The following is a 72,089-nucleotide window of genomic DNA, read 5'->3' as shown; positions in this document are numbered from 1 at the left end:
CCATGTGATTGCATTCTGGCCAATGGAATGTTGGCAGGAGTGATGCATGCTATATTCACGCCCAGACCTTAAGAACCTTCCCATGGGGTCCCTGCCATGTGAACTTGCTCCTTCTATCCTCATCTGCCAGTGAGATGCAGAAGGTCCAGTGACGAACTTCAGGGTCCTAGGGAGGGTGAGTTTACTCAGGAAGGAGCCTGAGTCCCTCCCCCTCCTTCTGCCCATACTGTGCCATGAGTAAAAATCAGCCTTTACAAGGCCGGGCACGGTGGTTCACGCCTGTAATCCCAGCACTTTGGGAGGCCGAGGCGGGCGGATCACGAGGTCAGGAGATTGAGACCATCCTGGCTAACACAGTGAAACCCCATCTCTACTAAAAATACAAAAAATAAGCTGGGCGTGGTGGCGGGCGCCTGTAGTCCCAGCTACTGGGAAGGCTGAAGCAGGAGAATGGCGTGAACCCGGGAGGCGGAGCTTGCAGTCAGCCGAGATCGCGCCACTGCACTCCAGTCTGGGCGAATGAGCGAGACTCCGTCTCAAAAAAAAAAAAAAAAAAAAAAAAATCAGCCTTGACAATATCAAACCACTGAGATTTGGGGATGTTTGTTATGGTTGTTAGCCTCACCTGATTAATTCAGCAATTCTGAGAATCAAATGAGAACATTTATTTATAATCACAATGTCAGGCACAGAGTAAAGATTTAGTTAAGTAACAGCTATTTATTATTATATGGTGTCTGCCCTGCTTTAGGTATGTGGACTTTTCCCTTCCCGTCTTTTCCAATGCTATTTCTTCCCTTTGATCCAGTGACCAAGACAATTCTGGATGGCCGGTGCTGCTTTGTCTTTAAGCCTAATCACAATATTAATGCATTGCTTCTCTCTGGACCTTGCTTTTCTAATAACGTTTCCTCGCAAAAATATGGAGTGTAGAGGGAATGTTTCTATCGAAATGATAATGGTTCTGAAATGAGTCAGAAGCATGAGGCATTTCAACTGGCATCATTCATCACAGCTCCATTTTTGCTTCCCCTGCCTTTCTGTATGAAGTCTACAGAGCTGAGAGTTAAATTAGTATGAGAACTGCCTCGGACGAGCAGCACAATCTGCTCCACTGCAGCGAACATTTCATCAAAACTGTTCCTGCCGAATTTTCATGAAACTTCCACATTTTAATTAGAAACTGGAGAACCAGATGGGTGGCAAAAGGAATTTAAGGTAACAAGGGAGTAAGTGCTCTTACACTAAGGTAAAAATCAATAACCGTGTGACTAGGTGGCCACTTAATCAGCATGATTTGGAAAGTTCTAGGGGTTCTCCCTATGGCCCTCAAACATCTCCATTACATGACAACAATGGCTAAAATTGTTAATAAAAACCCTTCACAATCACGTGTTACTTTACAGTTGAGCCTTGAATGATGCAGGGGTTGGGGTGCTAACCCCTTGCAGAGTCAAAAATCTGCGCATAACTTTTGACTTCCCAAAAACTCAATTACTAATAGCCTACTGTTGACCAGAAGACTTACCAATGACACAGTTGATTAACACATATTTTGTATGATGTATTTACTATGTACTGTATTCTTATAATAAAGTAAGCTAGAGAAAAACGTGCCATTAAGGAAATCATCAGGAAGAGAAAGTATATTTACTACTCATTAAACGGAAGTAGATCATCATAAAGATCTTCATCCTCATCATCTTCATGTTGAATAGGCTTAGGAGGAAGAGGAAGAAGAGGGGTTGTTCTTGCTGTCTCATGGGTGGCAGAGGCAGAAAAGATGGAGAAGGTGGAAGAGAAGGTGGAATAGCCAGGCACAGTCAGTGTAACTTTACAGCAATACATTATAATTTCTGTTTGATTTTTGCTTTTTCATTTCTCTAAAAATTTTTCTATATGGTACCAATCCTTTTTTCACCATTTGGTTTAGTTTCAGTGCCTATATCTTAGTAGGGTCCATGATAGAAAAAAAGTCAAAAACAGTCATGAATGATCAGAATCACTCTGCTAGATTGTCTAATGTCAATTTGTTTTCTGGAACTGCTTTCTGTACATCTTCTTTGTCCAGCACTGGTTTGAAATCACTCATCTCCATCAAATTGTCTTCTGCTGTCTTTGGTGTGGTGTTTGTTAGCTCTTACATTTCTCCAATATCATGTTGAAAACTTTCAATTTCCCTCTTTCTGTGTCACCCAGGCTGGAGTGCCATGGCATGATCTTGGTTCACTGCAAACTCCGCCTCCTGGGTTCAAGTGATTCTTCTGCCTCAGCTTCCCCAGTAGCTGGGATTACAGGTACACAACACCATTCCTGGCTAATTTTTGTGTGTGTGTGTGTATTTTTAGTACAGGTGGGGTTTCACCATGTTGGGCAGGCTGGTCTCGAATTCCTGGCCTCAAGTGATCTGCCTGTCTTGGCCTCCCAAAGTGCTGGAATTACAGGTGTGAGCCACTGCACTTAGCCCTCAGTGCTTTTCCTAATGGTGTCCAAGAATTTATCTGCTGCCTCTTGGTTGGTAGGAGCTGCTTATTCTCTTATATTGACCTTTTTAAAGCCAAAGCTCTTTCTAAAATTGTCAAATCATCCTTTGTTGACATTAAATGCTCCAGTTTTAGATCCTTCACCTTCCTTATGCTTTGTTATATAAGAACTTTGTTTTTTCACTAATCATATTAGAGTCTATGGGTATGCCTTTCTTATAGCAGTCCTGCATCCACATAAAAGCTGTATTTTCAATACAAGATTAAAGGGTATTTCAACTTTTGGTTCCAAAATGGTAATGTAGAAACAAGCTTGCTTCACTCTTCCCAACAGAAAACCAAAAACAAATATACAGCTCTGAGATCATAACCAGAAATATCCCAGAGCTCAAATATCAACATGAGAGAGTTTCTTGGGCCACAGCAAAGTTAAAAAAATAAAAATAAATAAACTCTAAGCAGATGGTAATATACTCAGACTTCCACATCTGCAATGCCCCTCCTCCCATTCTTCCCAGCACCAAACAGAAAGATTTCTCCCCTCCCCCGCCAAAAAAAGTGAAATTGAGGTGGACAACGAGTTTCTCCAACATTTTGGTTTCCCTGGCAGGAAACCTCTCCCTGCCTTAACCCATGGGAAGCATCATGAGCACCTGAAGGGAGAAATATTCCCTACAACAGGCAGAGACAAAGAGGGGAGGTAAGACTGCCATTTACAGCCCTGGAAACTATGCTCTTTCACTCAGCCAAAGGAGACAACAAAGCAGAGCAGCTTTTCTGCACTGCCACATTATAGGAGATTCATCCTACAGGTCCCCTGGGCACAAACCTGTAGGCAGCCTTCCCACATTACCAGTACATCCCCTTTGGGACTTCCCCTATTTGGAAAGGAGAGCGCTATAATCCTTTACTGGAGCCAAAGTGAACCTGGGCTTAAGGCACAACCTATAGCCAAAAAGGAGGCTGTGACCTAGCAGTAAAGAAGCTTCAAGCAAACATATCCAATAAAAACCAAAACAAGTCAGACAAAGGAGAAATATATATCTGATCTTCCAATGCAAAGACATAGATGTACATCCACAAGAAACAACAGCAAACAGAAACATGAACTCTCCAAACAGACAAAGCAAAGAAACCAGTAACTGACCCTAATGAGATGGTGATATGTGAGCTATCTGATGAAGAATTCAAAATAGCAGTTTTAAGGAAACTCAGTGATCTCCAAGATAACACAGAAAGACAATTCAGAAATTTATCAGAGGATTTTAACAAAGATATTGAAATAATTTTTTAAAAACAGAAATCTTGGAACTGAGAAATACATTTGCTGTACTGAAAAATTAATTAGAGGCTTTCAACAGCAGAATAGATCAAGTGGTGGAAAGAATTGGTGAACTAGAAGACAGGCTATTTAAAAATACACAAAGGAGAAAAAAGAATGAAAAACAATGATTACCTACAAGATATAGAAAACTACCTCAAAAGGCCAAATTTAAGAATTATTGGTGATCAAGAGGGAGTTGAACAATAGCAAGAGTTAGAAAGCTTATTCAAAGAAATAATAACAGAAACTTTCCAAACTTGAGAATGAGATTAATATTAAGATACAGGAAGCTCAGGGTATACCAAACAGGTTTGACCCAAATAAAACTACCCAAGGCACATAATAATCAAACTCTCAAAAGTCAAGGACAAGAGAAAATTCTAAAAGCAGCAAAAGAAAAGCAAATAACATATAAAGGAACTCCAATTTGTCTGGCAACAGACTTCTCAGTGAAAACCATACAGGCCAAGAGGGAGTGAAATGACATTTTCAAAGTGCTAAAAGAAAAAACCCCAGCTATCCAAGAGTACTGTATCCAGCAAAGTTATTCTTCAAATATGAACAAGAGAGGAAGAAAAAGAGTTTTTGTTTGGGATGATGAAAAAGTTCTAAAAATAAATAATAATGGTTTTGCAATATTGTTCATGCATTTGATGCCACTGAAGTGAATAGTTAATAATTGTTAAAATTAGAATTTTATATTATGAATGTTATACCACAATAAAAAACTAACAAAATGAAAAATATATGAAGGAGAGATAAAGACATTTCTGAACAAATGAAAGCTGGGAAAATTCATTACCACCAGACCTGTCTTTTAAAAAATGCTAAAAGGAGTTTTTCAATCTGAAAAAAAAGTTAACATGCAAAAACAACAACATTTGAAAGTATAAAACCCACTGGTAAAATTAAATACATGGACTAACCCAGAATACTCTAATATTGTAATTGTGGTGTGCAATCTACTTATAACTATAGTATGAAGCCCCAAAAACAAATCTATATAAAAAAACTACTGCAACCTGTTAAGAGATAGGTAATATAAAAATGTGTAAATGAGATAACTAAAAGTCAAATGTGGAGGGGATGGAGTTAACGCATAGTTTTTCTCATTTTTTTGTTTCTATTCTTTATGATCCAAGATAAGTTATGCTCTCTTTAAAATAACTTTTTATATCTATATTTCTTGTAAGCCTCATGGTAACCACAATGCAAAAATCTATAATAGATTCACTAAAAATAAAAAGCAACAAATTAAAACATACTACCAGAGAAAATCTCTTAACCACAAAGGAAGACAGTAAGAAAAGAAGCAAAGAGTTACAAAACAATCAGAAAATAAGCAACAAAATGACAATAGTAAGTCCTTTCTTATCAATAATAACACTGAATGTAAATGGACTCAATTCTCCAATTAAAAGGCATAGAACAGCAGAGTAGATTTTTTTAAAAAAAGACCTAAATATGTGCTGCCTACAAGAAACCCACTTCACCTATAAAGACAAATATAGACTGAATGGGAAGGGGTAAAAAAAGATGCTCCATGCAACCGGAAACCGAAAGAAGACCAGGAGTAGGTATACTTAGATAAAATAGACTACAAATCAAAGACTGTAAAAAGAGACAAAGAAGGTCACTATATAATTATAAAGGGGTCAATCCAGCAAGAGGATATAACAATTATAAATATATTTGCAACCCAACGCTGGAGCTCCCAAGTATATAAAGCAAACATGAATAGATCTCAAGGGAGAGACAGACTGCAATACAATACAATACAATAGTAGCAAGGGACTTTAATACTTCACTCTCAGTAATGGATGGATCATCCAGACAGAAAACCAACAAAGAAATAGCAGAGTTAAACTACACACAAGACCTAATAGGTCTAACTGACATTCATAGAATTTGTTACCTACCTGCTGTGGACACACATTCTTTACGTTAGCACACAGAACATTCTTAAGAATAGACCATATCTTAGGCCATAAAACAAGTCTGAACAAATGCAAAAAGGTAGAAATCATATCAAGTATCTTTATCACAATAGAATAAAACCAGAAATCAACAACAAGAGGAAACTCATTCAGGAGCATGTTGTTTAATTTCCATGTGTTTGTATAGTTTCTGAATTAAATTATGACCAATGGATCAATGAAGAAATTAAGAAGTAAATTTAAACACTTCTTGAAACAAATGAAGATGGAAATACAACATGCCAAAATCTATGGGATATGGAAAAAGCAGTACTAAAGGGAAAGCTTATAAAAACAAACATTTATATTTTAAAAAGTAGACTTTCAATAAATAAATTAATGATGCAGCTCAAGGAACTAGAAAAGCAAGAATAAACCAAACCCAAGATTAGTAGTAGGAAAGAAATAATAAATATCAGAGCAGAAATAAACGGCATTGAGACTGCAAACAGTACAGAAGATCAATGAAACAAAAAGTTTGGTTTTTTTTTGAAAAGACAAACAAAATCAATAAACCTTTGGCTAGACTGAAAAAAAAAAGGAGAGAGAGAGAGGGAAGACTGATTAAATAACATTAGAAACAAAAAAAAAGAGACATAACCACTAGGACCACAAAAATACAATGAATCATTATGTAATATTATGAACAACTATACACCAAGAAATTGGAAAACCTAGAAGAAATGGCTAAAATCCTGAACACATAAAACCTACCAAGACTGAACCATGAAAATAATAGAAAACTGAGTAAACCAATAATGTGTAAAGAGACTGAAGCTGTAATGTCTCCCATAAAAGAAAAGCCCAGGACCTGAGGGTTTTACTGCTGAATTCTACCAAACATTTAGAAAAGAACTAATACCAGTTTTACTCAAACTCTTCCAAAAAAATTGAAGATGAGGGAATACTTCTAAACTTATCCTATAAAGCCACCATTACCCTGATACTAAAACCAGACAAGGATAAAACAACAACAACAAAAAAAGAAAATTACAGGCCAGTATCACTGATGCACATAGGTGCAAAAATTCTCAACAAAATAGTAGCAAACTGAATTTAACAACACATTAAAAAGATCATTCATTATGTTCAAGTGGGATTCATCCCAGGGATGCAAGGATGGTTCAACATATGCAAATCCATAAACCGGATACATCACATTAACAGAAGCAAAAACTAAAACCATATGATTATTTAAATAGGTGCCAAAAAAGGCATTCACTAAAATTTACCATCCCTTGATGGTAAAAAATCCTCATCAATTAGCTATAGAAAAAACATACCTCAAGATAATAAAGACCATATATGACAAACCCACAGCTAACATCATACTGAACAAGGAAAAATTGAAGGCCTTTACTCTAAGATCTGGAACAAGATGATGTAATACTGGAAGTCCTGGTCAGAGCAGTTAGGTAAGTGAAAGAAATAAAGAGCATCCAAATTGGAAAGAAAGAAGCCAAATTACCCTTGTTTACAGATGGTATAATCTTATTCTTAGAAAAATCTAAGAATTCACAAAGAGACTGTTGGAACTGATAAATGAATTAGGTAAAGTTGTGTGATAGAAAATCAACATATAAAAATTAGTAGCATTTATATAGACCAACAGCAAACAATCTGAAAAAAAAAAAAAACAAACAAACAAGAAAGCAATGCCATTTACAATAGCTACTAAGAATATAAAATACCTAGGATTCAATTTAACCAAAGAAGTGAAAGACCTATACAAGAAAAACTATAAAATACTGTTGAAGAAATAGAAGAGAATACAAAAAGAATGGAAAGATATTTTATGCTCATGAATTGGAAGAATTAATATTGTCCAAATGATAATGCTGCCCAAAGCAATTTACAGATTCAATGCAATCCCTATTAAGATACCAATGACATTCTTCACAGAAATATTTTAAAAATCCTAAAATTTATATGGAACTCCAAACCACCTCAAATAGTCAAAGTAATCGTGAGCATAAAGAACAAAACTGGGGGCATCACACTATTTGACTTCAAAATTTACTACAAAAATGGGGGCATCACACTATCTGACTTCAGAATTTACTACAACCAAATCAGCATGGTACTGGCATAAAAGCAAACACACAGACCAATGGAACACAATAAAAAATCAAGATACAAATCCATGTGTTTACAGCCAACACATTTTCAACGAAGATGCCAAGAACATGTAATGGAGAAAGGACATTCTCTTCAACAACTGGTGCAGGGAAAACTAGGTATCCATATGTGGAAGAAAGAAAGTAGACCCCTATTCTCCCCATACACAAAAATCATATCAAAATGAATTAAAGATTTACATCTAAGAAATTATGAAACTACTAGAAGTAAACATTGGAGAACTACTCCAGGACGTTGGTCTGGGCAAAGATTTTTTTGTGTAAGACCTCAAATGCACAGGCAAGCAAAGGAAAAATAGACAAATGGGATTATATCAAGCTAAAAGGTTTCTGCACAGCAAAGGAAACCATAAACAAAATGAAGACACAACCCGCAGAATGAGGGAAAGTATTTGCAAACTACCCATCTGACAAGGAATTAACAACCAGAAGACATAAGGAGCTCAAACCAACTCAATACCAAACAAACAAACAAACAAAAACAAAAGGCAAACCCACAAGTAATCAGATATTAAAATGGCAAAAGATCTGAGTAAATATTTTTCAAAAGAAGACATACAAATTGCAAACAAGTATATGCAAAATGCTCAACATCATTAATCATCAGAGAAATGCAAATCAAAACCAGAATGAGATATCATCTCACCTCAGTTAAAATGGCTTTTATCAAAAAGACAGGCAATAACAGATGCTGGCAAGGATGTGGAGAAAAGGGAACTCTTATACACTGTTTGGTGGGAATGTGAATTAGTATAGCTACTATGGCAAACAGTATGGAAGTTCTTCAGAACACTAAAAATAGAACTTCCACATGATCCAGCAATTCCACTGCTGGGTAGATATCCAAAAGAAAGGAAATTAATATGTATAAGAAATACCTGCACTCTCATGTTTATTGTAGCACTGTTTACAATAGCCAGAATGTGGAATCAACCTAAGTGCCCATCAATGAATGAACAGATAAAGAAAATGTGGTACATATACTGCACTGGAATATTATTCAGCCATAAAAAAGAACGAAATCCTGTCATTTGCAGCAACATGGATAGAACTGGAGGACATTATGTTAAGTGAAATAAGTCAATCATAGGAAGACAAATATCACATGTTCTCACTCAGATGTGGGAACTAAAAAAAGCGGATCTCATGAAGATAGGAAGTAGATTGGTGGATACTAGAGGCTGGGAAGGGAAAGAGTCAGGGGGATGAAGAAAAGCGGAAAATTGGGTACAAATATATGGTTTGATAGAAGAAATAGGGTTAGATATATCAGTAGGGAGCCATAGTTTAGAATGACATCTTGAACATTCAAAAATAGTCAGATGAATTCAAACAATTCTAGTATAACAAAAAAAGACAAATATTTAATGTGTTGGATATCCCAAGTACACTGATGTGATCTTTACAAAATACATGAATGTATTAAATTATCACATACACCCTAGAACTATGTGCATCTATTATGCATCAATATAAAAAATTTTTGCAAAAATTGCAAGGTTGTCGTGCCTGCTGGTGTTGCTGCAGCGATAGCTTCATGAATTTCCTTTTCTTCTTTTACAATGGTCTTTACACTGAATTCATTTATCTTGAAATGGTGGGCAAGCACAGCGGCAGATCTCAATCTGTTACACAATGAGCAGTTCACCTTTTTTAAAAAAAATAACATCATGACTTTTTCTCTGCTTCCTGGGAGTACTTCCAGCATCACTAGTGGAACTTTGTATGGGTTCTGTGGTGTTATTCAAGGTTGATAGCATTGTACTAAACATGATGAAAAAATGCACACGAATCTCAGGAAATCATTTTTACTGTGATATGCAATTTACTAGAGAGGTGAACGGCTCACATGGAGATGATAGTGTTACACGGTGTTTTAAGTGAATACTCCCAACATTTGAGCTCACTGCAATAGCAACAGGAGGTGGCTACAAGACTATTACAGTAGCATAGTATTACTACAGTTAATTTTATGCAATTATGACTTAATACCACATCTTTATGTTTTTGGGTGTTGTTTGTTTGTTTTGAAACAGGGTCTCGTTCTGTCGCCCAGGGTGGAGTGCAGTGGTGCAATCATGACTCACTGTAGCCTTGAACTCCTGGGTTCAAGCAATCCTCCTGTCTCAGCCTCCCAAGCAGCTAGGACTACAAGCATGTGCCACCATGCTTGGCTGCATTTCTGTTGACTGCAAATGGCGCCATGTATGGTCCATAAGTGTTTGTGTAAGATTTGATAAATTTTAACTTTATATAATAGATGTGTGTGTGTTTTGAACTAGTACATGATAAAACAGATTCGTATCTACATATGTTTTATGCATTCATAAGCTCATCACACTGTAATACCTGCCCCTCGTGGACTCATGGCTTTGTGGCTCTGCCAATAATTATTTAAACCCTTTTCAAGCTTTGGCCCTATGCCACCTTCATAATTCTCTTCATTCCGGTGATTGTGCTCTAGGAACAATAGCTCCCACTCAAATCACTGTCTTGAGTATAACTTCCAATTCAGAATTCCATTCCAGAAGAAACAGGGCCTTACTGGGGCTGGAGTTGTGGAAACTATCGCAACTGTCACTCTTTGGGGAGGTTTTACTTACCATGAAATCACACTACAATAACTTACCACCTCCTTTTAAATAGCCTTATAAAAAACTGGCACAAGTCTATCAGCACTGGAAAAGTCTTTAGACTCACTAGCAGAGACGGTTTTTGATAATAGACGGGTTCTTGATTACCTCCACCTGAACAAGGAGGAGTGTGTGCTGTCATCAGCAAAATCTGTTGTCTGGAGAAGTGGAAACTAATGTCCAGTAAATTTTCAAACAAGCCAAATGGTTACAGACACTTTCCCAAAGTAACCAGGACTGGGCTTCTCCCATTCCTTGAACCTTTATTCATTGTCATTTTTCTTTTAATATTTCCTCCCTGCCTTTTTAAAGCTCTCAATAAGTTTGTATCTTCCAGAATACAACGATTCCACCTACAGATGACTATGCAATCTCAACACTGGCCTGCAACAGCAACTTCCATTTATATAGGGCCTTTTGATAGAAGCCAGTCCCCATCCCCGGTGAATGCGTTTTTCATGACCCTTCATTCCTTCTATGACACAGCAAAAAAGGGAAAGATGCAACTTACCCCTTAAAGCCCCCTTTCAGCAGGAAGTAGCCAGACAGATTCATCACCCCTCTTCACTGGGCCATTTTCCCTTTCTTGAGACCCCAATAAGCAGCAGGTAGACGTGAACATGGGGGAATATAAAGGGTCCAAGATTTTACCAAGATATTTGTCAGGGAGCAAATGAGGAGAGGAAAATCACCTGTGACCATCGAGCAGTCTCCAGGACAAAAACTCCTTATCTGAGGAATTTAGAAGTAATTAAACTTCCCTAGTATCTAAAGTCAGTATCTAGATCTCTTTCAAAAATGTCATAAGTAACTAGAATTTCTATACATCTCCAGGATTCATGCATGTCAAAACTCATTGTGCAACCCTTGCTGACATTAAGGCACCAAAATATTCACAGATGTAATCATGTATTTGATTTGGCCTACCTGGCTAATATGGCCAAACTTACCCTTAAGCTCCCACCATAAGGTCCATAAATGCTCCTAAGGAAAATCACCGTGGCATGCTCAGCCCTCTCTCACGGAGGCACCCTGCTGCACCCTTTTGCGCGTTCTTTCTTTCTAAAACTTTCCTTTTTCAAATCTATACTGTTTTTGGTAAATTCTTCTTACCAACCCACACATTGACCACTTTCTGATACAGGAGCTCTGACACTTCACCTGGCAAATGTGTTCAAACAACAAGGAAAGCAAAAGAAGTAGACGGAACATGTGTATTAGTCTGCTCAGGTTGCCATAACGAAATACCACAGATTGGATGGCATAAACAACAGAAATCTATTTTCTCATTGTTCTGGATACTGGAAGTCCAGGATCAACGTGTTGGCAGGGTTGGTTTTTCCTGAGGTCTCTTGCAGACAGTCACTCTCTCTCTGTGTCCCCATATGACCTTTCCCCTCTGTGCATGTGCACCTCTGGTGTCTCTTCCATTTTTCTTTTCTTTTCTTTCTTCCTTTTTTTTTTTTCAGACAAGGTCTGGCTCTATTGCCTCGGCTGCAGTGCAGAGGCACATCTCGGCTCACTGCAATCTCCGCCCCCAAGGCTCAAACCATCCACCCACCTCAGCCTCCCAAGTAGCTGGACTACTCATGCGCATCACCATGCCAGGTTAATTTTTGTATTTTTTATAGAGATGGGGTTTCACCATGTTGCCCAGCTGGCCTCAAACGCATGATCTCAAGCCATCTGCTTGCCTTGGCATCCCAAAGTGCTAGGATTACAGGTGTGAGCCACCTCGCCCGGCCCCCTTTTTCCTAAGGACAGAAATCCTATTGCATTAGGGCTCCATGCTTTTTGACCTCATTTGACCTTAATTACCTTCTAAAGGCGCTATCGCCAAATATAGTCACATTGGAGGTTAGGGCTTCAATATGAATTTTGGGGGGACAAAATTCAGTCCTTGACAACATTTATTTAGCATTTTCCTTGTACTAAGAGCTTTCAAGTACAGAACGATCTTGAATGCTCACTCCAACCTGAGCAGATGGGGTCCATTTTACAGATACGGTTAGGGAGATTAAATAACCTGCTAAAGATCACCACCACCCAGGTGGCAAGTGGCAAGACTGTCATCTGACTCTGGGGAGACCATATGATAGACAGTCAGAGCTAAAAGTAGGTCATTCATGGAGTGTTTGGGATGGTTATATAACCTCTACAACTTCCTTATATTTACTGTTTGTCATACAGTGGTTCCCTCTTATCAGCAGTTTCACTTTTTGAAGTTTCAGTTACCCTTGGTGAACTGAGGTCCAAAAACATTAAATGGAAAGTTCCAAAAATAAATAATTTATAAGTTTTAAATTGAGCACCATTCTGAGTATCGTGATGAAATCTTGCGCCCTCCCACTCCACCCTCAGATGTTAATCATCCTTTTATCCAGTGTATCCACGATGTCTATGCTACCAATCCATTAGTCACTTAGTAGCCATCTCAGGTATCAGATCAAAAAGATAGTATGCTGCTGTGGTCCCAGCTTCTCAGGAGGCTGAGGCAGGAGGATCCCTTGAGCCTAGGAGATTGAGGCTGCAGTCAGCTACCATCATGGCTGTGAATAGCTACCGCACTCCAGCCTGGGCAACATAGCAAGACCCTGTCTCAAAAACAAACAAACAAAAAATCAAAATTTAGTATAATATATATAAGGTTCAGTACTATCCATGGTTTCAGGCATCCACCAGGGGTCTTAAACTACTATAGCCCTCTGACCCTTAAAATAAAATGGTCCTGTGGGATTGCCTTCCAGGGCAGTAACATCTGGAGAAGCCATGGAGACCAAGTCCCAGGTACAGCCAGTGTTGTAAGGAGGATTTCAGGGACTGAGGAGAGTGGTGGAAACCAACTACCAAGCTACCCTGAATGCCTGGCAGCTGCAAGATGGAAGAAAAGAGGATGCAGGCAGCTGGCCTGTGACTGGGATTCATGAGAGAAAAGCCGTACATGTCCTGGTAGGCTGGGAGGGGCCTCACTCATTCCCTCACTCCCTTCCTCATGCCCTCCCTCACTGCCTTATTCAATAGTTACTGAGCTCCTTCTGTGGCCAGCATTACCACGTACCGGAGGATTTAGCACTCCTATCAATGATTCCTTTCTTTATTCTCCCTAAAGACCCCTTTCTGGGAATAGCAATGTCTCCCTCTACTGCCCCTGCAAAAAATAAATAAAATAAAATAAAATAAAATTGCCCTTAAGAAATGATCAATTTACTTTCACATTTTCTTGGGTTCAAATCATAGCTCTGCCTTTGGTTAGGTTTATGACCTATTTCTTTCTCCTCTTTACCTTCAGTTTCCTTATCTGGAAAAATGGTCATATCAACAGTACCAACCGCAGAGAAATGAATGACACAGTGTGATATACATAGAAAGATTCTTAGCACAATGTTCACCACCTAAGCAAGTCCCAGTAAGGCATGATACTTTTTACTTCTTGTACTTTTTTCTTGTTTAGTATTATTCTCCTTGTTCCCTGGTTTTTTTTCCTAAAAACTATGCCTCAAAACCCTTGGTCATGTTTGTGAGGATTCAGAGGCAAAGGAGGGAGGAGGTTTCCCAGATCTCACTGGGAGAAGAGGCTGAGGTGGGATGCTGCCCACTGCCGTGGTCACCTGACATGCACAGGGAAGTTGGGGCCCTAGGAGGTTTTCTGGAGGGATCAAGGCCAAAACGTCCCCACACCGTAGTCAGGATTCTGTGCGACTATTGCTTCTCTGCCAGCCTGCACATCGCCCTCACCGCACTTGTTTTCTCTTGTTTAATTGCTCGTCTCCTCCAGTAGAAGGCAGGAACTCTGTGGGTGTAGCTTTCTTTTTTGTTTTTGTGTCTTGTTTTGAGACAGTCCCACTCTTGTTGCCCAGGCTGGAGTGCAATGGCACGATCTCAGCTCACTACAACCTGCGGCTCCAAGGTTCAAGTGATTCTCCTGCCTCAGCCGGCAGGAGAGGCAGGAGAATCAAGCATGTGACACCATGCCCAGCTAATTTTTGTATTTTTAGTAGAGACAGGGTTTCACCATATTGGCCAGGCTGGTCTCGAACTCCTGACTTCAGGTGATCCACCTGCCTCAGCTTCCCAAAGTGCTGGGATTACAGGCATAAGCCACCACACCCGGCCTCTAGCTTTCTACTGAATGCCCGGTGCCACATGCGCCACACATAGAGAACACGCTTAAACATTTGTTGAACAAACAAACTTGGACAACTATGCTGAGTAAGAAATAAGATTCACTTGCTCGTAGTAAAAAAACAAAACAAATCCAGTGTTTACCTAGTTCTAATCTGAGCAACATAATTATAGTCAAAGGTTGCACAGTAGACTCACCACTTAAGCAAGGCCTGTGTCCACCATTACTCACTTACATGTTGGCCCATGAGAGTAGCAAAAGAAGAGGCTGGATGCTGTTTTCTTGCAAAGCTTTAACCATCAGCTCCTAGTGCTGACATTGTCATTTGAGAGAGCCCTCTGAAATCTGGCTCCACTCTAGCAAATAGCCAGAAGGATGCCAGCTCTGGACTGTGTTTCTTCAGGGTTTTGGGATCTACCCTTACACTAAAGTGGAAGTGCCTATTACACAGGCCTGGGGTTGAGCAGGTGTAGTTTCGGTCAGGAATCCATTCCAGTCTGTTCTCCCCACTCTTCAGGCCTGGTGTTCCCTCTCAGTCCCTGTCTCGCCCAGTTATTCTGACAGCCTCAGGAGGGCGCTCTTATATAAGGGGCACCGTGGGTAGTAGGAGACATACTGGAATAGTAACAGCTTTCTATGTGCTAACTACTTTCTTACATTATCTCGTGTCCTTTTAAAATTTTATTTTATTTTAAGTTTTGGGGTACATGTGCAGGAGGTGCAGGTTTGTTGCATAGGTAAATGTGTGCCATGGTGGTTTGCTGCACCTATCAATCTATGACCTAGGTATTAAGCCCAGCATGCATTAGCTATTTATCCTGATGCTCTCCCTCTCCCCATCTGCCCCCCACAGGCCCCAGTATGCGTTGTTCCCCTCCCTGTGTCCATGTTCTCATCGTTCAGCTCCCACTTATGAGTGAGAACATGCGGTGTTTGGTTTTCTGTTCCTGTGTTAGTTTGCTGAAGATAATGACTTCCAGCTCCATCCATGTCCCTGCGAAGGGCATCTCATGTTCTTTTCACAGTGATCCTGTAAGAGAAGCACTAGTATTATTTCCATGCCATATATGAGGAAACTGAGGCTGAGAGAGTAGGAAAACTTGCCCAAGGTTACTCAGCTGCTAAATAGCAAAGCCAAGACTTGAGTTGTAATCTTCACATTAGGCTGCATCCTAGTGGATTGGTATGACCCGAAGAGTCCTCCAGGTATCCCCAGAGAGCCTCCAGAGCCAGAGTGTGGTCAGCCTCAGTCATTTCCTTGTTCTAAACATCATATAAGCAAACAATACCATGCAGACTTTTAAAAATTTTTTTTGACAGAATCTCTCTCTGTTTCCCAGGCTGCAGTGCAGTAGTGCACTCTCAACTCAGTGCAGCCTCCGCCTCCTGGGTTCAAATGATTCTCCTGCCTCAGCCTCCTGAGTAGCTGGGATTATAGACGCCTGCCACCACACTTGGCTAATTTTTATATTTTCCGTAGAGACAGGGTTTTGTCATGTTGGCCAGACGGGTCTCGAACTCCTGACCTCAGGTAATCCACTCGCCTCAGCCTCTCAAAGTGCTGGATTACAAGCGTGAGCCACCATGCCTGGCCCCATGCAAATATGTCACACAATATGTGCTTCACATAGACAAAAATTCAAGAACTGTCCATAAGTTCATATACATCAAAAATAAGAAGTCACATGAAAAATATTTTTGGAAAGAGAAGTCAGTTTGAAGCCAAAATATATGATCTTGGACAAGTCTAACTTCTGTAAGCTTCAGTGGGGATAATGCCTTGCTCACAGGGCAGGTGAAATGATCAATAGAGACAATGTATGGGAAGCACCTGGCCTGCAGGGGGCCCAGCAAGCCTGGGTTCCTTTGCCTTCTTTGCTGCACTGCTGGGAGCAATAGGGGCAGTGTTGAATGTGAGCCAGCAGTAGGCTGGTGCAGAAGCCTGGTGCTTCCCTGCTATTAACACCCATTTCTGCCCTGGACCCTCAGGGCACTAATCCTGTGGTCATAACCAGATTCGTCATTGCTTTGCTATTTTCTGCGGTCAAATTCTTCGCTTCTTGGGTCATCATTCCTACAGAAACCAATGGGTGTAACACAGGCCGTAAGTCACGAGCAGCAATGGAAAGCTCTGAGTTCTTCCAGAACGAGAATATAAAGCCAAACAAAACAAAACAGATCCCTTCTAAAGGGATAGGACAAAAGCAAAAAGGCTGAAATCCAAAATCATGAAGTTCAAGTTTCCAAAGCATGAACAGATTAGTTGCATGATTTTCCTCTTAACTTCAGAATCTTAAACCAATAAACTAAAACAAAACAAAAGTAGTTAATAGCTTCCTCGAAAGAATGAAGAAGGATCTTTTTAAAAAAAAAAATAACTGCAGACCAGCCTGGCCAACATAGCGAAACCCCGTCTCTACTAAAAATACTATATATATATATGTATATTAGCCAGGCATGATGGCGGGGGCCTGTAGTCCCAGCTACTCAGGAGGCTGAGGCAGGAGAATCGCTTGAATCCAGGAGGTGGAGGTTCAGTGAGTTGAGATCACACCACCGCACTCCAGCCTGGGGGACACAGTGAGACTCTGTCTCAAAAATAAAAATGTTGAAAAACAAAACAAAAGAAAACCTGCTAAGAACTATCTTGGGAGTGATTCAGGCATAAAGAAGCAGAGGAAGATAGAAAAGTAATAATATTTTCAACTTTATATTACAATAACCATGCCCCACTCTAGGGCAATACCTCTTAGAGCCACTGCTTTTCCTTAGTACCACCCCCAAATATATTTTCTGGCTGGATTATTTTCACCTTGCCCATGACTTAGAATTATCCTTTTTTTAATCCCCTAACAAACTTCTTTTCTTGAGTAGATTTCTATTCAAGTCTAGTCAGTGAAAAGGGTGGCCTTCCATGACCTTGCCTAAATTTTTGGTGCTTAGGTCTGATAAAATTCAAATATATTTCCAGAAAAAAACACTAAATCGTTAAAATCATACCTTATTAAAAATATTCTGGGATAATTTGATTCTGCATTCTTTTTTCTTTTTCTTTTTCTTTTTTTTTTTTTGGATACGGAGTCTCGCTCTGTTGCCCAGGCTGGAGTGCAGTGGCACAATCTCGGCTCACTGCAAGCTCTGCCTCCCGGGTTCACGCCATTCTCCTGCCTCAGCCTCCAAGTAGCTGGGACTACAGGCGCCAGCGACCACGCCCGGCTAATTTTTTGTCTTTTTAGTAGAGACAGGGTTTCACTGTGTTAGCCAGGATGGTCTCAATCTTCTGACCTTGATCGACCTGCCTCGGCCTCCCAAAGTGCTGGGATTACAGGCGTGAGCCACCGCACCCGGCCTGATTCTGCATTCTTTTGGCTTAAACTTTACCATGTGCATTTTGGTTAACTGCAGTACATGTACCTAGCATGCCCCAAATGGGAATAACAAACTCTTTCTAAGCCTCTGTGTTTACAAGTTATTTCTCCTTTCTGGGGAGAGAAATTAGGAAGCTATAGAATATTAGTGCTATAAAGATAAATAAACTGAGGCCCAAGGAAATGAAATGCCTTGTTCAAGCTCGCAGAACCTTCCTACAGTTCTTCCTAGAGAATATCTGTAATTTATTTTGGATTCCTGTATGAAGAGCATTCAGCTTCCCCGAGTTAATGGATTATTGATTGATGTTCAGAAAAATGCACAAAGAGGTTCGCAGTGTTTCCACTGTGAGAAACTCTTTTACTCCTTCTCAGTGGGGGTGCTAAGAGCATTTGGGGCAGGACAATTCTTCATGCAGAGGTCCTAAGAGTTTCAGGATATTAGCATTTCCAGTCCAACAATGGGAAGTCTAGCATTTCCAGTCCACCTAATGGGAATTCTAGGATCAAAACAAAGAGAATCCTCACTCTCCTCCCTACCCTGTCTTCCCCTGGGTCTTCTATATACTCTCCTCACGAAATAATCATTCTTTTCTTTTTTTCAAAGTTTCTTGAGCATCCAGAAATAGCCATGAGTGATGTTTATTCATTCACTAACTTCAGGCATATGGTGCAAGATGAAGCAGGAGGCAACTAGGCCCAATGTTTTCAGAACTCCTCAGGACACCCAAACAGCTATTTGCTACTTACTTTGGGAGGTGCAAGAACCTGCTTAACACTTTCCTTGTCTTTATGGTAATCACTCCCCAGTAGGAGTGCTGGCAGGGGCTGCTTACAGGACAGGATCTCCAGAGATTACCCAGCCCAAGAACTTCCTTTGAAAATCAGAGCCTAAATGTGAAGAGTTGGGCCCAAGGTCAAACAGCTCATCTACTGCAGAACCAGATCTTGGCATATTCTTTCTTCTAGCCCCAGAGGCAGCCTTCCCTTGTGCGACAGCTTTTCCAAGGGTTATGCTGGTTATGTAACTAGACTAGCTCAGGGTTCCAATACCAATCGCCTCTTAGGAGTTCTATACTCAGGCAGTTATTGCCTGCTCCTGTGTGAGTAAGATCAGATTACCTTTGCTCCAGGAAATCACTGTGATCCAAGGAGATGGTGCTGTGGAGCGATTAAGAGCATGGACGCTAATATCTGAATGCCTCACTTTTAAGCCAGCGCAGCCTCTTATTCTTGGCCATGCTGCCTAGCTTCTCCGTGCCTCAGTTTGCTCATATGAAAAATGGGGGCAAATTAACCAAACTGTGTTACAATGATTAAATGAGGTAATGATTCTAATGCACCTACAACAGAGTCTGGCACATTATAAGGATGTGTTAAAGGTTGGTTATTGTTGTTGTCGTCATTATCATTGACATCATCATGAATTACATTGTTTTTCCTTTGCTGGGAATTAAACCCGGGAGAGAAAGCAGGGCTGGTTCAATTTCTCCCACCAGCATGAGCCAGAGGAGGCACTTCCCTTGGGGACATAAGCAATAAACTCCAATCAATGGGTAATTCAGGTTCTGCTCGAGTTTGAAGATAGGCATAGAAATGTATAAATTCAGCATACTTAACTTTGGTAACAAAAATTAAGAAAAACTCTATTTTTTAAGAGTGAAGTACCAGCCCACATCTCTAAACTGACTTTTCTCTTTTACAAGACCATTTTAACCATTTCTCCCAGGTAATGATCATTTAGTCAAGGGCACAGAAAGATAAATAATTTGTGGGTACTGCTTCAAGGAGGCTTTCTTAAAAATTTATTTTTTAATTGACAAATAATAAGTGTACATATGCACGGGGTACACAGTGATATTTTGATACATCAGGATAATCAGCATATCCATCATCTCAGATATTTATCATTTCTTTGTGTTGGGAACATTCAATATCCTCTTTCTAGCTACAGCTACTTGAAACTCTATATTATTGTTAACTATGGTCATTCTACACTGGTAGAGAACACTAGAACTTATTCCTCCTTTCTAGTTGTAATTTTACATCCTTTAACAAAACTCTCTGTATGCCCCCCACCTCCCCCTACCCTTCCCAGACTCTAGTATCCCCTGTTCTACTTTTTACTTCTATGAGATCAACTTTTTAAAGCTACCATGTATGAATGAGAACATGTGGTGTTTAACTTTCTGTTTTTGGCTTATTTCAGTTAACATAATGTCCTCCAGTTCCAACATCCATGTTGCTATGAATGACAGGACTTCACTTTTTTTTTTTTTTTTTTAAGGCTAAATAGTATTCCATAGTGTATATATGCTACATTTTCTCTATCCATTCATCTGTTGTTGGACATCTAATTTGATTCCATATCTTGATTATTGCGAATAGTGCTGCAATAAACATGGGAGTGCAGATGTCTCTACAAGGAGGCTTTTTAAAGCAGAACTTGCCGCCTTTCTTCCCATTCGCCTGGGTGTCATTCCGTGACAGGTTTGGAATCTTGGTCAACTAAATAGGGCCGGGGCTGAAATCCTCCCGGTTTCACTGGCCCCCCTGCTTCCTTCGCTGCGAACACCACTCCTAATGGGATGGTTCCCCAGGCTTCAAGCTGTTCCCAGTTCTCTTTAAGCCCGGTCAGCTGCTTTCTGCTGAAGAGTGGAAGGGTACATTAAGCATGTTTTTAAATTTTCTGTATCCTGATGCTTTGACAACTGGAGCTGTGCTGACCTTGGAGGGACTGCCCCTCCCAGGGTTAGCCAATTCCGAGAGACAGTAAATGACTCACGTGGGAGAGCACACCTTTCCAATGCAAACCAACTGAGCCAGCGTCCATACCCCCAACCATTTCCTTTATTGGGCTGTCTCTCAGGGCCACTATCCACCTGCTCCAATCACCCCAGGGCCAGGTAACAGACAACCAGGGACAGTCCATATGTCCCAAAGCTCACTGAACTTATTCAAAGCAGCCAATTCTGAGCCTGTTTACTCTGTCTTGCATTACCATTCCCGCAGAAATCACAATAAAGGCTCTTGTCTGCATTTTCCCTTTGCTCCCTCGGGCCCCTGACCAGCCCTGATGCTTTCCCATATGCCCCCACTGCATGACAAGCTGTGCCTCCTGTTTTATACCCATGGGGAACTCTGTAGAATTTCACAGGGAGCTTTTAACAGTCACATCCCAGAACAATTAAATCAGAACCTCTAGGAATGTGACCCAAACTTTAAGGATTTTTTTTAATTTCCCAGGTGATTCTAAAGTGTAGCCAAGTTTGAGAATGGGTGCTTTAAAACATCCCCATCGATGTTTTCATAGCACACATTTCTAAGTTAAAAAAATCTTTCCCATAGTAATCTCCAATGTCTTCCTTCAAATACTAAAAAATGCAGAGGGTATTTTAACTTAGAATCTTACCCTCTCCACTATCTACTGCCACTTATATCTACATTTATGCCTCAATTGCATAGTTATCCATGAGGGAGATCAGATTTTGCCAGTAAAAAAGATTTTACCCAAGACAGTGAGAAACTTTTGGTGAAGAAGGGGTTAAGATGATAGCCAGCCCAGTTGCATGCTGGGAATTGTAGTACAATAGTAGCGCCCAGCCAGTGAAGCACTACCAGCTTTGAAGCAGCTCACAGTATCCCCCATTCTACACAGCCCATCAGAGAGGCAGTGACCAGCAGTGACTGATGCTGTGGACATCAGAGCCAGGACACCTGGTTTCCATCCCAGCACCACCTTTCACTAGCTACAGGACCCTGGGCACACGACTTAACCTACTGACCCTCTGTTTTCCTTTTCTGCTAATATAGGGGAAATAACAGTAATATCTATCTAGCCCATGGGATTATTATGAGGATTAAGTGGGTTAATATGCATAAAATGCTTTAGAATGGCAGCTGGCACATAATACGCATTTTATAGGAGTCAGCTTTCATTATTACTTCTCAACCCCTTTCTTGGCCCAAGTTTTATTCTCATGGACTCTAAGAGGTGAAAATCCGGATTCCACAGTTAGAACACGCAAGTTTAGCTGTCCTTGGAGAAAGTATTCATATCTGTTTGTCTAAATTGTCTTCTGGTCATTTCTCTTTAAAACCATGAGGTTGAGTTAGGGGCAAGGGCCAATGATAATAGGTATCAGAGCCCAGCACTCCTACTCAAATGAGCATCCCTGGGTTTCACCTGCTCAGCCTGTTCTCTCTGCTCTGACAGCAGTACTCAACTTGCTTTTGTGGAACCACCTCTCTCCCACCATGTGCACTCTTGGTGAGATTGCCAGTCAAGGTGCCCCACTTTCCCAGGGCAATGGGCAGGGCGCCTGACACAAGCTCAGTCCATCATACTCTACCCTTTGGGGAGGAACATGAGGATAAGAACAGGTTGGACTGAATTTGCCAGAGGGCATCATAGCTCCTGCCACATAGATTCCCAAGCTTTCACAAGTTCCTTCATTCTAAATCCTGCTTGGTCAACCCTTCCTTGGATTCTGTGAGTCACTCTACCACCGTGGCAACAAAATTATGCTTATGTTGGTGGAGTCAGTGTCTGTCACTTGCTACCAAAGAATCCTAATGACACACTACTGCTAAGTAATCTTAAAGATCTGGCCCTCTGCCCCCTTCCCACTTATTTCCAGGGGAACTATCAGTAGTCCAATGCCTTTTTTGCAACATTCTCTCCATGTACATCATCACTAATCCTAATATCAACAATACAGACATAGTAGTGTTATTTTTACTTCATTGTTGCAAATGAGGCACAGAGAAGCTAAGCAACTTTCCTAAGTTCACACAGCCAGTGAAGAACAAAAACAATATTCCAACAGGTCTTATTGCTAACTTCAACCAGTAAGTGAAATTTATTGGAGTCAAGATCATTTCCCTACCATTTTGGACTCCTGGGTTGGGAAAGGATCTTTAGCATCCTCTCATGCAGTTTTTTTTTTTCCCCTTTCTTTTTGTTTTCTCTTCTTCTTCTTCTTTTTATTGGTTGTAAACTGAAAGAAGCACAATTTATATCACAACTGTGCCTACATACATACACAAAGAATGGAAACAAAGCCTTCACAAGGCAATAGTTATCCTTACTGGTGCAACATGCTCTGATTTTGTATTCGAAATGATTTTATTTTTCAAATTCGACTTGTACTCACTAGATTGATATTGATGTCCTGATTCACTATCGTATCTGACACACAGCTTTGCAAACCCTGTATGGAGAAAGCTGCTTAAAATGACACCAGTTTGCATGTCTGAGTGTTTGTAAAAGGAGGCAAGGCCAAGCTTGATCTTTTAAGCTCCTAATAGTGATTTGTTTACTTGCACAATGTGTGTTTCCTAGGCCACACCAGCCTGAGGGGAAAACTGGGATCATAACCAGGCACATGCTGTTCCTGTCTCACTCTGCTTTCAACAGCTCTTCCAGAACCACCAGAAGCCCCCAGACAAGAACCCCCTTCCAGTCTTTCTGACGGTGCCCAGGGAACACTGTACATTTGCTCCCAAATATTATTTCTTGTCCCTCATTTTCCTTCTCTTCTGCTCTGCCTCCCTGTTGGGATCCTTTCCCAGTGCCTTTGATGTCTGCAGGGCTGTCACTGCTCCTTGGCCGCCAAGGCTGAGCTGCTGCTGGGCCACTAAGGCTTAGCTGCTGCTGGTGAAAAATTCCATGACTTTAGTCTGATCCCCAGGCCTGGATGGCAGCATTATTTGTCTTATCTCTTCAGCAGCTCCTGGTGTCACGATTGTGCGTAGTTCCTCATAGCACCTGCATGCCACGCAATGGTGCCCACCACACTAGAGAGAAGTCCCATTTTGTTACAGGGATCCCAAAAGAGATTCCTCTTACTCCCTTCTAACTTACATATGCTCATGGGCAGTAGGCTGATAAAAGTCTTCATCCTGTGTTCACAACCACCTTAAATCTTCTCCACTTCTGGACCTTGTCCTTGGGCCAAGTGGGGGTGCTCCTACTCTCACCCAGACTGGTGAGATTTTTTTTTTCCCAGGAGGTAACTTTGTTCCTTCCCATGGCAGAAGCCTTGACAAGGCCACGGTGTGTCATTCTGCTCAGAAGTGTCTGCTTCCCAGAGTGAATCTACGCTTCAGCTAACCTCGTTTTTATTTGAAAGCTTTGCTTCCCAGGTCCCAGGAGTCACATGTTCAGAATGCAAGTCCTATTGCAACCATGATGAGAATGATGGTGATGATAATAATAAATCTTTCACACATATCAGACTGCACAAGAAGCACTTTTAGATACATTATCATATTTCATTTTCTCAACAACTCTATGTGATACATACTATTATTATCCTCGTTTTACACAGGAGAAAATTGTGACTTAGGAAGGGTAAATCGGTCCATGGTCATATGGCTGGCAAAGTGCAGAGCTCAGCTACTCCTCTACAACTCAGACTGGGCATTGAGCCTGCCTCACCTCGGCCTCCTGGCTTCCCTGGGCCTCCTTCCAACTCTGCTTTAATCCTTTCCAAGCCCCTCTCCCCAGGGTCCCTATTGTGATCCACAGGTGGGTGGTCACACCTTATCTGAAGGCCTCCAAGATGGTGGAAACCCCTAAGCTTCCACCTCCTGCTTCCCACATCATCTCTGCGCTCCCTGGGGCTTCCTGGAGCAGTAGGATGGGAAGCTTTATCAGCAATGGAGCCCCCTCTTCAGTCCTCTCAAGACTTCAATGCAGCAACCTGCCCTCATCTCCCTGAGTCTCTCCTCAGATCCAGTTCTGGAGCCAGGAGGTGGTTTCTGCTCCCAAAAAGGCCACCAGCATCCTGCATTACATGGTTAAATTTTGCCTGATCTTAGTGGGTGTTTTTAATTGAATAAAGAATTCAAGTCTGGGTCTTAAATGCCATAGAAAAATAAGAAGTTACTGTCTTTTCAGAATGCCCATTGTAATTTGTCCTTAGAGTTTCTCCTCCCCTCCCCTCCTCAATGGTCCTTTTCCCCCTTGAACGGACAAACTGAACTGCCAGATAAATACAGCTGCAAAGTGAATAATATGGATATGATTTCTTTCCCTCATTCATTTGCCTTCCTAGCTTTACCAAGTCAAAAGAAAAAGACTGCTCACCCTTTCTTTGGCTGTGTCTTCATACCACAAAGCCAACAGCTAGTCAAGCAATCTTCATGATTTGAAACATTTGAAAGTGAAATGTAGGGAGTGACTTAGCCTGATCGATTACATTAGTCATTGTAACCAAGTTTCTGCCATGAGGCTCATCTCATGCAGGGTGGTGGCCTCTGTGCGTCCTCTCCGTGCCTCAGTTTCTCTGTCTGTCATATGCAGGTATTGAATCCAGGATCTTTGAGGTCCCTGAAGCTTCTCGGGGTCTTCATTTTGTAGTTACAGAACACATCATTTACAAGTCAGTTGATTTAGGGGGTAACTTGGAATAAAAACGATCCTCCATAAAACTTTTACCACATAATTATTTTATGGAGCAAGTTTCCACTGGGCACTTGAAGCAGGGTTTAGTGGACAAAAACCTGACTTGCAGCCAACTTTTAAGCGACACTTTCACTGTTTAAAGTGAGGCTTGCCCAGAGGTCACAGCTTCTAAATACACTGTCCTCCATTCCCTCCTCCACAGAGTCCTTGACAGTGAAGCGTTCGTAGAATATACTTTAAAATCATGACTTCTCTTGAATGAAGAGTTTTTCTCTTTCCCTTCTGTAAAAAACAGCACACAGTATTTACAACCCCACAAAAACTGACTTAGTGATAATAACCTACTGGTCCTTTTGAAACACAAACCAGATAATATCACTCCTCTGCCTGATTCTGCAGAGGTGTGTTCCATTGCTCTGCAGATCATGAGCCAGACTTTATGTATGCTGTTCCCTCTACCTGGGGTGTTCTCACCAACCCTCACTGCTACTCCTCCTTACCTCTGAACTCAGCTCAGTCACTGCTTCTTCAGAGAATTGGCCCCTGACTTCCTTGACTAGGTTAGATCTCTTTATTAGAACTGCAAGGTGTAACTGTAAGTTATTTGGCTGGGCATGACCATGAATGGACCGTACACTCTGCTGTTGCTGGCATAGCCACCCAGGTTGCCTGCTACATGCACAATGCTACATAAGCCTTGGGTTCCTAGCAGGGTCTCTAACTTCGTGGACTTTGCAGTCTTCTGGGGTAAACAGACAGTTATCAAATGTGAGAATGCACATGAACGCCACTGTCCCCTGCAAAGAGCTTACAGAGAACTGAACAAGGGATTGAAGTTAGCATGGGGCCAGCTGCATGAGCGAAAGGGTAGAATGGCAATACTTTGAGCTCTGATGCAGAATGAGGTTATGTCAAAATAGCATTTGCTCAAGCAGTCCTTTTAATACTGTCAGTCTAACAAGCTAGAGGAGAAAGGAATGTGGAGTGATATCCCAGGCTGGTCGTGCCAGCTTGAAGGATGGCCGCCTTCACCATAGTGAAATAACCCAGGGGACTGTTTTCCTCCTCTTCCTCCATCCCAAGAGTCTTCCTATTCTCTTGCACTAAACTACCCCACCCCAAGGCCAGGGCCTCTTGATTGCTTCTTTAAATGAATTTTCTTTTCCAACAGCCCATCCTCACCTATCGAGTACATGAGTAACATAGCCGATCATTTTCATTTAATTCCAGAATGTCTCTACTATCATCCCCATTTTACAGACAGGAGAATAGATACAGTGAGTTCACAGCAGACCTGGGTTCTCAAAGCCAGGTGTCTGGTTCCTAGTCCAGCATTTCCTCCACCATGTCACAGCCTCGGGACTGAGCCAGGCCTTTTTCAAAGCCCCAGGAAGCTAGAGCTGGCCGCCTCCTGCTGGCAGGGAGTTCCTTCCAGGCTTCTGGTGCTACTGCCAAAGAAGGGAGGGTAGGAGAAGAGAGGGAGGTGGATTATACACAGAGAGGGTCCGCACTTCTGTTTCCCTTCCTTGTCACGGAAGGAGAGAATGAATTACATGGGGGACCCAGGGGGGATAGGAAAATCAATCATTCATGACAGTTAATAAATGTCAGAAAAGTATTTACTCACATTTATCCCCTGAAAGTCACATTCTTCATCTGTTCTGATTTGTCTTTCACTGATGGCATCAGCCAGGTAGGCTCAGCAAGAAACAGCAAAAGGTTTTAGCCCAATGTTGCGGAGAGAGTTTCATTTAACTTCATTTTTTTCCAGCCAGGGCTGGCTCCAAAGCTAGTTTTTCTTACTAGGTTGTTTGCTACATGAAAAGCAGACTCCCAGAGGTTTCTGAGATTGCCGACATCCTATGCAAGATGACTGCTCCCACCCACCCGCCCACCCACTCACTAATAAGACATAATGCCGTCCTATTTTTGGTAACAATTAAAGGGCCTCCCGGTGAAAGCAGAAAGCTGTTTATTTTCTGTGACATCACTTCACTTTGCCTTCGAAGGCTGGTCTGTGCTCAGTGTTTTCGTGGTGATGCAAGTCGGCTCTCTCCTCCAGCAGTTGGATCCCTCCCATCTCACAGTACCTCACAGGTCTCTTCCCCCGAGCAGTGCATTACTGGAGCGAGGAGAAGCTCACGAATCAGCTGCAGGTCTCTGTTTTGAAAAAGCAGAGATACAGAGGCAGAGGAAAAGGGTGGACTCCTATGTGACCTGTTCTTAGAGCAAGACAATCACCATCTGAATTCCAGAAGCCCTGTTCATGGTTGGGGATATTTTCTCGACTGCATGGAATCAGAAAGAAGCAAAAGGATGGGAAATGCCTGCATTCCCCTGAAAAGAATTGCTTATTTCCTATGTCTCTTATCTGCGCTTTTGCTGACTGAGGGGAAGAAACCAGCGAAGCCAAAATGCCCTGCCGTGTGTACTTGTACCAAAGATAATGCTTTATGTGAGAATGCCAGATCCATTCCACGCACCGTTCCTCCTGATGTTATCTCATTGTAAGGCCCGTAAGCATTTTGATATCTAATTTACGATTTAAAAATTCCAGCCGGTGGATTTGGGGCTTTGCATGTATTTGTAGAAGGGCATGGAGAGAGAGATTCCTCTTGCATGCATGGCCATTTGACAGTGCTAACATTTGCTGCATTTAGAATTTTTGATTTTTTTAGCTGCTACTGCACATGCTTAGATACCCCCAGCCCTGAACATTATCATGAGAAACCTGTAGCCGATTCATTTCTCTTACTTCATCTGGGAAGGAATAGTATCGTACTTCATAAAATAGTGTCAAAATAGTCACTGTTATGCTAAACCGGATTAACATAAGGTTTGTTCTTTGTGTGTGTGTCTCTTTGTGTGTGTCTGTTTGTTTGTTTTCTGTTTTTTGTTTTCTTTCAGATCCTTTGTGAGATCTGGTTTTACTGAAATCTCAGAAGGGAGTTTTTTATTCACACCATCGCTGCAGCTCTTGTGAGAAATATTTATATCATGACTATTTTTAATATGGCATATATTTGGATAAGCCTTCTAGTAAAATGATCTCAATATTAATTTTGTCAAATGTGATTCTCTTTCTGAGAAAACAGAATATCAGTAAAGTGAGAGGTAGATGGGTTTGTTTGCGACTTCACACCAACAGTGCAGATTGAGTCTTACAATGGTAAATTTGTTAACCTGTCGTGCTGTCTACTTTAATGGCTATTTATGAAGTTGTTGGAATGTTGCAACAATGATCCCAATTCCATTCCACTATTTTACTTTCATTTTTAACTTGGGAACTTTGGTTCTTTTGCCCTGGAGTTTTTGAATTAGTCAATACAGAACCCAGCATAACATATGTGTTCAAGATGTTGTCTCCCGGGGATCTGGGGCAGGCTGCTACTCTGTATGATTTACCATGTGGGGGAAAAAAACACCTCAGCTCTTTCTAGGTAATTCCTTAAAATATCAATTCTCAAGAGACTGTTTTTAAATCTCATCTAATTTATAACTAGTTCCCTTACAAGGAGGGAAAGAAAATATTAATATAGAATAGTGCAAAGGATTACTCTCTGCTATGTTTTGAGTTGGCCACAAGGGAACCACATATTCAGTCTATGCCTGAAAATATTCAAAAAAATAATATTTGACTAAGAAATCAGATCTGTTCACAGGCATAATGGAACACGTAAAATTTGTTCTGATGTGTAATGTTTGGCAATTAGAGTCCTACTTCTTATAGCGGTATCACATGGGGGTCAAGAGGTCTCCCAGGACTTAGGTATCAGGTCACAGACTTGGCTTGTAGCTGGAGGGATATGGGCAGAACTAGCCAATTGTGGATCAGCTGAGTCTTGGCTATCTTAACTGCATGATTCAGGACCCAAGCCTTTCACTTGTTTGTTTTTTATTTTTTTTTATTTTCTTGCCTTACCTGGCCGTTTTGGCTGTTTGAAGTTACGTACACAGAGGCAAACAGCATGGAGTGAACGTTGGAGACAAGTGTTTAAACCTCACCCTGCCACTCATAGAACCTAAACATGTAGTCTTGTGCAGATTACTAAATCTAACTAAGCCTCAGTCTTCTTATCTCTAAAATGGAAGTGAGAATACATATTTTCAAGCTAAAAAGCTAAAAGTCACTTAATCTATTGTTTTGTCTATATGAAATTCCTAAACTGGTTTGACTGTTTAATTGAATTCACAAACTTGATCAGTTGTTTTGACATTATGTAATATTGTTGGCTAATGTCCTTCTACTGGCTGATGTCTTCAAATGATTAACAATTGACTAGATATTCCTAAGGAGTTTATCTATTTGATTGATGGCTAGTGGTGTGACTGGCGGAAGTGTTAGTTAGCACATCAAACAATTCCAAAAAAGATAGATTCTTTCCCACAGAAAGGGACAGAGTCTGTAATGCTGAGATCCTTCCATAGGATAAGAATTTGCTGTGTCTGAGAGAGTGATAAGTTGTATTTATGGTGGTCACTTGTTAAATGAATAAATGGCTCATTTAAAAAGCATCCTTTTGATACGCTAAGGCACCTCCCTTCCCCTAGGATAGTTACATAGATCAGTCCTTAAAATTCTAGGAGTAGTGTCAGTAGACACTAGATGGACATTAGCTGTGGCACAGAAAGCCTGGAGTGATTAACCTAATCAGTTACCACATCTCCGCTTTGTTTCTGTTGGGTGGACCCAGTCACGGCAAGCACAGATGCTGGACAATGTTATAGAAATAGTTACCGGCTGCTGCAGGGTAATGTGATTACACGTATTTAGAATCACAGAGGGAAGCCAAGGGACTGGTTTTTAAATAGCCCAACCGAGTGTGTGCCATGCCCATGTCCCATGCTCCGAGTTCCTATGGAACATTCCAGCCTTTATTTCTAAAAGCAGTTCAGGTTTCAGAAATAACAAAAAGCGAGTAATTCTCACCCTGTGTGTTCTCGGTTAACTCAGATTGGCTAACCTCAACATGGTAGACTTGTGCCAGTGCTGATCTTATGCAAAATTGTCAGGGGCCAAAGTTTGTCCCTAATCTCCAAGACCCTGTGCCTAAAGACTCTGCTCTCCATCCTTCCTGCCCAATGTTCTCTGCTTCCTCCTATCCTCAGGAAAAGGCCTAATAAACTCATGTGCAGTGAGTAGGAAATGGATGAGAAGGCTCTGAATACGAACTATGAAGCGATCATAACAATTGTGGGAATGCATGGATCCCAGACAGAAAGGTCTCTTCTGTGAAACAGGGCTGTCCAGTCCCCTGAAAACCCCACATGGGCTGCCAATCCCCCATTGGAACATGAAGACCAGCAGCATTGGACCACCAGATTAGGCCTAGATTGCACAAGCCGTTGAGGTTTGCAATGAATTCCAGCAGCATTTGTGATTGTGAATTACCACACTCACCCCTCATACACTGTGAAGAGATAAATTTCAGAATCAATTCAGCGTGATTGATGTAGGAAGACAGTTCATTGGTTTCTTGATTTGTTGTTGGGAAGGGTTAAAGCAAATGTCCTATTTCCATCATCCACCCTAAAAATCTGATAATGTCGTTATGTCCCCAGATGCTTTTTCAGAGCTTCTGCAAAAGCCATGATGAGAAGTACTTGTTGAAATGTCAGTCTGGGGTACTGAGGAAAACAGACATTGTATCTTCAGTTACATGCAGTGTTTGGGAAAAGATCCTGGTAGGCCGTGGTGGCTGGCTGTTTGTGTTGGAGAACAAGAAAAACAGAAACCCACATTCTGTAGAGAGGAGAGAGAAAGAATAAAATTATTTAATACAAATTCATCAGATTAGTTGTAAAATACATTTTTTAAAAAATCTCATTTATGGTTTTAAACGTAACAACAAAAACCTTTCCAAAGCAAATGCAATTTCATTCATGTTTTACATAGGACAAGTTTTGAACCATAACCAATGACAATGATTATGCATTCTAACTTGCTTTTAGTGATAGAAAGTGGTACTTTTAGTGAATGGAATTTAGAGAAATGTGTTTTCACACATTACAGCCCTGTTCCTTCTCAACTGCAGACTGAAATCCCCAATGATATGGGCTCATGATGGAAGTGAAATTCCAATTTAAGAGGACAAAATGTGGCCACGTCGCCACCCATTTATAGCTTATTTTAATTAACTAAACCCCTGTAATTCCTGAGAGTGTTCTATTTTCAGGGAGTGATTTCCAGGGTAGTTTTAGTATCATACTCAAATAAAATAACACAAAACAAAAACACTGCGTGTAAGAATCCGATGTGACCAGAAAAAATTTCTTAATATTCCAACTGGATGTGGTCTTGTTTGAAAGACAGAATTGATCTTTGATCTTTCAGGGTCAAAGCGGGGGAATGGCATTATTTTAAAAATTAATCCACAATCAACACATAAATACATGATCCATAAGAAATTAAAAAATAAAAACAATGGAAAAGCAAAAGACATGAACAAAGGAAGGAATAAGTCCATCCTTACTAAGGCTTTATCATTTAGTCCTTCAAAATATGATCTGTCCGGGAACAAATACCCATGGCCTCCTTTACCGTTAAAGCAATTGCTACCTTTTTCTATTCCTCCTTATATTACAAGCCTATAATTTAGCAGTCTTCAATGACCACTCAAGCCAGACCTATCAGCCAAGGGTGCTTTTGGAGGAATTATTAGCTGGTTATAGATGAGCATGTTTTGGTTTGTACCCAGCTGATGTCCCCATGATAGACCAAAAAGCATCTAGGCTGTTTTGTCTACAATTTGCCCAATGATCTAATATTTAACTTTTTAACTAATTACTTCTTTTTGTTTTTACTTTCTTAAAAATCATTTTGGGGCTGGGCGCGGTGGCTCAAGCCTGTAATCCCAGCACTTTGGGAGGCCGAGATGGGCGGATCACGAGGTCAGGAGATCGAGACCATCCTGGTGAACACGGTGAAACCCCGTCTCTACTAAAAAATACAAAAACTAGCCGGGCGAGGTGGCGGGTGCCTGTAGTCCCAGCTACTCCGGAGGCTGAGGCGGGAGAATGGCGTAAACCCGGGAGGCAGAGCTTGCAGTGAGCTGAGATCCGGCCACTGCACTCCAGCCTGGGCGACAGAGCGAGACTCCGTCTCAAAAAAAAAAAAAAAAAAAAAATCATTTTAACTTTTATTTTAGATTCGAGGGTCCATGTACAGGTTTGTTATTTGAAGCAAATTAATTCTCATAACTGCACAAACTAGCGCTCACCACAAATGTTTTCTCTGAAAGCGTATTTCATCCTTTCAGTTATTCAGACAAGAAATTTCAGAGTTACCTGACCCCTCTCTTTCACTGTCCACTTCCACCTGGACACGTATCCTGTCCAACAGCATGAGAATCTGCCTCCTCCTCTTCACCACAGCACCATTGCCTTCATTGAGGCTGCATTTCATTCACTGTTTCACAGGCTATGGCAGGAGCCTCCACGCCTCCCTGTTTGCTTTCAGTTCCCATCTGACCCACCTCCATTAGCGTTGCCTTTCCTGAGACACAGCTCTCCGTGCTTTCATGACTCCCTAGAAACAGAGAAAATCCAGACACCTGAGCTGGCGTCCATAGCGTTTGGCCCTTTCTATTTGTCCAGGGTTATCACTCACACCATTGACTTTACACACACACACACACACACACACACACACACACACACACACGTGCCCAAACAAGTTCTGCAGGATCTCATTCTGTGACCTCTGTTGATTCTCAAATTCTCTAGACTTTACTGATGTCTGGCACTGTGTGCCATTTATTAGAGCTATGGTGCTTATATCTGCCTGTGTCTTTCATGGAGGATCACCCATAAGCTGTGGTCCCAGAGAAAAGCCTAGACATGGCTTCCCATATATTTGTTGAATCCAGTTTATGTTTCCATCGATTTTGTGCTGAAGGCTCCTGTGTTACTCTCAGCAGATAGTGCTGGTCATGTTCACACTCTTTCTGATGTTTGGTGCACCCTATCTGAGTTCATGTGGACTAATGGTGTGGAGGTCTAGGAAGTGAGCCAGACTAAAAAACCTCGAGGAGATATTTGCTCATGAAGTTGTGAATTCAAACTTCCTCAGCAGAGATTTCCAGCATACCAGATTTCAAACACAAAGCATCTAAGCCTTTCGTTAGACCCATCGCTTCAATCTCTTTTGTCCCACGCTGACTTCACATTTGGCCTCCTTGGTTTTTTACTTGGACTGCAGAGGCTGACTAGTCTGTCCTGGGAAGGGTAAGATGCTCCTTTATCCAGTCTGACAGGACATCCAGAAGGAAATGTTAGTTAAGCACTATTAATATGAAAACAAAAATCATTAACACAAAGATAATTTCCTTTTTGATTTATTTAAGTACCTGCTTAGGCAAAACAAGTATTTATTTATTGTATAGTTGCAAGCAGCAACAAAATGAAAACAAAAGCCTCCCATTTTAGCAGACATGTTTTGAGACTCTACTGGGTAGCAGGTAAAATGTTGGGCTTTGTGAGGGACACAAAGATGAGTGACACGCTGTCACTTTTCACCCTGATATGGCAGTTCCAGGCTGGTAGTGATTCTTGATATGGTAAATTATACTTTGCCTGTATTTGAATGCATTGGTTTCATTTAAAAAATTATTTTTATGTAAGTAGAGATGAGGTCTTGCTCTGTTGCCCAAGCTGGTCTTGAACTCCTGGTCTCAAACAATCCTCCCACCTCACCCTTCCAAAGTGCTGGGATTACAGGTATTTGCCTGGCCTGCTTAAATGTATTATAATGTAGTCTTGATAAGCGTTCTCATTTTGTTCAAAATGATATTCAGTTGATTAGCGATGATGGTGATGCTTGCTGGTTGTTGATCCTGTGGCTAACATGGGCTACAAAATGTCTGCAAGGGCTTTACAGCATCAGCTGTAATATCAAAACAGCTGACCCTGGTGAGCTGGCAATGAGGCAGACAACACAGGCTTGTGGGCAGATAAGCATGTGTTCAAATCCCCACTCTGCTGCTTACTAGTTGTGTGATTTGGGGCAAGCTTAATCAAGCCTTGATATCTATATCTACAAAATGAGGAAGAACCATAGTACCTATTGCACAGATTTACAGTAAGGATTAAGTAAAACAGTGAATGGAAAATGCTTGGCAAGCTTCCTGTAACTCAATACACATTAGCTTTACTACAGTATCTGAAAATCGCTTTAATTGGAACTACTGTAACATCAGATTAGTGTCTGATTGTATAATCTGCGTTTGCCAATAATCTCAGCTTTAAACATTTTGTGGTTCTATACACAGTTCTCCAGCAGAACTTGCTGAGAAACCTTTTCTTTAAATACTTCTCGCAGGAAACATGAACTATTTACCTTTCAAAAAAAAGTCATAACCCTCTCCTTTCTTCCTCATGAATAAAATGACTGGCATCACATTTTGTAAAACATGCCAGATTTTGTTTAAATAATTAACATTGGCAGTCTTCAGATGAGTGGTTCTACGGTAGCATAGAAAGGGGCCTGAAGTAGAAGTCAGGAGATATGGGTTTGAAATTCAGTTTGGCCACTATTGGGCTGCATGACCTTGGGTAGGTCACAAAATATCACTGGACCTCAGCTTTTATTGCATAAAATATTAAAGGTAGATTAAATTGTGGTTCTGAAACTCAAATGCTAGTGGGGTTTGAGATGGTAAGATCAATGAAGGAAGTAGTTGAGTATAAGACAATAGGGAGTAGTGGTGACTGAGGTAAACCAGAGAAGACATGTCTTACCTAAATATGACGTCCCCTGCTCCAACTGACTATTGCTGATGGGAATGTGGTACGTACACGTGGAGCCCTACCTTCCTAATTTTTAGGGGAAGGTGGAAATCTGGAAATAGATTTGTAAACAGGATAAAGACCAAACAAACATAAGTTGGCATTTTGAGACCCTTGCATTTGATTACATCTAAGGTCTCTTCCTATCTTAAAATTCTGTTGTATTCTACAAACAGTTACTTTAATATAATAAAGAAATAGCATGGTTAAAGAAATGGACAAAGGTGGCTGGGCCCAGTGGCTCACGCCTGTAATTCCAGCACTTTGGGAGGCTAAGGCGGGCAGATCACGAGGTCAGGAGATGGAGAACATCCTGGCTAACACAGTGAAACCCTGTCTCTACTAAAAACACAAAAAATTAGCCGGGCGAGGTGACAGGCACCTGTAGTCCCAGCTACTTAGGAGGCTGAGGCAGGAGAATGGCGTGAACCCAGGAGGCAGAGCTTGCAGTGAGCCAAGATCGCGCCACTGCACTCCAGCCTGGGCAACAGAGCGAGACTCCATCTCAAAAGAAAGAAAGAAAGAAAGAAAGAGATAAAAAGAAATGGACAAAGATTATTGAATCAGTTCTAACAAGCCAATACATTAGGTTGTTCATTGAAAGAACCTCATAATATGAAACTGGCTGTTGTTAAGATTATTAATACAATAATTGTCATTCCCAATCTCCCAAACAGGTCCAAAGTGACCTTACCAGGCTCTCCCTGTGGTAGTTGATGATAAAATGATGTTTCAGTATCCCTCTCATGAAGCAAGGATTGGAAAAAAATTGTTAGGCCCATTTTTACATAGCAAGATGGCGGGTGCTTGCATGTGTAAAATATGATTAAAAGGCAATGAATCTTTAAAAATACAAACTAGAATGTATACGTACAAATCACTCTTGACTTCATGGAGGGCCATAGATTTTGCCCAACTGTGCTTCCATGGCTAAAGATTTCTGGACCCTCCTTTGAGAACTGTCTTTACTTCCAGTTTACAAGCCATGCAATAAAACCAGGCAAGGTTTTATTAGAGGCATTAGTTATTTTTGTATTGCTTGGTGCTAAGCATTTTATAGATCCCATTTTTAATGTCATCATGATGGTAACCTTTTGAGGTAGATATAATTATCTCCATTTTGCAAATGAAGCACTGAGTCCTAAAAGGTAACCTCCTCAATGTCACGCCGCTATTAAGTAGAGAGCTGGGGTTTAAACTCATGTCCTCACTTTTAACCACTGCTGTCTACTTCTTCCTGAACATGAATCATCATGCTTGACTTTGCATAGTTTTGTTCCCAAAATCAAATCCCCTCTCAAAGGGTCAACCTTTGCCATTAACAAGGGTATTCAGGAGAATTTGCCCTAATTCCTGGAGACAATCACTGAAAGGAGTTTCAAAAGCCCTTTGAAAGAGTGGCCGCGTTGCTGGCAAGAGCAGCTAGTTTCCCTAGGCTGCAACTCTCATTTATATGTGTAAGCTCTGATCTCCTCGCTTAAACAAAAATAGAGAGAAAGAAAAGAAAAAAGAAAAAGAAAAGGACTTATTTACTTTAAAGTTATACCTTAGACTACTGTTGTCTAAACTTGTGTCCTGTGGAGCAGTTGACCTGAAAGAAAAGAGTTCTGTGCTCAAATAAATTTGGGAAACTGCATGTTCTATCCCTGCTTGGTTATTTACAATGAAGGTATCTTGGCATAGAAACATCTCTGAAATTATTCAAAATTGTTTACTTTTCTTAACATCTCATAGAACATTGGTTCTATGGAACATACAGTACTTTGGAAATATATGCATATGGTAATTCACTTTATTTTTAGCTTAATTATTTATACCCCACCTCATTCTAGAGAGGCTGGATAGCAAAGGATATGCAGGTGGAAAGAATCCCATCCTAATGGATACATTAAACGGTCTGTCTCCACATAAGGAGCAACTCGAGACCATTTTGTTAGTGTGGATTTGTTGATGTGCCTCTGGGAGTCAGCCTCCCCAGTAGGCTCTCTACCTGTTCAAGGGATTTAGCACACACCCCTTCTTTAGGGACCTCCCACTAGATCCCCAACTTTTGGAGGAAGGAGATGACTGCTTGCAGCTCATTCAACAGGAAAAGGCTTCTGAGTATAAATATATACTCTCACTGTTTTTATTTGGAGCAGGTTTCATCACAGCTATTTTCTTTTTTAATTTTTTTTAATTTATTTTTTATTATTATTTTTTGAGACGGAGTCTCACTCTGTTGCCCAGGCTGGAGTGCAGTGGCACGATCTCGACACACTGAAAGCTCCGCTTCCTGGGTTCACGCCATTCTCCTGCCTCAGCCTCCCGAGTAGCTGGGACTACAGGCACCCATCACCATGCCCGGCTAATTTTTTGTATTTTTAGTAGAGACGGAGTTTCACCGTGTTAGCCAGGATGTTCTCGATCTCCTGACCTCATGATGCGCCCGCCTTAGCCTCTCAAAGTGCTGGGATTACAGGCGTGAGCCACCGCGCCCGGCCTCATCACAGCTATTTTCTAAATGGCTAAACAAGCATTTTGCTGGGTATGTTCCATGGAATATTCATTTTGTAGGAAGCTCAATGATAAAAGAGTCCCATTATCAGTGAGATCAGGAAACCATATATTGAATTTCATTTTGAAGAGTCTCAATTTACTTAAGGATAGAAAAGGCATAGTTAAGAACTCTGATTAACTTCTTTAACCCACTTTTCCTAAATGTATCCGCCAGTCTTTGTGCACATAAACCTATTAACCCCTTGAAGGTCGTGCGTTCCAGGGAATATACTCTGGGAGTATATGCTCTGGGCAAGGCTATTGTAGGTTTGCAGCAGATACTGGGCAGGGCTGATGCTAAAAAGAGGGAGTTGGCTTCCTCATGGCCACTCATGAGTCCTGGAGAAGTCGGGAAGGGAGAGAACAAGCCTTAGCCTGGAATCCCAGTTCTGCCACTTGCAAGCTTCAAATCACTTCACCTCCCTCACCTTGGTTTTCTTTATCTCTTACGTGGAGAATGTAAAACCTACATCTTAGTGTTCATCTGAGGATTAAAATCAGATGTCAAACTGTTGAAGATGAGGGCTGGCATGGAGTAGGCCCTTCTCCTTGGTGTTCCAGGACCCGGGAGATCCAGGGTGATTTTATAAACACATGGGGAGGGTGGGCTGCTGACTAGTTGTGCCAATTCCCAGAAGAGAAGAGTTTTCACTGCCCTGGGATGAGAGATAATCCCAGGAGGATTGGGGATTACCAAATAGGGGTTACCACTCAAAACGGAGTGGGCCCATGCTCAAATGTTTGCTAGTGTGCATGTCAAGGACCACAGAGTTCTACCCTTCCCTGCAAATCTAAAATCCACATCCTAATCCTAGCCCCACCACTGACAAAAGGTGTGACCTTGGTTAAATCTATTAACCTCTGCCAGCCTCATTCTCCTCATCTGTAAAAAGAGGAGTTGGACTACGTATCTCTCTGGAGTGCCCCCCACCCTCAGGTTAGTGTGGAACCAAATTTAGGTCATTCCAGTCAATCCAGGTTGAAGAGTTGGTAATCTAATTAAGGATCAGCTGAATTTTCAAGATTGAGAGTCAAAAAGAACTGTCAAATAATGTACTTGTGTGTGATGCTTCCAATTTTAATGCTTTTCTGTATTAGGAGCATATTTTAAAATATTCAAATGTAAATTATTCACATGGCACATGCACTTAGAATGTGTGCATTTAACTAAAGTGAATCATCAGCCTATTATTAATTATCATTTAACCAGCCCTATTCTTTTGGATAAAGGAGAATATTAGTAAAAACCAAAGGGTTTGAATCATTTAAGCAAAGCCAGCTTTAAACAATTTGGCAAGCCCCTGCAGCTGTCCCTCCATATCTTCTAACAGCTGTAATCTGTGCATCTTGTGCTCTTTCATTTACATATACATATGCAAACAAGCCCATATTCACTTGGGAGTGTGCACACTCATGTTTGTACACACTGTCCATGTCCTACCTAATATCCTAGATGTCAATCAAAGTCTTCTTGGGGCAGCTGACATCCTCACGGGACCTGAGTTTCCTTTGCAGTAAAACATGTGTCCTTTTCCTAGATCTAAGAGCCCTTCCAGCTCCGACACTTGATGTCTGTGCTCTTTGCTTAGCTATTCCTTGGCAGAAGCATTGGAGACATGCTCATACACATTATCTCACATAATTTTAAAAATCATCCAGGAAGTCTTTTTGCATCCTCAATCCTATTTTAACAGATGATGAAACAGATTTACCTACTTAATGTGTAAACATACAATTATAACTGGCAGTTGCAAGCTTAGAAACCTGATTCTCTATTCTGAATCCAATCAATTCATTCTCCAAGTGACAACCAGGTGCTGGCTACTCACTTCTCCCTTCTTAATCAGAGTGGTTTTCACGGAGTTGGGAATCGTTTGGAAGAGCCCCCTAGATCATCTCCCTCCATAGCCAGGAAAACCTGCTCTGGGCTGGAAGATGGGATGCAGGCCACTCATGGGCCAGATACAATTCTAATGGCAATCAAGATATTACAGGTGACTGGAGAGGGTCTGAAGAAGTACGTGTCATGAGAGCCAGGGTGCCTGGCATGGGACCAAAGAGCAGTCTAGTTTGAGACAATGGGAACTTTTCTCAGCAGGAGTCACCCTTCCCCCAACTATTCAGCCATCTGCAGACCCGCCTCTCCACTCCCCAGACTCCACATGCCTACTCTTCCATGAATGAAAGCTGCAGTGCTATAAGGATAGACTCATACATCTTTAGAGCTACAAGGGACCTCACAAATGATCTAGTCTAGTCTCCTTGCTTTATAACATAGAGAGAAGTGGTATGCTCTAGGACACAGAATTTATGATCTATTTTATATTAGGACCCAGGCTTCCTGATTCCCTCTTCAGTGTGCCGCTTCCCTGGCCTCTGGAGAGGTGAGGCCCCAGGGCAGGCAACCACCTCAGTGGCGCACCAGACTTAGCACCAACACATGAGCCTGCCCAGTCCTTTCGCTCTTATGCATTCCCATCTCTGGGCTCTCACCTGGAATTTAGGCAGCCTTGCCCTTGACCCCCTGTAGCTATATCTTCATTCTTAGATCTTCTGCTTCTTCATTTACTTCTCTGTTGCTGGTCCTGGGTTCCCTCTGAACTCTAAGCTCCATGCTAAGCCTGTTGCCTACTTTTCCGTTCCTTTTGAAGTAAATTCTGTGTGTCCTACCTCTCCGTTCAACCAGGAATCCCCTAACAGCTTTATGGCCTTAGTGTGAAAGTGTCACTTAGTCATGATGCATCCCTATAGACAGCGGAATCTGGAGGAATTAGAGCTTAGTGTTAGCATTTTACAGGCCACATCCTCTGATCCCAGTTTAGTATTAATAATGAAATTATGAAAGCTTAAAAAAAACAATTACAGGGAATTATAGGAATAATACTCTAAATTCCCATTGAAATGAAATACACAATTTTAAAAGATGAGCATGGAGCAAAACTTACTGGATACATTACACAAGGTAAAGTTCCATTTCTAAATACTTTCATTTTTTATTCAGAAAGAATAAAAAGTATATGATTGAGCACTAAACTTAGTAAGTATCCTAAGGAAATTAGGAGACAAGCAGTAAAGAAAAGATAAAATAATAAATTAGAAAACAGTGGGAATAAAAAATAAATCCACGATTTGATCCTTGGAAAATGGCAAAAAAAAAAAAAAAAAAAAAAAAAAAAAAAAAAAAAAAAAAAAAAAAAGTGGCAGACATTTGAAGGATATCACACACTTGAGTAGGGGAGACTCTGTAAATTCTGTTAATTATTCAACAGAAAGCTTTGGGTAAATTTGGGTAAATATTTAGAAAATAACAAGGCAGTGTCTTCCCTCACATCATACATAAAAGTAAGTCCCAAATGTATTGAAGAGTTACATATTAAAAAGAAAATGTTAAAGGGAAGATGTAGGCAATATTTCCTCGATCTGAAGACAGGAAAGGATATTTAAAGAATGAAATCATGTCTTTTGCAGCAACGTGGATGGATTGGAGGCCATTATCTTAAGTAAAATAACTCAGAAAGTCAAATACTGCATGTTTTCACTTATAAGTGGGAGCTAAATAATATGTACTCATGGACACAAAGTGTGGAATGATAGACATTGGAGACTCAGAAGGGTGGGGGGGTAGGAGGAAGGGAGAGATGATGCAATACTTAACGGGTGCATTGCACACTATTCGAGTGATGGTTATACCAAAAGCCCAGACTTCGCCACTACACAATATATCCATGTAACAAAACTACCCTTACACCCCCTAAATTTATGATTTAAAAAAAAAAGATTAAAAAACGATTTTAAAAAAAGAATAAAGGCAGGCCGGGAGTGGTGGCTCACGCCTGTAATCCCAGCACTTTGGGAGGCCCAGGAGGGTGGATCACCTGAGGTCGGGAGTTCGAGACCAGCCTGACCAACATGGAGAAACCCTGTCTCTACTAAAAATACAAAAATTAGCCGGGCATGGTGGATTACATGCCATGGTGGATTACATGGATTACATGCCTGTAATCCCAGCTACTTGGGAGGCTGAGGCAGGAGAATCACTTGAACCCAGGAGGCAGAGGTTGCAGTGAGCCAAGATCATGCCATTGCACTCCAGCCTGGGCAACAAGAGTGAAACTCTGTCTCAAAAAAAAAAAAAAAAAAAAAAAAAAAAAAAAAAAATTAAAAGCAAAGAAATAATACATAATAGGAGTTGATATATTTTGTTAAATAAAAATTTAAACTTCTCTATGTTAGAAATCATTAATGAAAAGGCAAATCGGTAATCAGTAAGAAAAAACTTTCAGCATCAAAAGAAATAAGAAAAGACTAAGTAATATCCTTAATAAATAAAAAGTGCTTAGGAAAGCAAAAGGAGTCAAAGAACATGATTTCATAGAAAAAGAAATAAAATGATAATTTTAAATGTTGGTGAGGATATGGTCAGATAGGCATTTCCATACTCAGAGTTGGACATGTAATTTGGTACAAGTCAGCAGTGAAGAACTAGAGATTTAAAAACCATCCATAATCTAATAATGGTACTTTTAGAAATCTATCCTAAGTCTATCATAAGGAAATAAGTAGAGATAGGAAAAATATTTATATATGAGGATGGTTATAATCATTTTTATAATAGTAAACATTGGAATCAATATATTAAGAAAAAATTACATCATGATATATCCATAATACAAAACTTACTAATCTATGGAAACTGTATTTTTGAAAAATTGATTGTCATGAGAAATTGTTCATGACATAATAAGCAAATGAAAAGGACACACAATAATATAATATGATGTCAATTTTAGAAATACATTTGTGTATATACCATGTGTGTATTATGCATATGCATATCAGTGTCTTTGGGCAGTATGATTATGGTGCACTTCATTTTCTTCTTTAAGCTTTTCTGCGTTTTCCAGAATTTCTACAATGAGCATATATTATTTATAAACAGAAGTCACCAAAGTGTATTCAAGGCTGGTTATGGTGGCTCATGCCTGTAATCTCAGCACTTTGGGAAGCCGAGGCAGGTGGACCGCTTGAGCCCAGTAGTTCAAGACCAGCCTGGGCAACATGGTGAAACTCCGTCTCTCTAAAAAAAAAAAAATACAAAAATTAGCCAGGCTTAGTGCTGCGCTCCTGTGGTCCCAGCTACTTGGGAAGTTGAGGTGAGAGGATTGCTGGAGCCAGGGAGGCAGAGGTTGCAGTGAGCCGAGATCACGCCACTGCACTCCAGCCTGGGTGACAAAGCGAGACTTTGTCAAAAAACAAAAACAAAAACCTGGAAAAACCTCACAAAGTGTGTTCAAAATTTTTAAACTTTCTACTTGAAAAACACAGATTGATATGATCTGGATGTGATTTTAAGACTGCTTACACTGATTAATTAATTCCTCTAAGAAAGGCTTTATTGTTTAATTACACTTCTTAAATCCATATGAGCTGAGTGGTGGTATTATGGCTGCTCGCCAGAACATGGTTATTATGTCATTATGTGACCTGGGACCTATGCTGAGAGGTCACCCAGTGTGTGGAAAAGGGTACTGAACCAGGGATCTTGGGCCTTGTGACCTCAAGGAAAGCGTTTAGTAGCCTTCTGGGCCTCAGTTTCCTCTTCTGTCAAGTAGATCTTACCTGCTTTACTACTTTCATAGAGTTGTTCTAAAGACCAAATAAGATAATCCAGGCAGGAGTCTATGACATGTAGGCTATTATGAAGGCAAAGGAAAAAATCCTCCCCTCTCCTCCCACAGCCCCTTTTTTTCCTGAATTAATAAGTGCACAGCCCTTGGGGGAGGGTATAGACAGATCAGGCACACCCCTGTGTCCACCTCCACCAAAATTCTAGGGGAAAATGCCTGGCTTCTTAGGAAAATGCTTCCCTAAAAAAAGAGGAGAAACCTCAAATGTTCCCATGGAACTGGGGCAGAGGGCAAATTCTGCACCACCTCTGCACAAACCCACGGGCTGACTGCTCGGCAGGCCTGCAGGGTCGAGATCACTGATCTGTGGCTCAGAGTAACGAGGTCATTTGGACAGTACATTGGTTTCACAAACCTCTCCATGATGCTGCTGCTGTTGTGAGGATAGTTGTCACTTCCAGCTCATATTATTGCAGACTCTAGGCTACATGTAGTTATAGGGACAAGAAAGTCCACATCTCCTCCAAGCCCCAGAGCAACTGCTCCAGGCAGACTTGCTGCAAGGAGCAGAGGCCCCTTGGTCACCACAGGTAAAGGGGACAGTGTTTTGACTGACCTGGGAAGCTTACCATGTGCAACCCTGTCTGCATATGAGTCACCTAGGGAGCTTTTCAGTAACCCAGGCGACACCCCAGGTTTAGAATTTAACCAGAATCCCCGAGAGTGGGAACCAAGCATCAGTATTTTTAATGCTGTCCAGGTGATTCCAAGAGCAAGCAGCATTCAGAAGCATTGGCTCAGGTTCCAACACAGATCTAGGTATCTCTCCCATACCAGTCTTCAAAAAACTTCCCTTGGTGAGGTCTCCACGACCATTCTGCACTCTCCCAAGCATTCTTTGCACATACTTTTACCTACCATGGATCCAACTCAACCCTAAGGCATCCTTTATCCTTCAGCTTCTCTACCAGGTGGCTGCATTTCTCAGTCGGCCAATTACAGATCCCCAACAAGGGTCTCATCTTAGCCCAACTCACCTTTTTAAACCAGGCTACTTGGGCCATGGGATGCTGGTTGATTTAGAGACTGGCTACCCTGTGGAAAGGGACAGAGGTTGTGTAGTGTAAAACACGGCCACCCTGGTCTGCCCCAGTTCTGTTTTTTGTGTAGGTGGAGTGGGTTGGGCACAGTTTCCCTTAATAGAGACTGTGGAATACTTTAACGTGTCTGGTTCAATAACAAATTATAATAATGAAATCAAACATATTTAGAAGAATCCATACAAATTAAGGGTCAGAGTTTCATCCTCTGTATAGAATATGATGTAGGAGTCTTTTTAAGTATATGTAGGATAATAAAATGGATAGCCCACTTAACTATCTTTAGAATGTATGTCTAATTTTATACATCTTTTTCCATAGAAACTACAATTGAATTTAGAATTGAGAGATTATGGTATTCATTATTATCTTAGCCAGAGGGTGTTTTTTTTAGCTTTTATAAGAAACTTTTAAATTGAAGTATAATATACGTAAAGAAAAAGTGCACATGTTATAAATGTACATCTCAATGACTTTTTACAAAGTGAATACCCTTGTAACCAGCAACCAGGTCAAGAAATTCAGTATTATCATTACCCCAAATGATGCCCCTTGTGTTCCCTTCCAGTTGCTCCTTGCCTCCAAGGGTAACCACTCTCCTGATTCTAGCAGCATACATTAGCTTTTGTACTTTATATAACTACAATCATATAGGATGTACTTTATTGTGTTTTGGCTCCTTTCCTCGAGTATTCATCCATAGTTTTGCATATGTATTTGTAGTTCTCACCAGAGGTTTTAGTCCTTGAAATGTAGCTCAACAAACATTATTGCACCAGGAACTGTGCTCGGGGCTGGGGACACAAAAACAAATAAGGGCAAATTCCTGCTGTAAGAAATATTTAATCCAGTAATTTGGTAAGGATCAGAGTTTAATGTAAAATGAATTCCTCTTTGTTCAACAAATATTTATTCAATGTCTACTATAGGACAGGTGCTGTATCACAGGTGCTAGGGATAAGAAATGAACAAGCAGACAAAAAATCTAGCAGACATCCTCTCTTTTCTTCCCGTGACATGCATGGGCAAGTTCCGCCCACTGATACTCATTTCCCACTCTGTCCTGCATCTGATTTAACATAAAGGGAAGTAGCAATGGAAACTATTTCTTCTAGCAACTTGGAGTATGAGATTATGAAGTCCATGGTCCATGGGCCATTTTTCAAATCAGTGATTGTGAGAGTTATAATATTTGTATATACCAATTTCTGCCTTATTCTATTCTCTCCACCACTGATGCTGCCTGTACTGAATGCAGTGAAAGTCTGGAACCTAAGGAAGCCTTTGGATGTTAGCTTACCTTGGAGTCAAGCTGAGGAATCTTCTTGATTTCTAGAACCATGAAGTGAGAAGAGACACAATTGCCAAAGCTGTGATGGAAATCATACAGCTTTGAATTTGTTTTAGTAACATGGAATTCTAACATGTATCACTATTCATTAGTGCTGGCTTTTCAGAACCTAGTGAATTATCTGGGTACAAAGCCATGACATTAGAGGCCTAAGGGATTAGAAGACAATCCAACACCACTCTAGGATTGATAGTTTAGGAAGAAATGCAAGAAATCATCTCCTTTTGTTTGGTTGGTTCATTCCTATCCCCCATTCTCCGCATTTTTATGAAAAATTTTAAGTATATGTAAATGTAAAGAAAATAATAAAATTCACTTTTATGTATCCATCTTTCAGCTTCAAAAATTATCAACTCATGCCAATTCTTCTCTAACCCCTTGCTGTCCCCCTCCTCTGATTATTTGAAGCAATCCCAGATGACAAACAGATGACTCATAAATGTTCAGAAAGTGAGATCTCCTAGTTTTAATTCCTCTAGTTCACAGGTTCAGAGGTGAATTCAGTGAGCTAGTTTGTGGTAGTTATATTTAATCCCCGGTTTCAAAGTAAAAGTGGTAAGTTTTACTAACAGAATTAATATTATTATTATTACATTATGACATAATATATTGTTGTACAGTTTAGCCTAAAACTACCTCTTTTAAGCCTCTCATTCAGTTCTCCAAGGAGTTCAACAGGGTGTGGGATGGCTGATTAATGTTCTTTTTCAGCAGTAATTTCAAAACCAAATCCTTGTGGATTTTGAAATTGCGAATATATTTGTCCAAGTAAAAGCTTCAACTATTCAGTGATAAAATGGGTCTAAGACTCTTCCTGAACCTCATGTTTCCCATTTTCAGTCTGTTTGCAAAGGAGGAGGCTGGTTGGTGTTCATGGAGCCAGTGTCAACTGCCTGTCTTTTATGAGATATCACAGCACAACTGGGCATGCAGCTTAATTTTTTTAGGTTTCCCAGGCTCAAAACCCCAAGCACCATTGTTTTTGCCAGTCAGAACACTCCAGAGGTTTCTAGAACAAGTAGAAAAGATTGTTAGTGCCTTTGTCATGAAAATATGTAAAATCTTGGTTTGGCTGCTTTGGCTGCTCTGATTGTATCTCAAAATGCCACCCAGGGCAGGTGGCAGTCATTGTGAGGAGTGGGGCACCAGGCACCCCTTGATGAGCCTTTGATGAGGAGATGATTAGGAGTAAAAAAATGCTGCATAGATTATCTGCATAACTAACACTGTAGCAGACAGCCATGCAGGCATTTTTCTGTATACAACTCCCACTCATTTTTCTGAGAGATAAAAGCAGCCAAGATTGACAATCTGTCAGTTTCACCATTTTCATTGTGTACTTTTTCTGGGCAGGTTATTCACATCGAACTCCTTTGATGTGATCAGTGATGATGCTTTTATTGGTCTTCCACATCTAGAGTATTTGTAAGTAAAAAAGCTTTTTTTAAACATGATGATTCAGGACAAGTACTCTCAAGTTCCTATAACTGTTTGACAAAAAATATTATAACTTATTGCAGATTCATAGAAAACAACAACATCAAGTCAATTTCAAGACATACTTTCCGGGGACTAAAGTCATTAATTCACTTGTAAGTATGAATATTGCTATTACGTTTTAAGCTTGCTAATGGACAATGCAGTTTGATCACCTGTGGTTAATGCACCTACTTTATGAGTGTCCATAAAAATTTAAGAAACCCAAATGATTTCTTTCCATGCACACTTGCCATCTTTCCCTGTCATCTGTCAGAGGGTGTTCAAGAAATTGATTACTATTAATATTTGTATCCTAAACCAACCATAATTAGAAAAGCAATCTAATGCAGGGAAATTGTGTGCCTGAAATAACTTTATTATCTACATCATTACTTGCTTCATGGATCATTATGGGTTGACTATGTAATTTGATATCAGCTTTTCTTTTTCCTCTATAAGCCCTCACTTTATATACATTTAAACATAATATAGCCACAGACAATGTCTTCATTAGTACCCGATCAACTTGTTTATCAGTGAAATATTTAATTATTCAATGGGTGATTACAGCTAACAGCAGTTGTTCTTAACAAGGAAAAATTTTGTCTCCCAGGGAACATTTGGCAATATCCAGAGACATGTTTGGTTGTCACAACTGGGGGATGTAATTGGCATCTAGTGGGTAAAAGGCAGGGATTCTTCTAAACATCTACTGCATAGGACAGCCCCTCACAATAAAGAATTATCCAGCCTAAAGTGGCATCGTGGGCAGGTTGAGAAACCCTGAACAACATGACCCAAACATGTTTCTTCTAGCCTCCCTCACCCCCTACAGACAGACACATTCGCACACACACACACACATGCAGGCACACACGTGCATGCACACGCACATGCACACACACATACACACTCTTACATACGCACAGATTATTTTAAGGAAACTAGAAACACATAGAAAGAAAAGGCACTAACATTTACATCACTTTTCATTTAATCCTCTCAATAATCCTGCCAAACAGGCACAATCATCCCCATTTCAGAAATGAGGAAACAGTCTTGGAGGGGATAGATTCCTCATGAGCTGATCAGTTATGGAATTATGAGAACATCTACTTAATAGTTGAATTGCAGTGACTCTTCATCCTTTCAACAGCTGTTTCTCAACCTACCTAATAGGTATCTTATCAGTTCTAGATACAGATGCAAGAGATCCAAGTGTCATAGTCATTCTGTCAAGTTTAACCTGTTCTCTCATCATGCTTCATTCCCAGCTCTGCTCTAGGCCCTAGGACGCAGCAGGGAACAAAGGAGACAAAAATTCCTGTCCTTTGACTGAGCCTGATTTCCAGCGTGTCCATGCGGTTGTCCCTCTGCCTCCACCAGGCCCCTTTCTCTCCTGTTGCTTGTTTTGTAGCAAAGAGAAGCTAATGACCAGATATGTTTTACAAAATCATACCTTTCAAGGCTTCTGTGTAGAGTTATTATAATAAAAAAACAGTGTTTGCAATACTACTCTTCATGTCAATGACATGATATGATTCTAAGATGGCTGTTTACAGAATAAATGTTATGCAGTTTTGTCACAGAGCCTAACACTGCCAAACCTCATTTTTCAGACAAAATTAAACAAAAGAAGCAAACATATGGAAGGAGAAATGGAAGTTCATGACCTCAACTTGAAATCCACTAGATTTACATACATCCCAACCCACATGGCCTCTGTCCAATGCTTAGCATCATGAGAGCTGTAGGGAGGATGTAGGACTCAGGTGTCCTTTTGAGGAACCCAGATATAAGCTTCACCTGCCCAATTCAATTCAGCTGTGTCTCCTCTCCAGCCTAAAAGCCTGTGGTTTCCCTCAGGCTCCATGCACAGAACAAGAAAAAATGTTTCCCTGTCTTGGAAGGAAGGAAGGAGGGAAGGAAGGAAGGGAGGGAGGGAGAAGGGGAGGGGAGGGAAGGAAGGGAGGAGAGAGGAAAGAAGGGAGGGAGAAAGAAAAAGAGGAAGGAAGATGAGAGGAGAGAGGAAGGGAAGGGAGAGGAAGAAGGGAAGGGGAAGAGGAAAAAGGCAAATAAAAAAGTCTGTTTGACGTCCTAGTGTAGGACACCCATTTTGTTTAGTGGAGCCTATTATGTTTATCAAATGAAAAAGGAATTTAAATGTGGGTCTTAATGATGCCCTTTCTTTAGCAGTATGGAGCCCATAAGAGAGAGAGACTGGTACAGAATACACTTAATATCCAGAAAATTTCAGGTTCAAGGAACACCAAGGGCACCCCTCAAAGAGAGGCATGACTCTTACAGGCAGTGAGAGAGAAGTCCCACCTCTCTGAGCTGGTGCTGGAGGTGGGAAGGTGTTATGAGGGAACAGGGGTTAAGGCTGGCTAAATGAATATGACCCTTAGGTCTCTTGCATCTTTAGCTAACACTTATTAGGTTGACTCATATGGCATTGCCAATGTTAGGCTATTTTTTATCTACAAAAATGGCAATGCCATATGGTTCATCTTAAATAGTTTCTAGGATGTGACACATGCTTTACAAGGAGTAGGGCCTACAAAGATGAGTAAGAGCTAGTCCCACCTTAGAGAAGCTCAGCCTAGCAAGAGAAATTGGACAAATATTTTCTCACTGAGGGCCTTTGTCCCCAAGTTATGTTCCCCTTTCGAATTATGCTAGTCTTCATTTTACAATTCCTTCCTTCCATTCTTCCTTCTTTCTTTCCTTTCTTCCTTCCTTCCTTCTTTCCTTTCTGTCTTTCAAGGAGAGATGGAGTAGGGAGGATCTGAAACCCAAATTTCCCTCTGCCGACTCAATAAGTCAGATTCATTTTCCATTATTTATGGCTTATTAATAAATCTGGCATTTGTCTGAGCCATTAGTTTCCTTTTTAAGACATTAGGCTTCAAAGTGCACTTTTCTCTACCTCAGATCAATCCTTCCCAATCAAGGCAAACATTTGAGCTGTGAGGAATTAGCACCTCACCCTCTAATCTGTATGCGCTGCAGGAAGAGATTACAAAGCTTTCTCATATTCTTGGCTTCATCATAGTCTCCTGATACCCCATGAAAGAGACAGGGCAGTAGCACTACATTCATAGACAAATGAGCAAGTGGAGGTACACCATGAGTTTAAGCTGCTCCCCAGTTACTAAGTGGTAAAGCCAGATATCTCCCACAGTCTTTGATGAGACGTCCGGTGCTATCTCCACTGTATCAGTTAGAGCAGGACCAGATAGCTTTTATTGAGCTGGCTGGATCCTTCCATGGGACATGATTTGAGGAGGAAATACAACTAGAGAAGAAAGAAAAGATCCTGAAAACAGGAGCCCTACCCACATACTTCATCTCAAAATGCAGATAGTTGGGATTAGACGTATACTTTCAGGTCCAGCTGGTTCCCACTCTGGCCTAACATTAAAGCCACTCCCTTACCTGTGCATTTATATAAATTTAGTTCATGCCTAAAGGAACAATGCACTTTCTCACCTTCTTATACAGAGATGTCAGTAGATTTCTAAGAGACATTTACAGACAACTTAAAAGTTATTATAGGCCAGGCGCAGTGGCTCACGCCTGTAATCCCAGTACTTTGGGAGGCCGAGATGGGCGGATCATGAGGTCAGGAGATCGAGACCATCCTGGTTAACACGGTGAAAACCCGTCTCTACTAAAAAAATACAAAAAATTAGCCAGGCGTGGTGGTGGGCACCTGTAGTCCCAGTTACTCGGGAGGCTGAGGCGGGAGAATGACATGAACCCGGGAGGTGGAGCTTGCAGTGAGATGAGATAGCGCCATTGCACTCCAGCCTGGTCAAAAGAGTGAGACTCCATCTCAAAGAAAAAATAAAAATGAAAATAAACAAATAAGTAAAAATAAAAAAGTTATTATATATACCCGGCTATCAGGCGAGATCCCCAGTCCCCTGCAAATTAACCCTTAAAACCCTACAAATTAACCCTTAAAAAGAGACAGAGACTTCTTAAAGTTAAGTCCTTTCAAAGCCTGTCAAATCCTGAGATTCTCAATTACTTTATTTTGAATCATTGTCCTAATGTTATGCATGTTTCACTTTAATGTTTGAATGGTTTGTATATTTTAGCAATCATTTTGTATATTTAAATTTTTCTGATGAATATATGTTATTTTGGTAATCAGGAAAACATGAATAAAAAATTAGTTTATGAATAAAAATTAGTTTATGGCCAATGATGACAAAATCTTCAAACATTATGTATTGGCTTCTAGTAATACCCACGAGTCTTTAATAATGATTGCTTTGTGTGCCATGTAAGTGTCACTGTGGATAAGGCCCAGTGGAACCAGCATTGTTTGCATGCATATATATAAATATTTGGAGAAAATTATCATCAATCTATATGTATTGTAGAGTATCCAATGGTTGCTCAGCACTGAGGGCGTACAAAGAACTATATAACAGTCCCCAAACTCGGGATGCTTGCGTGTTCCCAATCAGTTGCACAGGATGCTTTGTTTTAGCCTTCACGTTGCCATGTATTTAAAGAGGTAGTGCAATGTAGCAGCTAAGAGGGTGATCTCTGCCACCAGACTGCCTGGGTTCAACTGTCTCTCTGCCAGCTCAATAGGTCAAGTTTATTTTCCATTATTTACTGCTTATTAATAAAGCTGGCATTTATCTGAACCATTGGTTTCATTTTTAAGGCTTTAGGCTTCAAAGTGCACTTTTCTCCACCTCAGATCAATTCCTCGGCTTTGCACCTTAACAGCTGTGGAATTTGGGGCAGGCCATTTAGCTTCACTATGCTACAGCCTGGGCATGTAAAATGGGGTTATAATAATAATCTTTTAAAATGGGATGAGGAATAACAAGGCAATTAAGAGTATTAGTGCCTAAGGTCTTGAGATTAAGTGAGTTAATATATGCAAAGCGCTTAGAACAGGGCCTGGTATGTAGTAAGCACCACTGTGTAGGAATAAACTAAAATTCACTGCATAACCTCCGTTAGTCCTGAATCAGGATTCTAAATGGTAGAGTGTATATCCCCTTTAAACACTTTCTATGAAATTAAAGTAACTGCACTTGCACCGCCGCAGGCTCAGAGAGACACAAACCCAAGCTGAGAATCTGCATTGCAGAGGGGCTGGGTGCACCCCAGATGGCTGTGGGCGATGCTCTCTTAGCAGAAGAGCCTGGTGGCACTGAAACAAATGTGGTGTTTGAGCCAGTCTGGTTGCCTCAGAGAGGAGACTTTCCAGTGGCTTCCACAGTCATAATTGGAGGTTTTCTTGGGTAAACGATGAAAACACCAAAGGGCAGGAAATGGTCATCATTTCTGTCAAGAAGGAATGGCCATCTGCCTTTGAGAACACTTGACCTTACTCAGCCAGTTTCAAGGTAACTAGACGTTGAGCTGTGTAATATCTCAGTTGTTTTAAAGAATGTTTGTTTCTTAGGTAAACTGTGAATCAGGACCTAGAGAATGGTACTTAGTTGAAGGCACACTTTAAAGAGCCTCCACATTGCCTTGGGATTTCTACCACAGTGGGGCTGTGGGGAGGGAGGGTCCTTCCTGAAGGAGTCCACACCAGCTGGTGGGGACTGCACTAGTCACTCACGGGGCTTTGAGCTTTCTCCCTCAGTGCCTTGGCACAGGGGGCCTCAAAGGAGCATCCTCTGCTCTTTTCTTTGCCTAGATACGTACGCTTCCTCTCATCTACTCCAGCCTGCCTCATTCATTCATTCATTTAAAAGTGTCTATCATGCCTGTAATCCCAGCACTTTGGGAGGCCAAGGCGGGCAGATCACTTGAGGTCAGGAGTTCGAGACCAGACTGGCCAACATGGTGAAACCCCATCTCTACTAAAAACACATAAAGTAGCCGGGTATGGTGGCGCATGCATGTAATCCCAGCTACTTAAGAGGCTGAGGCAGGAGAATTGCTTGAACTGGGGAGGCAGAAGTTGCAGTGGGCCAAGATAGCGCCACTGCATTCCAGCCTGGGTGACAGAGTGAGACTCCATCTCAAAATAAATAAATACATAAATAAATAAAAGTATCTATTGAGGGCTTACTTTGTGCCAGGCACTATACTAGACCTACAGATAATGGAAAGAGAACCATCCTTCCAGTGCTCATTGCAGAATTATCCTAGAAATAAAGGAACATTGATTAAATGTTTCCTCAAGTCTCTCACTGACTGTGTCTTCACCCCTGTCCCAATCAGCTCCACCCCACCCCAGTCGGATATTCTGGTGCGACCCAGTGCGACCTCCATCTGCTGGAAAAGCCTGTTGTCAAACGCACTGACCCCTAAGTATGTGGCCTAAAGTATCACCTATCCTAGTTTCATCTATTAATTTTAAAGATGAAGTCATAAGCCTCTCAGTGAAAATGACAAAGATGTGATTCAAGAGCAAGAACAGAACTTGGAGATCGTTCTGACCCAGTGATCATTCACTTTATAGAAAAGGGAACAGCCAGAGCTCAAACTCAGATATCCACTTCCCTGTTCACATCACCCCTGTACTCTGTGGCTGAGTTCTGGGCCCTAAAATGAGTCTGACTGGCAAGGGTTCAGCTTCGGCCAACGCAGGAGCCTGGTACTCCTTAAACCATACCATATAGAAAGTCTTTTTCCTGACAATTCTGGTGGCTACCTGGGACTCCTTGCCTCTCTGTCCTTCATAATTTTTCTTCCTCCTATTCCTAAGAATCAAGAATTCTTACATCTAGTATTAAAATTCAGCTCTGTTTAACCCTCACCCTTGGCTAACAGATCTTTGCAGAGGAAGGAGGGTCCCCTACCGCAATTCAGGGTGACGCTCTCTCAGTCATAACACTCTAGAGGTAAGAGAAGGAGTAGACACCCTGGGGGGCAGGACTAGCAACATGGCTTTCCAGAATCCCTTGCTTTTGATGGGCTCTGCATTAATGGCCGGAAGAAAACATGACTAAATCTTAACAGTGGTTACTTCTCCTATGATAATTATTATTTCTTTCCTTTTTTAAAAAATAATTTTTGCACTTTCCAGTTTTTCTTGAAGCGAAGAAATAATTATTATTACATATATATGTGCATATGTAGTATGTGTATATATGTGTGTATGTGTATATGTGTATCAGTAAAAGTAAAAGATGGAACTTTTAAGAATACCAAGGCATAGGATTTTCCTTACTAAGAGAGGCAGAAAGAATAGATGATCTCAGCTTCCTGAAGTGAATATTTCAAAGTGTTTAGATATTTAATATCACTGTTTAATGACTATAACAACAAAGAAAAAGATTAATTTTGTGGTCTTAACACATAAGGTTTAAAAATTCACCTGCAGATACAGTTTTTCCTGGAATCCATTACAAAGATGAGTATATAAAGATATTAGTAACTACATGTGTTAATTCTCACAATAAGTGAAATTCATACCCTTTACTCAGTTTTGCAGATGTCAAAACAGAAACCCAGAGAGGTTAAATTAAGTTGGCTAAGGACACATTCCAAGGAGTGATGACGTTCAAATTTAATCCCCGGTGGATTTGGATGAAGTTGGCACTTAAACCACTACACTACACTAAGTGATGCAGGAAAGAATAGCTACAACCGGTTTTACAAACACATAGAACATATAGCAACGAAAGCTTCTGTTGAGGAAAAGTTAATAATAATATTGTCACTACTCTGTGAAGCTGGGAGTGGGATGAAGGCAGAACTGCGAAAATTTTATCCAGGTATTTTGCTTTCTGGTAGCAAAACTCAATGCAGAGGTGGAATCTGAAGAATCAAATAATCCTAATATCAACCCTAAAATAACCTTAACTCTAACCCACAAAGTGCTATCTCAGTCTCTCTAGCTGTTTAAATTCCCTGATAAACACCAGATCTCATTCTATTTACCCTGTTTTTATGATTAAATGCTGAGGAGGTTTCAGGGAGCGTCGCGTGACTTGCCCTTTTTTTTCCTGTTGCCCCTGGTCCCAGTGCCCTCAGCAGCTCTCTCCTGCAGCGAATCTCCCTGAAGCCCTCAGATGCCCATGATGATTTGTGGAGGCAACAGGCCCTTATCACAGCTGACTTTAAGCTGGGGCAAAGAACCATAGCAGTGGCTTCAAGCCTGGACAACCTTGTAGTCCCAATCTCCATAGAGGGTGAGGGCCTGAAACTGCATGGGCATTTTTTAGAAAACAGGCAGCTCCCTCTTGCAGGAGGTCTTGTGAAAGACATTTGCATGATCTGACCACTTAGGCCCCGGAGTTCGGGCCGTGACAGTAATTCCTAATCTAATCCTGTAGGGAGCTTTGGAAGTTGATGAATGCAGCCAAATGATTGACTTTGAGTGACTGAACCCTCACTGGACAGAACCATACTTATGTACAAGTACTAAGTAACAGGATCCTTCCAAAAAGTCAACTCTATTCTTTGTTTCTTCTGATTATAAAATAATAATATATGCTTGATGATAAAAACTCACAACATAAATATGTATTTACATGGAAAAGTGAAAGATTCCAGTAACCATACGCCAAGATACGACCTCAATCAACAGTTTTTGTATCTTCTGATAGAGTTTTCTTTGCGTATCCACAGACATCTATCTGTCCTTCTTGCTCCAGAGAGATGACACTCTATACTTAGGTATCACTTCATATTAAATCCTAGAGACCTACCTCATTTTTAAAATCTCCTACAAAATATTCCATGTTACATATGGACCATCGTTTATTTACACAATCCTTTATATATATCTTTTTTTTTTTTTTTTTGAAACAGGATCTCACTGTGTCACCCAGGCTGGAGTGCAGTGGTGCAATCATGACTCATTGCAGCCTCAAGTTCTGAGCTCAAGCCATCCTCCCATCTCAGCCTCCCAGAGTAGCTAGGACCACAGGCACACACCACTCCCAGCTAATTTTTGTATTTTTTGCAGACACAGGATTTTGCCATGTTGCCCAGGCTGGCCTCGAACTCCTGACCTCAGGTGATCCATCCACCGCTGCCTCCCAAAGTGCTGGGATTACAGGCGTGAGCCACCGCACCCTAGCAAACTGTTATATTTTTTGCGGAATAATTCTCAGGCTCTGTCAACATTGCTTTCCTAAGTCGTTCTCTGCCCAAATCCCACTGCCTGCTTTACTTTTATCCAAATGTACCCTGATGTCACTGGGACCTCCCAGAGACTTAGGGAAGCTGTCTGAACTCCAGCTCCCCGGCCTTGGGTGTCTGGAAGCCCTGCTCTCATGTCTGAATCTTACTTCCTCTTGATTCTGCTTCTCTTAGTGAATCCAGGCAGACTTCTCATGCCCATCACTCACCAAACCTAGACATGAAGCTTCATCCTTTCTCCTCTAAGAGCAGTCCATTGTGGGCAAGGATTTCATTGAATTTTTGGTAGCGAAGCAGCAAAGGGTTGACACTGGATTCAGCGAATCCACCCACCATTTCTCCCTCTGACTCCCCTGCCTCCCCAACCGTTTGGTTCCCAAGGCAAGAGCCTCTGTCACAAGAAGTTGTCAGGAAATGCAATGCCTCATCCCACAGCCCATCAGGCCAGCCTGTCTTTCTCAGCCCCATCTCGCAGTTCTGGTGAATTAGAAGCCCTCCATCTTGTCATGCAAAAATACTGCCTCTCCATTCCAGAAGCCCCGTAGCTCCGAGTCTGCAGCTCTGTTTTGCCATCTGTTCTGTGGTTATCTTGCACGTGGATCGTGTGAGGGCTAAAGCTCTGCTCCTTTGGGTAGGAAGTAGAACTTCCAGATTCACCCATTGTTTAAAAGAATCCCACAGGGTAGGTGGCTTAAACCTGTAATCCCAGCACGTTGGGAGGAAAAGGCATGAGGATAGTAGCTTGAGCCCAAGAGTTCAAGACAAGCCTGAGCAACATAGCAAGACCCTGTCTCTACAAATAAAAAAAACTTAGTTGGGCATGGTGGCACACACCTGTTGTCCCAGCTACTGGAGAAGCTGAGCCCAGAGGATCACTTGAGCCAGGGAGGTTGAGGCTGCAGTGAGCTGTGATTACGCTGCTATATTCCATCCTGGGCAACAAAGTGAGACCCTGTCTCAAAAAAGAAAAAAAAGAATTCCCCTCGGACAGTAAGACAAGCACAGTGCCTTTTCCTGTGTAGCCCTATTGGCAGTAGAAATTCAGGATTTGACTGCTTAATCATTGCGTGCCCACTGTCCTGTGACTCAACCTCCTCTAAATTTATGCCCTGCAGCCAGTTGCAGTTTTTGCCAGCTTCAGAGGAAGGGACATCCACTTAGAAGTTAGTAAGATAACTTTAAGCCACATTGTGCCGGAAAATAAACTGAGACACATAACATGGGGAGTGACTCTGGACTGGTCCAAGACATCAGAAAATCTCTTCATTCAAACACCAGTCAGTAAGATGAATTATGGAGACATTCTCTTGAATAGTCTTCCTCAGTGGCATTTTGTTAATTTTGCTGTATGTGGACAGCCATAGCAGCTCATTCGTATGGTCTGTTTCTAAAACTTGTTTCTTGGACAATGTACATACAGAAGCCATTCTCCTCTTCTGACGCCAGCCACTCCACTGAGAGTAGTACAGATGCCTGCACCATCCTTGATTATCTCATTTTCTTTTTCCAATAATCTTATGAGATAAGGTATTATTATCTTCACTTAAAAATGAAACAACTGAATTTCCAAGAAGATACATTACCAAAGTCACACAACCAGTAAATGCTGGAGTCAGGATTCAAACGTAGCTCAGAATCACTCCAAAAGCCATGCTCTTTGTCACAATTGGACCACCATTGAGAATGGAACGTTCTGACTCAGTTCCTATTCTTACATTCCAAGGTTCATTGAGAACCATTTAAACTAGTAGTAATTTCTAAAACCCAGAAAAACAACGTAACTAACTCAAAAATAAGTTCTAAAAATCTTGAATGTTTGCACTTGAGAAATCTTATATTTAATTAGTGGAGGTAGAAGACATAGACTTTTGAGAATGTTTTAAAGGGAAGTCGAGAGAATTTTCAAGGGTTTAGAGGCTAATGGTATGGGCTCTTTACTTTTAGTTTAGTTTTTTATTTTTATTGTGAAAAAAAAAACCTCTAAGAAAAGTTTATAACATGTGTATATATATATATATGGTGCTGGTTGAAAATAGAAAATCACACTACCTGGTGACCTTCCTCGGTCATACAGCATTAGCACTGTGCTATATTTGTGTACTAGGGACACATTTCCCTTTCCTTGGCATTATCAGGACAATTTTTTACTCATTAACCTTGATTAGAATCATTCTAGTGATTTGTGGAAAAACAACTAGAAAGGGAAAGGGAAAATCATTCTTGTGATCACAGGAAAAGAACCAGAAGAAGGAGAAAGAGGGAGATGATTAAAGAGAATGGTTGGATAGGTATTTATAAGAAAACTTTTTTCTGAGGTGGAATGAATGGAGCTAGAAAGGAAAAGGCCACGTGGGCTTCAGAAAGGAGAAAGGGTGTGCTGGGGAAGGGATAGAGCTATTGGCACTGTGGGTTGGAGGTTTGGCTGCTCTCCGGAGCAAGCAAGGAGAAAGGGGCAGCCCAGGCGGGAGGAGAGGGGGCATTTTGGAGATGGACACTCACCAGTTTGGTTAGTCATCATTTGGGAGATATCCCCTAGACTGAGTGTCCAAGAGTGTGACTCTCCCGTGTTCTGTTCTAAATGGAAAGATCAATGCCCAGGAATCGTTGTTGTTTTTAACCAACATAAAAGTGTTGTTTAAATATTGAGTGCGCCTGTAATCCCAGCACTTTGGGAGGCCGAGGTGGGTGGATCACTGAAGCTCAGGAGTTCAAGACCAGCCTGGCCAACATGATGATACCCTGTCTCTACTAAAAATACAACAATTAGCCGGGTGTGGTGGTGGGCACCTGTAATCCCAGCTATGGGGGGCTAAGGCAGGAAAATCACTTGAATCCGGGAGGCAGAGGTTTCAGTGAGCTGAGGTCACACCATTTCACTCCAGCCTGGGTGACAGAGCGAGACTCTTATCTCAAGAAATAAAAATAAAAATAAAAATAAATAAATACGGAGTGGGTGTTGAAGTGAACAGGTTAGGAACTGAAAAGACAACAGCAGGAATCTGAGTAGTGTTTCAGAAGTAAAAGAAGGACCACAAGTCATTTAGTAGGCTGGAAATGACAAAAGAGACCCATAACTAAACTTTATCAGTAAATTCCTTTGTTTAATATATGACTACAGCTTACATCACTTTTTTTTTTTTTCCAGGAGCCTTGCAAACAACAATCTTCAGACACTCCCAAAAGATATTTTCAAAGGCCTGGATTCTTTAACAAATGTGTAAGAGGACCTAAGAAATCACTGAACAATTAATTAATTTGCAGTCATTAACAAGGAAGCCTGGTATTGATTATTAGAATTTTTAATTGGCTTTTAAATTAAAATTAGGATTTGTAAATCTGATTTTTAACTGGCCAAAAATTTAAATTTACATAGATTAACATTTGAATCTTCTGTGGTATTTATCATTGGAAATTCTGAATATATGGCACCCAGGCATTCCTTTGACAAAGTGTGTGTCTATATGGCAGGGAGTGACGGTAAGGGACTTTGACAGGGTGGGAAGAGACCCGGCTAGAAATTTCAAGATCCCTTTTTTCTCATGAGGTTCAGGAAATAGGGCTACAAAGGGAAAACATAAAGGAGTCTGGGAAACTGACAGAATAAAGATGAAAGGTTACACCCTTGGGTTGGTCAGTCAACAGAGAAATGGAGCAGGAAGTGGGGGAAGGGAGAAAAGTTTGCCTTTTTTCTCATTAGACTGAACAACAACTCTAAGCTTAATCCCCAGGAATTTGGCGTAAGCCCCAGGAAGGGAATGAATTTAATTATTTTTGACCCTTTTTCAAACAAAAGAGCTTTCAAACTTTGACTTTTAAGCCTCCGAGTGAAAGATCTTTGCAAGGAATTTGTATATTTTGCTGTAAGCAAAGCAAGTAATATATGCCTAAACCTCTCAAAAGCAATTCAGCTTCATTATTTGCCTTCCAGAACATTAGAAAGGTATTTAAATGTCATAAGGTGGAATACAGGAACAAATGAAAAGATACATGAAAACAAAGGCTTTTTAAAAAAAGTATTCAGGTACTTTGCTGTAGACTGTATATTCAAAACAACTTTTCTCCAATAACAAACAAAAAGAAAATCTGAGTCAAGTACTTTTTTCCAAGCCCAGTATTTAACTTCAAATCAGTAGCCTAATGAAAAACTTTCTTTGTTCCTTGCAGTATTTCCCCAGCCCCTCCTCCATGTCTATTACCCCAATTCCTGAATGATGGTTTAATTCCAGGAGAATGCCCAAATCAGGATTCGTCCAAGAGAGTCCTGGACAGACCATAGTTATCTTCTCTGGTTTACAGTAGCCTGAAAGGTTGCCACTCATTAGTGTGGGTCAGGGTTCTCCTGGGAGACTAGGTCAGTTCTGGGAGTGTCTTGGAAGTTAGAACACACTCCATGGGTGACGTGGGATGTAGCTTGTTGGGGATCCTTTACCCCATTTTTGTGTCAGTCTATACCCTACACTAGTGAAAAACAAAACAAAAAAATATTGAAATTGGCTCAGTCTCCAGGGAATCCCAAGATGGGTTTAGCCTTTTGGACCTACTCTAATATGCCCAAATCAAGAATTATCTTAGAAGTACAAAGATCCATGCCAACTTGCCTTTTAGTGGATTTCTTGGCTTTCTTGAAAGTATCCTCTAAAAAACATTTTTAAATGTTTGGGCGTTTAAAAATTATTTATGTGCGGTGTGAAGAGTAGGCAGCACCTATCTTAAGAATTCTGTGTGACCAGGAAAGGAGGTGGAATTCCTGAACAGAAGCAATGCAAATACACAGAGAACTTGGTGAGTTGGGGTCATATGTGGAAATGTAAATGGTCTATGCTGTATAACTTATTACAGGCATGAGCGATTGTATGTCTGTGGTAACTCTGCTGTGTCAAAGTCATTTCCTATTTAAACTGAATTTGTAGACCACAGAAGAGGATCAGGATTAATTATGTCTGTGAGGAAGAAGAAAAGCAAACAGCTCACTTGATTTAATTAAATACATTACAGTAATCACTACATTCTGTCCTTTAGACCTGTGCTGTCCAATAGGGTAGCCACCAGACACCTATGGTCACTGAGCACCTAAAATGTGCTCCTAGTACAACTGAGAGACTGAATTTTAAATTTTACTTACTTTTTTAACAGTTAAATTTAAATTTAAAAGCTGATTCTCAGCTCAATTATTGGAAAATGTTAAGTATGTTTGGAACAATTTGGGTATATACATCTATTTTTTTCAATTATGAATTTTATGACATCTAAATATAGATCACCTATTTCTGGTAAAATTTAGCATCTGAATTAAGATATATAAAATACACACTGGACTTCAAAGACTTAGTATAAAAAAGGAATGTAAAATATCTCAATAATGTTTATATTGATGATGTGTCAAAATGATTATCTTTTGTATGTATTGGGTTAAATAAAACATATTATTAAAATGAATTATACCTGCTTCTTTTTACTTTTTTAATGTGGCTATAGAAAATTTTAAATTACATTTATGGTTCATATACTGTTTTTATTGACAGCACAGCCCTAGACTAAGCCACTTGGGGATCCAAGAGGGAGTAAGTGATGAGGTTCCATTGACTGGGTAGTCTTCAAGTGTGCATGGTGCTAACTCTCTGAGCCCAAAGTGAGTGGTCAGTCAGGTTCCAGGCGGGTTATAGGGCAGGATGTAAAGCCGGGTAAGGTCATTCTGCACATGTTAATTGTTCATGTAGAACTCTCTCCTGTGTGGGTAGGGCCCTTGTACAGCAAAAGCAGCTGAAGTTTGTCTTTCAGGGACCTGAGGGGTAATTCATTTAATTGTGACTGTAAACTGAAATGGCTAGTGGAATGGCTTGGCCACACCAATGCAACTGTTGAAGACATCTACTGTGAAGGCCCCCCAGAATACAAGAAGCGCAAAATCAATAGCCTCTCCTCCAAGGATTTCGATTGCATCATTACAGGTAATGTACTCAATCATTCCACCTCATAATATTAAAATAAGAGCTACCTTTTTTTTTCATATGCAGAAACTTATATTTTTTATATCTTAAAAACCAGCTGAGCAATTTAATTTTTAAAAAATTATGAACCATTGACAATGCTTCATGCGTTTAAAAGAACAGTAAAATGGCCATTTTACTATTCTCTGAAATACATGTATTTCTTATGAATATTTGAGATCCAGCCAAGGAAAGAGGTATTAGCTCACAGTTATTTATCATTTCCTCTTTTTTGCAGAATTTGCAAAGTCTCAAGACCTGCCTTATCAATCATTGTCCATAGACACTTTTTCTTATTTGAATGATGAGTATGTAGTCATCGCTCAGCCTTTTACTGGAAAATGCATTTTCCTTGAATGGGACCATGTGGAAAAGACCTTCCGGAATTATGACAACATTACAGGTATGAAAAGCCCAATAATATTTTGAGTGGGAAGTTAAATTGCTTCAGCCAAGGGCAACAAGGAAAGATGAGTGGTATAGGGGAATGCTTTAGCAGACCTAAAGTCATTTGAATTCCAACTCTACCATTTGCTAAATGACCTGGGATTGTTCTCTAAGCCATAATTTCCCCACTTGTAAAACGGGAATATTAATACTTAACTCACAGGGTTGTTAATAAGATCATGTGAACACATATTCAAGAAACTTAGCATAGGGTCTAGTATAATACGTAAACAGTAAATATTTGATTATTTTTCTTCAAAGAAAAGTATTGGATGGTGAATCAGAAGTTCTAGTCCAGGTTCTGCCACAGTCTCTTTGGGCGAGCCGCTCATACTCACGGATACCCCCCAACCCCTTTTTCTTAACTATAAGATAAGAAGGTTATTTTAGATCAATAAGTCTCAAACTTTGTTGCACAAACATTTCTTCTACAAAATGTTAATGGATGCCTTGTAACAAAAAAGATTTTGTGGTTCAATAAATTCGTGAACTGTATCTTGGTCTTGTAGATTCGTAATACATACATCTGTGAATCTGAGAAGTCCTGCAGTGAGGAAATTTTTCCCATATTTTTCACCCTTAATTTGGCCATGGAATCTAATTCTTTCTTTCTTTTTTTTTTTTTTTTTTTTGAGATGGAGTCTCATTCTGTTGCCCAGGCTGGAGTGCAGTGGCATGATCTGGGGTCACTGAAACCTCAGCCTCCTGGGTTCAAGCAATTCTTGTCCTTCAGCCTCCCAAGTAGCTGGGACTACAGGCATGTGCCACCATGCCCCGATAATTTTTGTAGTTTTAGTAGAGATGGAGTTTTGCCAAGTTGGTCAGGCTGGTTTCAAACTCCTGGCCTCAAGTGATCCACCCGCCTCGGCCTCCCAAAGGTCTGGGATTATAGGAGTGAACCACCTTGCCTGGCCTTACTTAGCTGATCTCTTAAGTTTCTTTCCCATTTTAATAATTTTTAAAATTATAAGTCATTAATTAGAACATAGGGCTCCCTCTACAATTTTTAATATCAGCTTCAGCTTCTAATACCATTAAATCTGCTCTCAAGAGCACTCACATCTCCCCATAAAAGGCAACCCTTTAGATAAGGCATGAAGGGTCATGATAGATTTTGCTGGTAGCCATCACCCTCATTGCTCAAAGGACCAAGACAGGTCCAGGGCTTGCTCAAGGCTGGGGTTGCTTAAATAAAGGGATCCCTTCCAAACTGAGGACCATTTTAGAATCTAAAAGAAACTCCTTTCTTTTAGAATCCTCCTTTCTGAAGGAAGAAGGTCATGCTTCCCTAGGCCCCCGTAAGTTTTCCAGCAGACTATAGCAGGGTTTTGTGCAGTCGAAACAGGCTCTTCTTACTTGTGTATGGTTCATCAATTTCTTTGAATGGCTGTTTAGATGAGCACTTACAAGAGAAATAAATCATACATCTGCAAACTTTCAGAGGGCACCTCACAGCTCATCTTGTCTAGGATGATGTCTTAGTCCCTTCCTGCTGCTGTAACAAAAAAATACCTTGACTGGGTAATTTATAAGAACAGAAATTTATTTCTCATAGTTCTGGAGGCTGGGAACTCCATGATCAAGGCACCAGGAGATTTAGGGTCTGGTGAGGGCTCACTCTCTGCTTCAAAGACGGTGCCTTCTCTATGTCCTAACGTGGCAGAAGGGCAAAAAAAGATCTAACAGACTCGTTCAAGCCCTTTTCCAAGGGCACTAATTCCATTCATGAGTGTGGAGTCCTCATGATCTAATCACCTCCTAGACACCCCACTTCTTAATACTATTACACTGGGGATTAAACTACAACATAAATTTTGGAGGGACACAAACATTCGAACCGTAGCAGATGACAAATATGTGTCCCATACTCAGTCATTATCCCTTCCTTCACTCTAGACAGGCACCACTAATCTATCATGGTAATCGTTCATGCAGAGTGCAGACACGGCCACAGAATCCTTCTCAACACAGTTCCCCAGGCAATCACGCTCAATGAGCCAATCAGTATTGATACGTATTGGAATCTGGTGGCCATCCTTAATCTAGTCTAAAGTCTCATTGTACAGAAAAGAAAACTGAGCCTCAGAGAAGTTAAATGATTTTCTTAAGATCATACAATCAGTTTAGCCCTGAAAAGAGTCACAAAGAAAACTACCTTGCCTATGGATGAAACCAATTAGTAGAAAGAGTTAATGTAGAACTTTCTGCCCCGCACTAGAGCTGTAGTCAGCAGAGGCCTAAAGCCCAGATTTGCCCAGCTGTCTCTGGATTTTCTAGAGCCAAACTCCTTCTGTGAGATCAGAATCTCACAGGTCAGATAAATGTCAAAGTCTTCCCCAAAGGATATCAAGCTAGGCCACTGACAGATCCCACATCATTTTCTGTGATTTCCCAAAATAACTTTCAGGAGCATTGCCCATGGCTGACCCCGTCTTTCGATTTTCTTAAACATTCCTCTTCCTTTTCTTCACTCCTGCCACCAGTGACCTAAAGCTCCAGAAAAGTGAAAGGTGGCATCTTCTTTCTTTGCAGGGGAAAGGCAAGTTATTCTAGAGCAGGAAGCAGTTCAGACTTAGAGCAAAACAATTACAGTAGAGCCATGGGCTACCCAGACCACAATGCTAACCTTTGGTTATCTAAGATCTTAGATAACCCAAATTTGAAGTCCTGGAATAGCTAACTTGTCCCCAGCTTGGGTTAAAAGCATAGACACACCGGTAGGCCTGGCTTTGAATCCCCAACTCTGCCTTCTGCTACCAAAACAGCCTCTGTGAGCTTCAGTTTACTCATGTGGAAAAAGAGATAATATTTATCTCTTAAGATTGTTGGGAAAATTAATGAGGTAAATTGAGAAAGCACATAATAGATGTTCAGTAAACAGTAGTTTTCATTAGAATTATGATTAACTCATGATGTGTCAGGGAAAGTAATGCTTTCTTTCTGCAAGAAATAAGAGAACACTCGGGCCATAGCTGTGTGTCCTGAATGTCTAGAGCAGGCTGGATATGACGTTAACAACTCAATTGTTGGTAACAAGGCCCCATGAGGCACAAAGGCACAGAACTTCAGGACACTGCTGCCATTGGGCTTTGGAGACCAGCCTTGCCTAATCAACCAAGGAGATCTCTTGTTTCAGGCTGATTTGGGTGGAAGTTGTATGGCCCCAGCCTGCATGTTTACATGCTCCAAAAGAGGATGGCCACACAACTAACCTCTCCTTTGTCTTTTCCCAGGCACATCCACTGTAGTATGCAAGCCTATAGTCATTGAAACTCAGCTCTATGTTATTGTGGCCCAGCTGTTTGGTGGCTCTCACATCTATAAACGAGACAGTTTTGCAAATAAATTCATAAAAATCCAGGATATTGAAATTCTCAAAATCCGAAAACCCAATGACATTGAAACATTCAAGATTGAAAACAACTGGTACTTTGTTGTTGCTGACAGTTCAAAAGCTGGTTTTACTACCATTTACAAATGGAACGGAAACGGATTCTACTCCCATCAATCCTTACACGCGTGGTACAGGGACACTGATGTGGAATATCTAGAAATAGTCAGAACACCTCAGACACTCAGAACGCCTCATTTAATTCTGTCCAGTAGTTCCCAGCGTCCTGTAATTTATCAGTGGAACAAAGCAACACAATTATTCACTAACCAAACTGACATTCCTAACATGGAGGATGTGTACGCAGTGAAGCACTTCTCAGTGAAAGGGGACGTGTACATTTGCTTGACAAGATTCATTGGTGATTCCAAAGTCATGAAATGGGGAGGCTCCTCATTCCAGGATATTCAGAGGATGCCGTCGCGAGGATCCATGGTGTTCCAGCCTCTTCAGATAAATAATTACCAATATGCAATTCTTGGAAGTGATTACTCCTTTACTCAAGTGTATAACTGGGATGCAGAAAAAGCCAAATTTGTGAAATTTCAGGAATTAAATGTTCAGGCACCAAGATCATTCACACATGTGTCCATTAATAAACGTAATTTTCTTTTTGCTTCCAGTTTTAAGGGAAATACACAGATTTACAAACATGTCATAGTTGACTTAAGCGCATGAGACACCAAATTCTGTGGCTGCCATCAGAAATTTTCTACAGTACATGACCCGGATGAACTCAATGCATGATGACTCTTCTTATCACACTTGCAAATGAATGCCTTTCAAACATTGAGACTGCTAGAACCAAGCACTACCAGTATCTCCATCCTTAACTGTCCAGTCCAGTGATGTGGGAAGTTACCTTTTATAAGACAAAATTTAATTGTGTAACTGTTCTTTGCAGTGAAGATGTGTAAATAAGCGTTTAATGGTATCTGTTACTCCAAAAAGAAATATTAATATGTACTTTTCCATTTATTTATTCATGTGTTCAGAAACAACTGCCAAATAAAATGTTTACATTTTCTTTCATATCCCAAAGGTAATTATTTACAGGAGCTGTTTTATTCTTGTTGTTGGTATGTTGAAGAAATAGTTTTATATAATAGCTTTGTATTTGGATCAAGGATTTACAGTGTGAAGAATGAGTGAAGATAAAATTATGGGTAATCTGATATTGATTACCCATAATTTATGACCAGGTTTATATGTGGCTGGATCAGATGATTTTGAACATTCAAAGGTATTTCCAAAGGTCATGGCCTTTCGGGATAATTTGAGGTGAAATGGTGACAAATTAAAAGAAAGGTAGAGAAATTTGCCTACTACAAGAGGACTGATTGGAAATTAGTGACAGCAAGACCCATCCTTTCCTGACTGATAGCCTCAGCTAAAATCACCACTCAGACAACTTCTAGGAGAAAGTAAAATCAAGAATTAGGATCTCAATACCCTATTTAGGGTCTTTCTAAACGTCTGACAGCTGATAGAGATTATAACCTTACAGCGTTTGCTGCAAATGTACCTGTCATGAAGGCCTCTTAATCTTACCAAGGATGCTTCACTTCTAGATACAATTTTGATTTGTTATTTACCTGCTGCAGAGTGCCCAAAAGGCTCATATCTGATTTTCTAAATTTCTGCTTCTGGAGCACATGGGTCATTAGCACAATGCCTGTGATACCGTAGGCTCTCAAAAAATGCTTTAAAAGAAGCATGTGTCCTCCTGTTATAATATAATAATAAACTTTCTGAGGCCTTTTGACCTAATTATTGCCTACCTCCTAAGAACGGGGTATTGTTCAGCAGGGGTGGGGGACTGAGGCAGAATAGGGCATGGACCTTGCCCTCTGAGGCCTTAGAAGACTAACTGGGGTGTTAGAACACAAAAAACCTACAGAGCAAACAGTGAGTGCCAAGTACCTTCTAAACTATTCCAGATTTTAAGTATCCTGGGAGTATCAAGATGACTTTCTGGAAGTCTAGGTTCTTGTTTGAACTTAAAGGGAAGATGTAATTTCAAAGGGGGATCATGGCAGAGAAGATATTCCTGGCACGAACTGGTTCTGTGTGCTGCCTTCACGGAGGGGGTCAGAGCTTGCTCCTGCTCATTGTTTGCTGGACTCTTTTGCCATGTAAGTGTGGTCGGGAAGGGCAGACAGCAGTCCCTGGCACACAGTGCATATCTGGAAGACTTGAGGCATCAAAGGTACACACCTACTTACATAGTTTCTGTGAAGCAATTCCCTGGAGAGTTATGCACAGGAACCAGATTCCCATATGGGAAAGATAATAGCTCTGACATCAGGATTATGGGAGAGAAGAATACCTCACTCCCAAACTGGCCTTTCAATGTCTTATTTTTTTCAGTTCCCTTTTCCTGTAAGCAGCATCATATGCTATTGGAGAACACCTGCTCTGTACAGACTAGGTTGAACTCCAGCTCTGCCGTGTACTGGCCTTGTCCACAGGCCAGTTGCTTAGCCCCTCTGAGCCTCAGTTTCTTGCCCTGTAAAGAGGGACAATAATACCTACTTCCAAAGATAATGGAAGGATTAAATGAGACAGTACATGCACGGCGGATTTTATTTCCCAGATATGACCACAACAATAGCTGCCATCCCATGTGCTCTGTGACAGCCTTTCCCCCATCCCCTCAAGAGGCAGTACCTACTAGTTCACCTACTCTTAAACGTGAATGAATTTATGACTTGCTCGTAATAGAATGTGGTGGGAATAATATAGTTGATTTCTGAGGCTAGGTCATAAAAATGGTGAAGCTTCTCTCCTACCTTGTAAACTGAGACACTTGATTTTGGAGCTGTGAGCAGCCACCTTCAAAAGTCCTACTAGCCTGAGGCTACTGTTCTGTGATGAAGCCCAGCCCCCATGGAGAAACCACACGTAGGTGCCTTGGTCAACAGACCCAGCCAAGGCCATCCTCAGCCACCGGTTCTGTGAGTGAAGATGCCTCTGGGTGATCCCAGCCCCAGCTGACAAGTCACTACCAGACTTCAGATCTTCCCAGCAGAGGCTCCAGGCATTGCAGAGCAGAGACAAGCCATCCTCACTGTGTCCTGTCCAAATGCCTGACCCACGGACTCTATGAGCATAATAAAACGGCTTAAATTGTTTTAAATGGCTAAGTTTTTGGGTGATTTGTTATACAACAGCAATAGAATACTTAACATGGAACTGGCACAACTAAGCACTTACCGAGTGATAGTTATTGCTAACAGGCACCCCACACTCAGAATATTGCATACTTTGGGATCATGCTCTACCTTATTATCTTAATGTAATTCTCCATCATTTCATTTTTTAGAGAATAACTCCTTTTTTTTTTTTTAAATTTTGAGATGGAGTCTTGCTCAGTCACCCAGGCTGGAGTGAAGTGGTGCCATCTCGACTCACTGCAACCTCCACCTCCCAGGTTCAAGCAATTCTCCTGCCTCAGCCTCCCAAGTAGCTGGTATTACAGGCGCCTGCTGCCACACCCAGCTTTTTTTTTTTTTTTTTTTTTTTTTTTTGTATTTTTAGTAGAGATGGGTTTTGCCATGTTGGTCAGGCTGGTCTTGAACTCCTGACCTCAGGTGATCCACTGCCTTGGCCCCCCAAAGTGCTGGGATTACAGACATAAGCCACCACGTCCAGCTGAGAATAGCTCCTTTTAAAAAATACATTATCAGTGTTCTTTGTGCCAGGCATTGTGCTGAATTCAGGAATGCAGAGATTTAAAGACCCAGATTCTGCCCTATTTGTTTTTATTTTTTAATTTTAGGGTTCTGCTGTGTTGCCCAGGCGGTAATGTTGTGGTGCAATCGTAGCTCACTACAGCCTTAAACTCCTGGGCTAAGTGGTCCTCCTGCATAACTGAGACTGCAGGCATGTACCACCACACTCAGCTAATTTTTAAAATTTTTGTAGAGACAGGGTCTTGCTATGTTGCCCAGGTTAATCTCAACTCCTGGCCTCAAGAAATTCTCCCACCTTAGCCTCCCAAAGTGCTGGGATTATAGGTGTGAGCCAAAGCACCCAGCCAGCCCTTCTTGTTTTCAGGAAAGCACTGACTGTTGAAGCTAGCAAACTGACTCTCTAATTTACCTTAAAGCTGGAGACCCAGAGGTGTATGTGAAGTAAGCTAGCTGAATTAGGACCATCTTCCAACCTGACACTCAGCCCAGTCCTTTCTCCATCACGTGGTGCCACTTTTCAAATATTCACTATCTGATTAGAACTTGGCACATAGATGGGAAGATTGATGAGGGGTAAAGAGAAGACTAAGAAAATGAATTCAAGAAAGACTGAGAAGGAGGACACGGGTAGGGTTCACCTTTGCAGGAAATGACTAGCCTTTTCTGAGAGTTGTCCCCTCTCCCTGTACCCTTCATCTACCCTATACTATTTAACTCTGTCCCCTCTGCAGCCACAGAAGTTTGCACCTGTAATGCGTTCCCAATGTTCACCTGAAATGAACTCCAGGTGTTCGTCCTAGATGCTGGGCTGAGCTCAGCCTGAGCCAAGCTGCACACAGGGAGCACTGGTCTTTGAATGGGAGTTCAAAGAGAAAGAACTCTAAGAGAGTTCTGTCTCCTGGATATTTGGAATTAGGACAGCAAAGGCTGAGCCAATTTGCCACAAGCACAGGATCTGTAAGGAGATGAGCCTAAATCAGGCTCCTTAGAGGCAGAGGGATTGATTGAGGGAGTGCTCTCAGGCTACACCTGAAGGGAGTGAGAGGAGCCGCATGGGACAGGGTAAGATGCTATGCAAAGACAGGAAAAGACAGGCTACACCTGATCCTAGGGGGCTGTCCAGAGTGTGAATTGTACCATGGAGTGTGTCCTGCCTTGAGGCAAGGAGGATGGACTTTTGCACACCCCCACCCATCTGACAGTCATTGGCCAAGGAGTGTGGGGCAAAACCTTTTGGGCATCTCCAGGAGAGAAGCTTCCAGTTGGTAAAGGATAGTCCTCCAGAGAAGGGTACACGTAGGAGCTGTTATTAATGGACACCCACAGCAGCTGCAAGATGAGGACATCAGCCCAGTAAAGGCATCGGGGTGAGATACCAACAGCATATACCACAGTGATGGTGACTGGGGAGCTGAAGACACCATTTGAGGGCAGCCATGATGGTCCATGTGCCAGAAGAGCTGAGGAAATTGGTCAGAAAGTGAGAATAGAATGACATGAGAGCTCAGAAAGGAGCCGAGATGAGAAACTCCACAGTATGAGGGAGAGCAAGAGAGAGAATAGAGAGAGGAAAGAAGATAGAAAAAGGGTGAGAAAAAGAGGGAGGAAAAGAGGGAACAAGGGAGAGCAAAAAGGAAGAGGAAGTGGGGAGGGAGGGATCGTGAGAGGAAGATGGGGAGGTACAGTGTTCCTGGTTGAGTTATCTGGTAACCAACTCTGAGAAGTTACTGTACAGACATTAATTAAGGATTCCTCTTGAGGTCATCACCTGGGAGGGAGAAAATGGAAATAGGATTGGGTGGAGGGAGGCACTGAACTGTGACAAAATTCTAATAAAAGCCTCAGGCAACCTGGTAGCTGCTCTAACTTGAGACAGCTGAGCTGGGATGTCCCTTCTCAGTTGTCTCAAGTTACAGCAAGGGGACCAGGTCTTTATATGTATGCAGTCCCCATGCTGGTTAGCCATTGGATGCAGCTCCCTGCCCTTGGATTCCTCAAGGGATGATATGGTTTGGCTGTGTCCCCACCCAGATCTCATCTTGAATTGTAGCTCCCACAATTCCCATGTGTTGTGGGAGGGACCATGTGGGAGGTAATCGAATCATAGCGGCGGGTCTTTCCCATGCTGTTCTCATGATAGTGAATTGACCT

General features: G+C 41.1%; 1 protein-coding gene across 2 annotated transcripts; it reads left to right on the top strand.

Annotated features, from left to right (window-relative positions):
- Nucleotides 1-27,412: 27,412 nt before the first annotated feature.
- On the top strand, nucleotides 27,413-67,292 carry LGI1 (leucine rich glioma inactivated 1). Of its 2 annotated transcripts, none has more exons than XM_030941497.1 (8): nucleotides 27,413-27,963; nucleotides 28,364-28,435; nucleotides 47,212-47,283; nucleotides 47,379-47,450; nucleotides 59,564-59,635; nucleotides 62,197-62,366; nucleotides 62,644-62,808; nucleotides 66,867-67,292. In XM_030941497.1, exons 1-8 carry the CDS (start codon nucleotides 27,749-27,751, stop codon nucleotides 66,902-66,904), a joined length of 876 nt encoding a protein of 291 aa, XP_030797357.1. In that variant the 5' UTR covers nucleotides 27,413-27,748; the 3' UTR covers nucleotides 66,905-67,292. The 2 variants fall into 2 exon arrangements, with proteins under 2 accessions (XP_030797357.1, XP_010356222.1); XM_010357920.2 differs by having other exon boundaries at nucleotides 27,474-27,963; nucleotides 66,086-67,292.
- The last annotated feature ends 4,797 nt before the right edge of the window (nucleotides 67,293-72,089 follow it).

Source organism: Rhinopithecus roxellana, chromosome 11 (genome assembly GCF_007565055.1).
Source record: "Rhinopithecus roxellana isolate Shanxi Qingling chromosome 11, ASM756505v1, whole genome shotgun sequence".
Classification (NCBI taxonomy): Eukaryota; Metazoa; Chordata; class Mammalia; order Primates; family Cercopithecidae; genus Rhinopithecus; species Rhinopithecus roxellana.
The sequence above is the reverse complement of the archived record's forward strand: the minus strand, read 5'-3'. Positions and strand labels throughout refer to the sequence as shown.

Excerpts from the sequence above, each read along its gene's own strand:
- LGI1 (XM_010357920.2), top strand. The coding sequence starts at position 27,749 with ATGGAATCAGAAAGAAGCAAAAGGATGGGAAATGCCTGCATTCCCCTG. Across the intron at positions 59,636-62,196 it reads CTGGATTCTTTAACAAATGT|GGACCTGAGGGGTAATTCAT; the intron begins GTAAGAGGACCT and ends TTTGTCTTTCAG. Across the intron at positions 62,809-66,085 it reads GAATTATGACAACATTACAG|GCACATCCACTGTAGTATGC; the intron begins GTATGAAAAGCC and ends GTCTTTTCCCAG.